Source organism: Sinohyriopsis cumingii, unplaced genomic scaffold, assembly GCF_028554795.1.
Source record: "Sinohyriopsis cumingii isolate HCF-2022 unplaced genomic scaffold, ASM2855479v2 utg001710l, whole genome shotgun sequence".
Lineage (NCBI taxonomy): Eukaryota > Metazoa > Mollusca > Bivalvia > Unionida > Unionidae > Sinohyriopsis > Sinohyriopsis cumingii.
Genome location: NW_028316037.1, coordinates 259,115 through 331,203, shown reverse-complemented (window position 1 = coordinate 331,203; position 72,089 = coordinate 259,115). Strand labels below are relative to the sequence as shown.

The window sequence follows — 72,089 nt, the reverse complement described above, 5'->3', positions numbered from 1 at the left end:
TGACTTAAGTAAATACTTTTTGACTAAGGTACATATTTTATAAAAACACATGCAGTTATTCACAATACCAGCCTTAATCGACACTTTCATTACACTTATAGTGAGCATCCACAACTAGTGGAAGAAAACAACACTGATTTTAAATAATTTACCTTTCCTAAAATCTTTCAATTAAAGCATTTATTGCTGCTACATGGAACGGGTCTTAAATTTAGTATCTGATGTAACGTATAAATGTAGATAATATGAACACTTGGCGCGAGCAGCGAGTACTTGACAGTGTATAATTATTAAAGACAGCATAGAAAACAAAGTTTGCATGAAGGTGTCGACGGTCTTAGAATTGATAGATTCGGGTATCAAATGAACTTAGATCAAAACGTTGATTACATTGATAATATGCATACATCATTTTTAGTAGGAATATTTTATTTATTAATTGACTTGATCATTAATTTCGCAACAATCGTAACTGACATTGAAGAAACCTAATGGTTTCAGCAGTATGTAACGTCGGGAAATAAAGACCGATTTCCTCTGGCTTTCATGAAATTTACAACGTAATTACGTATGAAAATTTTGAATGATAGTAAAATCCCCAGTGTTAATATTACGTTTTGTTAATTTATGCGTTTCAGCACGCAACTTACATTTTCACATTTTATTGTTGCAACCAGGTCTTATCATAGCTTTGCCAAATGGAACCGCTCTCTCTCTCTCTCTCTCTCTCTCTCTCTCTCTCTCTCTCTCACTCCATGAACAGCTTATCTCACAAAAATATATACAGATTCTTATAATAACGGAAATAAAACTAACGATTATTTGTGAGAGATTCCAAGCACGAGTTAAGGTTTCGATAAAAATTTGATATGATGAAGCATATATGACCTGGTTCTCTAATTTCCTTTCGACATCGCAATTTACAGTAAAGAGAAACCTAACCTTGTCCTTTTATTTAACATACCTGATATATTGTATCTTTCGGAAGCCTCAACTGAATCGAGAACATGCTTATGTTAGCCAATATATGCAATTTCACACGCTGATTGGTGATGTTGTGATTTGGATTTTGAACGTAGCTTTAACAATTTTTCAGTCATATCGCTACGATGTCTGCAACGTGGCAGTTTATAGTGATGTCTAGCACTGGGGCATGATGCCGCAGACATGTAGCATGATGTCCCACCCAGTCACATTATCCTGACACCGGGCCGACCAGTCCTAACGCTAACCTCTTAATGCTGAGAGCCAAGCGAGGCGGCTGTTAGTACCATTTTTGTAAGTCTTTAGTATGATTCGTCCGGGGATCGAACCCACGACCTCCCGCATCCGAGGCGGACGCTCTAACCACTAGGCCACCGGAGCGGTTCACACGCTGATTGGAATAGTTCATAGAAAATGTTGGTTCAAGAAAGGATCCATAGGGTTGTTTCGAATGTGGTTTACAAAGCATTATGGAATTCCTAGTAAATTGAGAAGAAGACGGATCCAATAAATATGATGGTAATGACCAATTTAGGCAATATGTTGCAAGATAGGCTAATAACGATTTACTTTGAAGAACGAGATAGTGTTGTGAAAAGTAACGAAATCGTTCTAGGTTGATTTTGTGTTAAGGAAATCTATTTTGTTAAGATCTGATTGATTGATTGGCCTTATCAATTTCCTGACACAGGTCATAGTAAGGTAAATACTATATATAGTAACATATATTACAAAGTGATGTACTATCTATTGGCAATAGTGTGTGTGTGTGTGTGTGTGTGTGTGTGATTTGGATTTTTAACGTAGCTTTAACAATTCTTCAGTCATATCGCTACGATGTCTGCAATGTAGCAGTTTATAGTGATGTCTAGCACTAAGTCATCATGCCGCAGACATGTAGCATCATGTACCACCCAGTCCCATTATCCTGACACCAGGCCGACCAGTCCTAACACTAACCTCTTAATGCTGAGCGCCAAACGAGGCAGCTGTTAGTACCATTTTTTTTATGAGTGACCGTAAATTGATGCTTAAAATTAGCGGTGTCCATGTTTGAACCTTGCCGGACTAGTCCTGATAGACGGATTAAGTTTAAATATATGTAGCATGTAAACAACTATAGCCACATGCTACTAGTGACAATATCATAGTGAATAGCTTAGTGACATGTGTATATTGACAATGGGATATATACTAGCTAGAGTGTCTATGTGTTAGACATGGTTCCTAGCTATAAATGCACCACAGATTAGGACTCTAAGGGACATTTACTTGAGCAGTAAAACACATAAGAAGGTAACCTTCTTCTGGCAGTTTCAAAGTTTAAAATAGTAACTACTGCCAACTGCCAGATGCACACACAATGTTTAAAACTTGCAGATAATGTTGTATAAAAATTATAATGTGTGTGTGTGTGTGTTCTGAATTTTTAACGTAGCTTTAGCAATTTTTCAGTCATTTTGCTATGATGTCTGCAGTGTGGTAGTTTATAGTTATATCAAGCGCTGGGGCATCATGCCGCAGACATGTAGCATCATGTCCCACCCAGTCACATTATCCTGACACCAGGCCGACTAGTCCTAATACTAACCTCTTAATTACGAGCGCCAAGCGAGGCAGCTGGTAGAACCATTTTTATAAGTCTTTGGTATGACACGGTCGGGTTTCGAACCCACGACGTCCCGCATCCGAGTCTGACGCTTTAACCACTATATAAAATATATGAACTTCATATGGGGATCTCGACTACTACCCTTTTTCTAACTACTCTATTTCCAGTTACCATGATTTGTGAGGCCAATTTGTTAAACTTGTACAGTTAGCTCTAAAATGAAATATTACGCAGTTTAAAAACCACGATTGCTGAAACAACATGCCTAAAATGTAAATTATCATAAAGGATAAAGGAAAGACAAACAAATAAATCTCTAAACAAAACCAATTAATTGTAAGAATTAACTAGTATATAAAGGGAGGAGATACAATAAAATCTATCCTACCTGCATACAAATTGGACAATGTATGTACATCAACAACATAAAGGAAACGAATATATAGAACAACTAATTAGAGAAATAGAATACATTGTTAATACTAGCTATATCTTGGAGCTAAATATTTACAAAGGTAATATGCATCAAACTATTGCTTCGAGCGTTTTAATGAATTAACGTCATATGTAGAACATTTTGTTTTCTTTTTGGGCATGGTCCTAGATGAGTTAATTTACTCAAATTCGAATCCCATTTTATTTAACGAATCACGAAATATGCTTAAAAGCAGCCACACGGTGCATGTGGCAATACACCCATTTTCAGCACGGCAGGAGAAATATATATATCTGGAAATGTAATGCAAAATAGTTGGACAGGAACTTGAATTGAAATTTATTCAATGGCCTTTATACTGATTGCTATGGGAACAAGAATTAGATTTATTTTTCTTCGTATGAGTTCATTTGATATTTTGGTAGTATTAACGTATGGCCTGGACATGTATGTTGCCTGGGAGAAGAGTTGTTGCATTCTGGATCAAAATATTTGTCTATGTACAAGGTAACGTTTCCTCGCTATCACGAATCCTGGGTCACTGTCCGATGGGTACGGCTGAGTATCGTGAGATAGGGAGCTGCGAGATCTGATTATGCTCTGGAACGCCTGTAGATTTGCTGTCTGTTGAAATGGCTAGACAATACATTGCTTAAAGTTAAGATATGTTTTCTTCCTATGAAATCATTTTAGTGAATCACTTTTCTAGGCCGAATATTAATTGAACTAGACAGAGGAACGACGGTCCCACCGACCATGTGTAATAAAACAAACATATGTTTGATTAAAACTGACATGGTGACAGCTGATATACCTAAAATAAATATTCTTCTTGCAAATCATGATACAACGCCAGGGGACTGTAAATAGTTTGGAAAGTTGTAAATGGATCGAATACAAAGTTGTGCATTGAAAGAAAACAGTATCCCGTTTATCTTGGTAAAAATTTGGTTAGATAAGATCCTGTATGATGAAATGTAGTCAATGGGCTCCTTTCGGATACGATTCTGGTCTACGTTTGAGGTAAATATTTAGGTTAAATTGCCTTATTATTTGATAGTTCATTGAATTTACTATTACTCTTTATGTGGAAAGGGTGCAGTCATTAACAGAACAGTGCTATTATTGTATTCACCGAGTATTATGGTTAAAAATACTTTTTTCCTTCTATAAAATCGTTTAATTGCTTTTTGTTTTTCACATTGCCCTTTCACTCATGTACAGTTCCGTTAGTTTGAACTAGAGATGAATGTTTAAGAGAAAGACGCAGTATAAGAGAAAGGGACTATATAAAATGCATAGTTTAAGAAAACCCAGCAAAAACAATAGTAGTGAAGTGGGACACTATAGGGCCTATGGGACTTACCATTAAACACACCCCTGGGATACTATAGGGTCTATGCAAATTTAACATGGACAAAACCTCTGGGACACTATAGGCTCTATGGGAATTAACATGGACAAAAACCCCTGGGACTGTATAGGGTCTATGTAAATTTAGCATGGAGAAAAAACCCTGGGCCTGTATAGGGTCTATGAGGAATTAGCATTACAGACCTTCTTGGGCCGGTATAGGGTCTATGTAAATTTAACATTAACACCCTGGGCCTGTATAGGGTCTATGTAAATTTAACATGGACAAAAAACCCCTGGGTCTGTATAGGGTCTATGTAAAATTGAAACAGGGAGGGGTTTCTATTTTTTTTTTAAAAAAAAATAAAAAAATAAAATATAAAAAGGGGTAGGCAATTGAAAGTCGATCTCTTTTCGAGAAATGTGGGTGGCCCTGAAAAGGGCCTTTGGTTTTCTTCTTCTTCTAATTTCTTCTATTTCTCCACCAGCTTCTTATTTTCTGTCCTACATTTTTTCTCTTCTTTTCTTTCTTTTCTTCCTCCTTTTTCTTCTTTTTCTCTTCTTTCTGCTTCTCCTCTCTTCTTTCTTCCTCTTCTCATTTTCTTCTTCTTTTTCAATTTTTTCGTTCCATTCTCTCATCCTTATCCTTTCCTCTTCATCGTCCTTCTCCTCCTTTATTTCTTTCATCAGAGCATTGATCATGTCCTTTACTTTTCTTAAATTGTTGATCTCCATCTTCACTCGATGGGGACTATAAGAATAGTGATCCTCGTTTAGCCTCACTAACATTTGCTCCATCATACTCAAATTGTCCAGGACGTCTTGCAATGTTTTCATTTTATCAAGTTGGTTTGAAGCCATCTTCTTTTTTATTCTCTGTAGAATGGTTTGAACGACGAATACTGTGGGTTCTTATACGAAAAGCGCGGACGTGATGGAAAATATCCCCCTAAAGCCCAAAAGTTATATTACCTAGATCATCACTTAAAACGTGCGGACGTGAAGGAAAACATCCCCTACTTTTCTCATTTCATATGATCTACTATCCACATAAGTGAAGCAGCAAATAACAAACCCCAAATCTACTATCCACACATGCAAAGCATTAAAATTAAACCCAACTCTACTATTCACCCACGCAAAGCATTAAAATTAAAAAACCAAATCTACTATCCACACAAACGTACGTGAGCACTTACAAACACACAATCATATACACAAACACATACACTCACACTATAAAAAAAGAGTCAGTGTTTATATTTACACTACTCTACATACACACATTGGCAAATCGATTACTATTTCTTTTCTAGAGTATTGGGTAGCCCTGAAAAGGGCTGTTTGTTTTTGAACTCCAGTGACACCTGGTTAATGATGGCACCTTCCAGGCCTGGCACCAAACACACATCTTCCCCAGTCTCCTTTCACTCTTTTTGTGGGGAGAGCAGAGGCGGGATAAGTGGCTTCAGAACCCCAATCTTCTGTCTCTGGGATTCTGAAATTTCCTCTCTCCTTTTCTTCCTCTTCTTTGTTTCTTCTCTCCTCCTCTTCTTTGTTTCTTCTCTCCTCCTCTTTCATCCTTCCCTCCTCTACGATGGCCTCTGCAGCCAGCTCATTCACTATACGCCTGGCATATTCCAGGTGTACATGAAGTTCAAGCAGTTTAGCTAGTCTGGTGTTCATTCTAGTGGTGTTGATCAATCAACAAGGGTAGCTAGACTGCCGAACGATTTTTAATTTACACTGAAAGCTTGGACGTGATGGAAAACATCCCCTAAAACAAAATTGATCTTACCTAGATCATGACCAAACAACACGCGGACCTAAAAGAAACACTCACTCACTTTTTATACTACCCATCACTATTCTAAAAAATTTTATTAAACAAATAATATACTATCCACATACGCAAAGCAATCCAATCAAACCCCAAATCTACTCTCCCCACACGTCAAACAGCAAAAAAAACCAAAAAAACCCCACATGGTCATAATCTACTATCCACAGAAACGTACGTGAGTGCTTACAAACACACAATCATATACACAAACACATACACTCACACCACAAAAGAGTAAGTGTTTATATTCGAACTACTCTACATACACACATTGGCAAATGGATTACTATTTCTTTTCTAGAGTATTGGGTAGCCCTGAAAAGGGCTGTTTTTTTTGTTTGCTATGGCAATCATTTAGTTTCTAAGAATGCGATGTCCTCTGACGATAGACTTTCTGGCGATAGGTCTGCTTCTTCGGAAAGAGAAGAAGAATTCTTTGGTGTCGATACGACAATCGACAAAGCCTCTGTCAGGTTCAGGTTGCTGCTGCTGCTGATGCTGTTGCTGCTCTCTCTGCTGTTTCTGAAGTCTGTACTTCTCTGTCCATTCTTTTTTCGCCCTGTTCACTTCTTCTCTGAAGAGCTCTTCTATCAGGTCTTCAGTGACTTTTAACATTCTCACATTCTCTATCTCTTCTGGCTTCGGTATCAGACTGTGTCTGACCCTGTGCAAATTCACGTAGGCTTCGTTTAGCTTAGCTAGTTTGGAGCACATCTTCGTAGGAGGATGAGTCGGCAATGGATGGCTAGACTGGAAACTGCCCCGGTTTTTAAAGTCAAAGCGCGGACGTGAAGGAAAACATCCCTTCACGGTTTTCGAGCCGGAACGTTCAATGAGTGACATGAGAGGGATAGTAAGAAGTCAAAGAGCATGAATCAAAATTCTTATAGCCAAACAAAAGACAAAGGCATTTTTTTTCAAAACACAACCTTTTTTATTCAAAATCACTTAACACTAACAAACAACTATAACATTTTTAACAATAATCCAACAATATAACATCAAACATTTTGTTTCAAATGACAAACATTTTTTTTTTCTCCAACTCACACATTATTTTGGACAAGGCTGACAACGTTGTGAATGAAATTGTGATTTCCACTGTTGGAAGTCATTAGGCCATTGATGGACACTACGTTTCCTAGCTTGAGACAAAAGATAAGCATAATGGTCACAAAACCATTGATCTACTTTCACATCGTTTCTAGAAGAAGAACGAGGATCAAAATGAGTCACTAAATGTTCTAAGGAATAGCCCAGGCTGCGATGATGCAGAAAATACATACAATATTGTCCACACACCAAGGAATATGTGCCTTGTAATTTCACATTATTGAATCGGGTGGTCTGAGCATTTCTTCTCATAAAGTCAATGATATCGTCTTCCAAAGGGGGCAATCCATACGAATCGAAATATTCCACACATCCTTCTTGAGGAAAGTAGACGGCTACCCAGTGGGTTCCTGGGAGATGACTGTCGTCCGTGTTGATCACATAAGCTAGATGGTCTTGAGGTTTGCGATGAGGGAGTTCATCTTTAGCACAGACGACAGGACTCCAAGAAGCCGTGTATGAACTGTGGCTCAAAAGGTAATAAAGTTCCCAGGTATCCATGTTTTGCGTGTTTGTTTTCTTCTTCACAGGTAATAATAAGTCATCAATTCGATCCTGACTTTTTGCTTAAAAATGTCTGACAAATAACCGTTTCTTCGCTTTGTCTCCCCACTCTGATTCAGGAGAGCTTCGATACGATGGATCTCTTGAGTGGTTAATGGTGGACAAGAATGTTCACGCAAGTCTTTATACCACTGATGCAACACGACTTCGTCTGAGATGAGACTCCAAGCTTCGTCCAGATACTCGTTCAATTTTTCTTCTTGACCCAGCATTAGGCATTTATCGGGTTGAATTTGACTGGGATGATCGTTATGACATCCATAGCAATCATTCTTGATCAATTCCGTCATTTTTTCGACCAAGTGTTTGGCAAAACAGGAGACTAAATGAGCTTCTTGTTCTGGCCATCTTGACTTCATCATGATAACTTCTTCGTCTTTGTCTTGAGATTCTTCTTCCCCGGTCTCCTCACATTCCATCTTCAAAGTTTCTCCACTAGGCAAAGAGGGATAACAGTCTTCCATGGCTTCTAATAGTCTAGAATGACTTCTCTCAAACTGTTGATTTCTATGGCATTGTCAAATTCTGCATACAGGATGACGTTCACTGTGTGATCTGGAGGTGGATTTGCAAACTGAAGTTCCACACGAATCTGACCCGATTTTATAGGGTGGAAATGTCCCTCGTCGCTGCCTTGGTCTGGAGTGAAATCAAAACCCCACAAAGCATAGCCACCTGCATAATCGTCGTACGAAATACCGTGACTGGTGTTGGTTCCTAACTGTCCGGTGGCTTCGTACAGGGACAAGTACGATCTCAAATAAAAGTTGGGCTCAAAGGGTCGGGTACACAAGGTCTTGCTGTCGCGACTGACTTCGATCTTGGACACATTGTAATGTTAAAACTCAAAAGGATTTTGATCGTGGGTTCCGTTGAATGCTGAATTCCTGACGATACCAACAATCAAACGTTTGGGTAACTGTCCTTGGAACAGATGATCTTCGATCATGGATCGCTGTCCAGCGGGAATGGTGAACGTTTTCACTTCTACGCGTCGTATCGGATACTTGGCGGTCGTTCTGCTCAACGTCTGACTGACGTCGTTTCCCACTTTAGGTAACACTTCCACACGACGCACGTAAAGTCGGACTTCTTGAATGATAGTTTTGTATTCATTGGCATGGACCATCAAATGGAAAGCGGCACTGCTACGATTCAGTCTCAGATGGATATCCACCCCGTTCAGCAAATACTTTTCTTGTAACCACATGTCCAAATGCAAACGATCCATCAGTTCTAAAGTTCGCCCTTGCAGAATTTTCTTACGACGGTCGTTAAACCCCATATTGTGAGGATTGTCATCTTCTGTCAGGACTGTGTCGCTAAACGTGCCTACACCTACCGTGTCAGGTTTCCATACCACGCAAGCATCCAGATGAGTATTCTTGGCTTCTTTTCCGTACGTCAAGAGATTTTCCAGGTAGGCACGATATGGGTAAGTATCCATGCTGCTGCTGACCAGTTTGTTATTCAAGTACAAGTCCACTTCGCTGAACAAGGAAATTGTTGACAGGAGCTACTCTAGCATTGCCTCCTGGATTGGTGTTGTCTGTTTTGATCACTTTCACTTTCAAGTACAGGTAACTGCTATTCAGATCGATTGTCCTTTGATTTCAAACTCGATGGGAGCGGAATCCGTCAAAGAGGAGACGGGATGAAATTCCAAACACTGGGATTCTTGCATGGTCATCATGGTGGGGGGCATGGCAAACAGATCCAGTTCCGACTTGGAACATGCGCAAGACTCTCGGTGCATCATTTTTTTCTCTTTCTCAATAATCGAAAACGTCTAAGTCTCGAACGGTTCTTCTTTTCTTTGTCTTTCTAGCTTTAGACGTGTGAAGTCTGGTGAAAGGGTGTTTTCTTCGTCGTCTCTTTCTGCCTTGTCCTTGCTGAATGCTTGACTCGGTAGCGTGCAGGGCATTTATAGGTGTGTCTCGTCGGCCCAAAAAGGTCTTTGCCCGTTTGCAGCAAGACATTTTTGCCTGCCCTCATGAAGGCTTCTTTAGGATTTTGTTTGTCGATGATGACATTTTGGAGAAATTCTTTGCCTTGTGTCAGTGCCGCATCTTTCAAGGCGTGCAATCCGCGTGTCACCATCGGTTTCAACACCGGGGCCATCGAACGAAAGGCCGATTTTAACATATCTCCTAAACCGTGTCCTCGCTGTCGAGCAACCCCTCGGTACACTGGATACATGACTTACGAATCGTGAGAGAACCGTTTTCGAAAATGGAGTTTCACCGTGACTTTTCCTTTGGTGAATGGAATATTTTGTCCCAGATCTCCTTTTATAGCAATGTTGACCGTGTCCAAATACGACTTGCTGACAGGCAAATAGTGAGGATGTACAAATTCGCGGTGAACGTGGTAAGTGTTTCCACCTTTCTCGTCAGTGACCGTGGCAGAATCCACTTTGAAAGGAATGACACGCAGTAACGGCACAGAGGTGTGTCCCACTACGTTATACTCCACCAAATCGGAGTACACAAACATCAAATTCAGTCCTTGGTTCAGTTCTACCGGGGCACGAAATAACTTGCTAAAAGACTCGTTGTCGTAAATGATTGGTAATTCGTTTTTCTTGACCATGGCCATTCTCATGTCCATGTCTCCGCCCAACATGTCAAACAATTCAGGACAAAATAAAATGGACACGATTTTACTCCCGTCAAATTTCATCAAGAAGCGACGAGCTGCTTTGTGGTATTCCATGATGATACTTTTTTTGACACTTTCCAAAGCTTTCAGAAACACGACATTAAACCTGGAGGCTATGGTGCTCACCAAATGTTGACCACTAAAATAATAGCCTGGGGGAACGAACAAGTGATAGGTGGTGTACTTTTGATTTTTTGTGCCAGGGGTTTTCTCGTCATATTTGCCATAGGTATCCAAGTACTGTTGCAATTGTTCGTCATGAACTTCCACATCAAAAAAATTTTGATTGGGAAGGACATTGAGGACTTGGGTCGGGTGAATGATTTCTACTAAAGCCACTTCCCAATGGGCTTCGTGATCTAATGGGATGGTCTGAGGTAATTTGGCCGTGTAACAGCACAACGTGTTCTTGGGAAACACCTCCATGGAACTGTCACTGGGTAAGGTTAAGTAAAATTGGTTTTGGTGACCCATAATTCCAGAGTTCTGTGGCTGTCCGAGGGGTTACTGGACGTCAAAGGAGTGTCTCCGCCCCAAATGGGGTTATTATTGTGGTTATTGGAGTGGTGACTGACACTGGCACTGGACACAAGGTTCCCGTTGTTCCCGTTCGAGGAGATTTTCAGGGAGGGATTGGGAAGCAGGTAACCGATGCAACTGCTCAATAAAATGGTCCACAATTGTTTGTCTCCTTGTTGCAAACTCAAATTAGCAATGGCTGCCTCGATGACACAATACGCCACGAAGATATGGCAGAAAAAGACGATTTGCGTTTTAGGCACACGTTCTCCACACCACACCCACAAGGGTTGTTTTTGCAAATCTTGCAGAGAAAAACTAGGTGAAGGAGTGATCGACGTAGCTGCGTCTGTGTGAAAGGGCATGATGGTCACTTCTTTTTATAGTCGATGACTTGCGAAGCGTCGATCCAAGAATCAAAACTGGGTGGATATCCTTTCCAACGTACTTTGACTTCTTTGACACGTCGTTTGCCCACTTTACGGGTTCTGCGTTCGAGAAAGCTTTCGATGTCGTACACGTCGTCTTCTTTTCTGATGACACGTTGTAACTCGGGTAAGTAAAACGTTCCTTTGAGCACTTCTCCGTTCATGTCTTCCAATTTATAGGCGGCAGGATGACGGCCATGCACTTGTTCAGTGACACGAAACATTTCGGTCGTCCAGTTAGGTAAGTAACCTTTGTCGAAAGTGCGTTTGGTTTTGCCAATGCGTACCCAATCTCCTACGGTCAACACTCCACTTTTCTTGGGGGCAGCCCTCGTCGGGGACGTACCAAACAGGCGCTCAAACACCAGCACTTCGTTCTCGGGAGTCACTTCTTGCGGGGCACGTCCGATGCTTCGATGGTAAGTTTGGTTGTACGCTTGCACCAGGAACGGTAAGATGTCGATGTACTTCAGAGTGTGGTGATGCGTAAAATATTTCCACATACGTTCTTTCAAAGTGCGTTGAAAACGTTCCACGATGCTGGCTTTGGTTTCAGGATTCTCGGTGGTAAAAAAATGAATGTCACGTTTCTTTAATTCTTTTTGGAAAGCTTGGTTCAGAAGTTCGGTGTCTTTGTCCGTTTGCCATCGAAGAGGGTGACGACCGCTTTGTTTCAACACTCGTTGCAGGGCTCGCACTAACTCGCTGCTCGATTTGGAAGTCAAGGGTACGACCCAGGCAAATTTGGAAAAGACGTCGATGCCACAAAACAAATATTTGTATCCGCGATTGTAGCTGGCCAAATGAGAGACATCGGCTAAATCGGCTTGCCATTGATGATCGATGCCTTCCACTCGGGTGCGACTTCTGGCAAACTTGCGTCGAATGGGTTTGTGTAAAGTGTAGGTTGCTTGTTCTTGTAACCATCGTTGCACTTGAGGTAAACGGAGACTTTTCAGTCGCGTTTTGGCAGCACGATACAATTTTTGAACTCCTGCGTAACCTGCAGGATGCGAGGCATCGTAGTAAATGCTAACACTTTTTCCATTTTGTGTTTGTGTGTTAATAAGGCACCCACTCTTGGAAGATGCTACTCTTTTTCTCTTGGGGTACTTTCTTGAATTGCAATGCTTTGCGTGTGCGACCAGCAATAGATGTCGCAGAGGAGGATGTCGGAACAGGGGATATCGGTTCTTGTTTCACTTCTGTCTTCACTTTCTTTTTCTCTTGTGATGAAGAATGGGTGGTCATCATCTTTTTAATCCATCGAATTGTGGAGGTAGGTGGTGTTGTTAACTTGCGTACTTTTTCTGGTGAAGTTTGAAGCACTTCTTCTTGTTCTTCTTTTTCTGTCTTGGTCACTGGTAGTGGTGGTGGTTATACAGGTGATGGTGCTGGACTTTTCATCAAGGTCTTAAAATCTTTCAGAGTGGGTAGAGCTGTTTCGTCTAAAGCTTTCTGGTGAAAGAGTTGTAGTCGTTGGAAGAGTTGACCGTACTTTTGCGATTTTTCTGTTTCGGACAAATCTTGGCGATCCATCAAGGACTGCAATTCGTGTTGTAACTGGGACATTTCGCTCAAATGGGGATTGGGAGGTAAATGCGGGGTGCGTTGTTCTTGCCAACGATGGTATTCCATCCATAGTTTGTAAGGCACTAAAGCTAGTTTTCGTCCTTCCATGGGGTTGTCAAGGGTCGATTCTGAGATCTTGGGACTTCAGAGGGCCTTTTTATCTTGCTTCCATCAGTCCTCCCAACATGGTTCCCAAGACTCCTTTCAGCAATGGGCCTAACAAGAGGGGTAAAATGCCTCCACGTTGGACCAACATCTTCTTTTTCCCGAAGGGGGATTTTCTTTTGAACCATTTGGCGAAGAACGTGACGATGTTTGCCTAAGCATTGTTTCTGGTGTTTGGACAAAGGGATCGTACCTTTTAAGACGTTCAAACAACATTCGCACACGGTATCTATGACCTCTTTGGAAGCTGATTGAATGAGTTTTTTTCGTAGGGGTGGAGAAGCTTTGGACAGGACAGATAACATGTCCCCATGTTTGACTAAACGTGGAGGCAGTCCTTTCCTTTTCTTTCCTTGGGGTTGTTTAGAAGAGGGATGCTTTTTGGAAGGTGACATCTTTGAATCTTCAGGAGCACCAAAACACTGATACCCCGACTTGGTCACACACCTTTTTTATACTGGAACGCGTCGCCACTTATTGTCTTTACGTCGTATCAACATCAGGACAGGCATGACACGTCGTGCAGGGGTACGCAACGGACTAAATTGAGCTAGTTCTTGCTTGGACAAATCCAATAAACTTTGTAACATGCCCGATGTTTCTTGGACTTTGATTTTGGGAGACGGTACTTTGTGAGCAGCAGCCACTGCCGCTAAATTGGAGGGTCCTGCCACAGGGGAAGTTCTTGGGGTCATCAACAGAGAAGTTCTTGGTGTGATCAACGTCTCCAAGTACTCTTCAGTTCTCGGTGTCATCAACGGAGAAGTGGATGAACTTGAGGCTGCCTAAGACGCAGTCACCGCCGTGGCAGGTCGTGGTTTGCGAGTGTAAGGTTGCGTCCTGGCCGAAGTGCCTCTCTTGCGACTAGTTTTCTTCTGTGGACTTTTCTTTTTCTGGGGACTTTTTCTCTGTTTCTTTTTCTGGGGGCTTCTTTTCTTTTTCCGGGGTGGTGTCTGGTAAGAGGAGGGTCCCGCCACTGGAGAAGTTCTCCTTGGGGACCTGGTCTTTTTCTTCTTCTTGGAGCTTCGTTTGACTTTTTTCTTGGGGAGAACTTTGGGGGCATTAGGATCCCATCTTAAGAGAGAGCGAATGATGACCCCTCCTAGAGTACCGCTCCCTCCACGTTTCAAAATGATTTGTTTTTTGGTTTAAGTGTCGATGCGGGGATCGGCCAATTGGGTCAAAGCGACTTTGTTTCGATCAAAAAAGCGTTTGGTTTGATGAGGAATCTGAATGATCCCTTGGAGTAATTGACGTGCCGTCACCGTGAACCATCGTAAGACTTCTTTGAGACTAGCTTCTAAGACACGAGCTCGTGTTTGTGGATTTTTTTCTCGACTGATGCCATACAAGGCACGAAACAATTTGACGGGAAGATGCGATTGAAAGGACGTCATTTTCAAAATATGTGTGAGACAGACGAAATGGGTCTGAGGTTTTTATAGATTTGTTTGTGGAATGAAGTTAAGTCGAGGACGGAGACGTGTACAGGACAGGCCCTCCGTCTTGGCACCAGTGGTGAAACAAGTGGGTACGAAATCGCAAATCATCGGGGGTCGTAGGTTTCAAATCGACAAGTAAATAGGCGTGTGGAGTTTGAGTGGCATCGTCGTACGCCTGAGTCAGCCAAGGTGTCCCTAACTGTTTGGCTAAGACTTGCACTTGCGATTTATCTCGAGGGGTTTAAAACAAGACCAAGTAATGTGCATTGAGACTGATGGTGCGATGGGCTTTACTTTGTTGAAACAAATTTTGAGTGATGTAAACGACACTGGCATTACGATGATGCCCTTTGCGCGTGACCACAGTTTAATTTCTTCTTCGTCTTCTCCTAACATGTCGTCGAAAATGACCAAATGGGTTTGACGGGAGTCAGAGACGATGCCGTCGTCTTCTTTAGGAATGCCTTCCACAAACACGATGGAATCGCCTTGACTTTCTCGCAAGAGGCTGTACGCCGATTGCCACTCTTTGTAACACCACAAGATGCGTTGAGGTGGACGATTGATCAAATGATGTTTATGTTCGATCAAGCGTTTGACGAATTCGGTTTTGCCTGAACCGCTAGGTCCAGCAATGAGCATGTTAAAGGGATGGCGAAGATACAAAGCCTCCCAACTGGCACGATCTAAGTGTTCGTCGATGACTTTAACAGTGGAGGAAGAGGGAGCAGAGACAGCAGAGGTAGCCATAGTGTGAGGAATGTCACTTGTGACACGAAAACAAACAAGACGAGAGTTTATATACTTTTTTCAGGACACGTTTATTGAATGTTTTAAACATGAATACGAATGACAAAAATACATAAAAGCCAAAGGCTTAAGTACAACGATAAAAGGCACATGATAACCATCAACGTGGAATAAAAACAAATGTCTGTACAACATGTTTTGGGTAATGTTCTGACCAGTTCTATAGGGGGTAAGGTCACACAAGTGTCCTCCCGAAAGGGTCTTTCAGGGATGTCCACGACAGTCCTGTCCTGGGTGACGGGTTCTTCTGGTACTGTCACTAACACAGGTTGAAAGGTCGCAAGGCTCACAATCGCATTCCACTTCAGAAGCCCCACACTTGAATTGTGCCTTTCTAAACTTGTTTTGTGTTTCTCTGAAAGTATTCATCGTGTTCACTTGGTCTTGGTAGTCACAATGAACTGTCGATCTTGCCTAGGGTTCCTTTTTATATACAGACCAATACCGACGTGTCCATACGGTAAGGTGAAATGATTGGGAAGTCGCACTCGCTTCTGGTACACGATTTGATAGACTTTTTCCAAGGGACGACTGACGATGTGGTGAGTGGGTAAACGTACAATCTTGTTCGGTTGATAGGTGGTCACTTTAAAGTGTTCATCTTCTCCAGATTGCAAGGCTTCTTTCAATATCCCAAAGTTGACCACACGACTGGTACGATAATTCAGAGTCAATCCTTTCACTTTACACGTCGTGTGCACTTCTCCTTGTTTGTCCCGGTATTCGTAGCCGTAATCTTTTGGACCTCCATTGACGAAACTTAGAATCTTGTCATCGGGATGCTCGTCTGTCCAGGCTCCTAAACGGTCTCCTTCGATGTCAGGGTGCTGTTGACGCGGGTGATGGATGTAAATGCAACTGTCCGTGTCAAAGTACAGGACGCGTTCCCCTAACAGTTCTAAAGCTTCGTACAATTTTAAGCGAGCATGAGCTGTCACGTAAGCCGCAATGATGACATTTCCAAAAGGGTCGTCTTGTACAAAGTCCAGATCTTCGTAATTGACCAAGATCAAATCCTCGCGAACGACGTCCACGTGTTTCATGAATTTGGTTTTGTCGTGAATCATCTGAAAGTAGCGGGAAGGTTCTGTCAAATACTCCGTCTTGGGTAAACACGGACGTTGTGCCATTTTACCCCACAAGCGATTTAACATCACTTTGGCAAACGATCGCCTGCCTTCGTTTTTCTCGATGTGATCTAAAGTAATGCCTTCTTGTGCCCAGTATTTCTCTTTGAATGTCTTTTGGTCTTCGGGAGTGTGACACCAGGAAGGATAGCCACTGGCTTCTTGTTTCAGTTTCAAAAAGGCATCCACGTAGTCGGCGAAAATGCCTTTCTGCGTGGGGTCACCCTTGTGGTATTGTTGTGTCTTGGGAAAGTGACAAATTTCGTACACTTCTAACAGTTGATATCCCATGTCCAGAGCTTTGAACAATTCTACGCTGACCCACGTCCCCGTCAAGGCGCGTTCTTCCTGGGTGTGCTGGCAAGGTTGATCTTGGTTGCACGTTTCGGCACAAGTACGGCACAAAGGAAACATCAGTTTGCCTTGACAATGGTGAGGTAACACGGGATGGCACAAGTCCGTGGGAGGCAAAACTTTACACTTGATCAAGCCTTCGTATTGTCAAATGTTTTTCAGGTCGATGTGTTCGGTGAACAATTGTGGGTGCCCTACAGGAAAGCGACAATATTTGCACACGTAGGGATACAGCGAACACACGTCCAAGTATTTGATTTCTTCTCCTTTCTCTTCGTCGGCTTGGTACAGCAAACAGGTGGCATTGGTCCTTCCTCCGTACAAACTATCCCTCGGGTTCAGCGTGTCCATGAACTGGTAACTTTCCACGAGGTGTTTAAATTCGGGATCGGTTTTCAAACGGTGATCGTACTCGTGTTCCCACATTTCCACCACTTGGTATCCTTCCTGTTCTAACTTTAGGCGTCGCTGACAAGTGTCCTGGTACAAGTCTTCCATGGTTCGTTGCAAAAACTGATTTTTAGTGTCACGGTCAGGGTAACAGACGGGACATCCGTGAAATAAGCAACCGTTAAACTCGTACACGATCTTGGGGTTTTCTAAGTCCCAGCCATCGACCTAATGCGTTCCGATGGTCTTTTCGCCTCCTCCGTTGCGGGCATGCTGAATCCATTTGTCTTCCTTGTCGCACAAGTAATGTAACCAGCGTAGGGCTTTGACCGAGTATTGACGTTTGACATAGTTGGTCGTTTGAGGACTGATGACAGCCACAGTGTTTTCAGGCATGAATCGTTGCCGGTACACTAAGGAACACGCTTTGGCAATGGTGCAAGCTTCTTTCAAAGGATCGACCCCTCCGTGTTCCATGAACAGTTCTCGAAATTTTCCACAGCAACGTCGTAAAATGTCCACGTCGGAACGACAATACTTTAACATTTCTTCCTGAAAGTCGAAAGGGTCCGAGGTGTGAGACTGGTACCAAGCGTAGAAAGCTTCTCGTTGTTCGGTACACATGTTGTCAGGGTCGTAATAGTGAGCCTCAGGTAAATGGGGTAGAACGGCGTGTTGATTGGCTTCCGTATTGAAAAAGTGTGGAAAGTACCCTTTAGCCATTTCTGTCATTCCAAACGTTTTAGGCATTCGGCTCAAAGGCATGGCCAAGTAACTCATCGAATCTTTAAACTGTACTTGTCCCACTTGCATGAAAATGAGTTTGGCTCCGTTCAAAGTGACTTTAGGACGCTCGGTGCCTTGTTCCGTATAGTATCTCAAAAGAAACTGTCCATCGTATCCGGAGAAATTGTGAACCATCACCGTGGCATGACGATGTCAATCTCCGTAACGTTCGATGTCCTCTTGGCTCCACGTCTTGTCGATGGGGTCTAAGACCCATTGGGCAAAATCGGCTAGCGTGTTCGGGCCCCGAAAGATTTTTTCACGTCCTCCAGGAATCTTGCTGCAGTGAGGGCAATGACTGAAGATAGGTTCTTGAATGCACTTCTTGTACGCACGATGAGCCACGCAGAAATTAGGAATGTGAATACCGGTCTCTTGCATGCATTCGAAATCGAAAAAGATGAAATTGCCTTTCTTCTTGTGACCGTCCTCTTTCTCTGGTGGGGGTTGGTATTTTTGCACGTAGCATTGGTGTTCCAAGTCCACGATATGGTGACAAATGTGACATTTTTTCTTTCCTGAACATACGTGTGTCTTGGCATTATTGGTACGTAGGCCGTGTCCACACGTAGGGCACAAACTCAGTAGTTGACAAGCACATTTCTGCTGTGAACCTTGCGTCTTCAGATGTTGTTGGTAACAGGCAGGGCTGACAAACGTGCGCAGACAAGCTGGACAATGTACTCTTTCTTGTCCTTCGCTCAGACAGGGTGGAGAGGCCAAACATCCTGAGCATTTCAATCCGCAATATTTGTGTTGCTCTAGATTATTATAGCCATAGTCACATGTCTCACAGTAATATTTGTATCCCAGGAATCCAGTGATAGTGGTAATGGTATCGAAATGGTCATCGTGATGATAAAGGTGAATGTATTTTCCATCCTTAAAGTCTTGGCCTCGAAACAACAGAGGCCCGCGCACTTCTTGAGGGTGTACTTTCAAGGTGTAGAATGGAGCTAGGACATCTTGCAATGTTTGCATTTCAGGAATACCGCAGGGTGTGTCTTTGGACAGGCCAGCTTGTTGTAACAGGAGTTCTGCTTCACTTCGTTGTTTGGCTCGGTTCGATTTTCGAATGTTCTCCCAGGCTCTTTTCCATTCTACCGTGTCGTTCTTGTCGACATAGGTTCGTCCCACTACGATAGCCCTGGCTAAACACATCTGGTCTTGAGGGTTGTGAATTCGGACGAGGCTCGTTTTGGTGATGCGAAGGTCGTTCACCAATAACACCTTATTGCGTTGTCCGGTCCCTTGAGGAGGAGAGACGTGAGTCATGTCCAGTGTGGCTTTTCCATCGGTGATGTCAAACTGGTCATTAAATTGTTGCATGTGTTGAATCTTGTCCATGACTTTGGAAGCAGTCAATTCTGCGGGTCTGCTAAACTCGATCCAAACAGGGGATTTCAAACCGTCGTGTTGTATGGAAAGTCTCAAGCGATCGTCTTCTTTGGGTTGACACTGTCACTTGAGTGCAGTGAGCAAAGAATCCCACACCTCAGTAATAAACCCTTCTGCTTTCTCTAACGGTACTTCAGCCTTGAAATCTTTAAACTTCACTGAGTATTTGTAAGCCGTAGTTCTAAATTTTCTAGAGGAGCGCTTTTCCGTCTCTCGAATGGAATAGTACTTTTCAGGGTTGACTAAGGGTGGTGAACTTGGTTTAGAGGGTTCGGATTCTGGTTCACTCATGTCCTCTTCAAAATCACTGGCATAAATTTGTGCCAAGACTTCAGCCCTGGTACGAGGCGATAGATCACGTTTCTGCCTCTTACTTTTTTCTTCTTCTTTCTTCTCGAATGAATAGGATCGTTTCATCTTGAGTGAAAAAACGTCAAATGACTCAAGTTTAAACACCATGGGCTAATTTATAGTCATGGCAGACCAGCGTATATAAAAGGGTGTGTGTCTTTGTCCTTTCACTATTCATTTCACTCTCTAACCGAGCACAACGATGGAAGAGACTAGCCAAATCGAACGTTTCATCAGAGCTTTGCGAGGGGTCATTAGAAAATTCTCTTCAGACCAGCCGACGGACTACTCTCCTTCCTTTCGAGATAAAAGTGAAGATACTTGCTATATCTGTCAGAAGAAAGGGCATTGGTCTTCAGAGTGTCCAGACCGTCAAAAAAGAAATAAAACAGGGGCTAGAAAAGTCAAAAGTCAAGATACTTGTTATTATTGTCAAGAAAAAGGACATTGGTCTCCAGATTGCCCAAAAAAGAAACAAGAGGAGTCAGAAGAAAAGAGGGATTCTTCAGAAGAAGAGAGAGATTCTTCAGAGGAAGAAAGCAGCCAGGTGAAGAAAAAGAAACAGGAGAAGAAAAGAAGAAGGGAAGAAAGTGAGGAGGAAGAAGAGGAAAAGACTGTGACGGTGAAGAAATTTAAAAAACAGAGAGACTAAAAAGTGAGAGAGAAGAAGTCTATGAACTTTTTTAAAGTGTTTTGTTGTGAATTGTGAATTGGATTGTAACTATGGATAAAAGAATACATTAATTATATAAAGTAAGTGTCTTTGAGTTTTGATTTTAAATAAGAAGCTACACTCACGCACTCATATACACGTACTATAGGGGTAAAATGTTTTTTTTTTTTCTGTTGATTTTTGAGTTATTGGCAAATTGAAAGGCTATCTCTTTTCGAGAGAGGTGGGTGGCCCTGAAAAGGGCCTTTGTTTTGGTGTAGGGGTGAGTTTAAGCAATCAACTTTAACTGCCTTAAGCCTTTGCCACGGCCAAGGCCTACTTCTGGACTGCGTACTGTTGATGATGATGATTGGGTTGAAATCACTAAGGGTGGTACGGTAGGCTTAGTCACAGGGTTGACGTGTTTAACTCGGGAAGGTCGTATTCTCTTCGGTCGTAATAAAGAAGTCTGATACATTTGTTTCAGACTTCTTAACTCCGCTAAAATGTCCAACAGTACCGTGACCGTTTGATTTTCACCCTCTTGTTTCTTTGCTGCTACTTCTTCTTGTTGTTGTTTTTTTCTTACCTCTTCTTCTTGCTGCTGTTGCTGTAGGAGAAAAGTTTGTTCCGCTTCCTTTTGTCGTTGTATAAATTTCTCGAATTCTTCTTTCTGTCTCTGTCTAAAATTCTCCAATTGCGGTAATGAAGAAGGTGACGAAGGTTCCGGAACAAATTCTTGTGAAGAAGGTGACGAAGGTTCCGGAACAAATTCTTGCGAGGTAAGAAAATCCACAAAATCCCAATTTACCTCTTCTGAAAGTAAGTCCGGGTTCTCTTGGGCGGTCTCCACTGCTGGTGCACCCCAATGAATGGTTTTCTGAGTTTCCGTCATGTCGAATCACTGTCGCATAGATTGATTGCACACAGGCGCTAGCGAATCTATATAGACCACGTGACGTCACAGACTGCTCTCTTCGGATTGGATGCGGGCTGACTGAATTTTGTCACGCGTGTTTGGATTGGTCAATGAACTCAATCCGTTTCAATCCTTCCTCTCCCTATAAATAAGCGCAGTTCAGCGCAATCACTCACATGTTCTCGGAGCCTCAAGATGTGGACCGACGTTCAATCTTCCACCCTTGTGTCAACAATGATGTTCAGGACGGACATACCCACGTATGTCCGATCCAAGTAGACTGTTGTCGATAGGACAGATACTAGTCTATGGATGAGAAGAAGAAGATGTGACAGATGCCGTCTATGTTAATGGCAACATAAAACCAAAGGCCCTTTTCAGGGCCACTCATAGGTCTCGAAAAGAGAATGACTTTCCATTACCTACCCCATTTTTTTATTTTTTATTTTTTATTTTTTATTTTTTATTTTTTTAATTTTTAAAAAAACAAAACCAAAAAAAAATCCCATGTTCAATTGCCTTTGTCCCTAGAATGGATATTATTTTTTTTCTCCCATTGTTCAATTGCCTTTGTCCCTAGAATGGATATTTTTTTTCCATTGTTTTAAATGACATTGTCCGTAGAATGAATATTACCTTTCTCCAATGTTAAATTCCCTTGTCCCCAGAGTGGATGTCTTTTTTTCCCATGTTAAATTTCCATAGTCCATAGAATGGATATTGCTTCCCATGTTAAATTTACGTAGTCCCCAGAGTGGATATCATCTTTATAACATGGAACTCCCATAGTCCCTAGACCGTCCCACCATACTACTTATATATATATATATATATATATATATATATATATATATATATATATATATATATATATATATATATATATATATATATATATATATGTGTGTGTGTGTGTGTGTGTGTGTGTGTGTGTGTGTGTGTGTAACACTGATAATCTCGAGGAGATTTTGACAGCGATAATATAACAATTATTTAAGACTAAAACAGATATTATCTCATTTATGTGTTATCAAAGTAACATTACGACACAAAGATTGTTTCAAAAAAATACCCTCCACACTTCGTTCTTCCTTCTACGTCTAAGATACATGTTCAGTGTAGGTTGTACTTTCATTATAATAATGGTTTCATTAATTGGGTTGAGTGGACGTAGAAAATGCATTGTCTGGAGTATCTTTGTGTGATAATTGCTTTCCTCAGTAATAAATGGGTTTTATTTTCATTTGCTACAAGTTAGGCTACTACTGGTGGCAGTGGTGACGTTTTGTTTTGGTTTTCGACCGTGTGATTATTGGTCCGCACATACAGAAAAGATCATTAGAACTAATTTATGGAGTGATGTCAAATTTGGTTAGTTTGTATGCATATAAGATTGGTGTGATTATATGCGCATGCAACAATATCAATTATGTCATTTTTATTTTAGAAACGGTAGAAATGTTTTGCTGTTTTATAAACACAAATCTACTAATTCTGTATATTAGTTTTAATAGTAATTTCCTTGTTTGCTGTTATAATCATAAAAAACATTATTTTGAAAATGTACCTCTTACGCACATTTTTCTGTCAGAAGATTTTGATTAAATTATCATTCTTTAAATTGATTAACTTACGTAATATATTAATTTAGGTATCATCCCTTATAAAAAATGTGTGTGTGTATGAGAGAGAGAGAGAGAGAGAGAGAGAGAGAGAGAGAGAGAGAGCTCCGTTAAGTGTTTGTTAAAAACTGGCCTATAAATCATGCAACAGATTGCTGCAAAATTATCGATAGTAATATATATACCAGTGCTAGAAAAGGCGCTTATTTGTTAATTCATTAATTGCTTCATTTTAGGAAACATCGTCAAGTAAACAAGACAAAAAATATCTCATTACGTTTTGTTCATGTATCTTCTACATATACAGAAGAAATCACATAGTTTGCACGAATTTCACAGCAGAAGTGTGTTTGAAACAACATCAGTTTGAGTAAAAACGACAAATTTTTTTTATCCTGTGTTATGTTAATAGTCATAGCGTTCTTCTTACACTTTCATACTCAGGAATATATACTAAAAATTTAGATTTTGAACAATTATATCGTTTCATATGCTTAACTTATTGTTGCAGCCAATATATATATATATATATATATATATATATATATATATATATATATATATATATATATATATATATATATATATATATATATATATATATATATATATATAATTGTATATAATTGCCTTGTGTACTGAAACATTTTTATTCTCTCTCTCTCTTTCTCACTCTCTCTCTCTCTGTGAATTGTTTATCCTTATTAAAACAAACTCCAGTGATTACTCTGCTGCGAGAAACTAACATTGTTCTGAAATTGAAAATGTGTGAAATTCCCATCTAGAGCTATGACCTCGATTACAGAATGATTTGATGACGCATATTTGGTCTGGTTCATTATTTCCTTCATTGCATTAAATAATAGAGTGAAGACAGAGAAATGCGAGACCTAGCAACATTTCGTTGTACATATATACCGGATATTGGATATCGCCATCTACAATTTGTCAGAACTCTTTATACAGCCGAAGTTAACAAGTCACTTCTGTTCCTTCTGACACTCTTCCAAAAATGTATTTTAACAGCGAGCACATGCACGTTCATTATCACCACTGTTTGTACGTGATCCCTAATTTTTAAAAAAGTGTCAGAGTTTGATTTTCATCACATCTCTGCGGTCTAGGATTATGATGCGGAACTAAAGACGTATTTCAGTTATCTAGAACGCATCATCCGTCACTCTGCTTTGCACCACAGGCTGTGAACCACAGACGAATACCTTAGAGAATTACGGTTCTTGACTACAATCTAACATAATATACCGTTTCTTGAGATTTTGAATACATTGCTAAAATGTGGAGAACCACATTTTGGTGCAAAATCATCGCTATTCTAATCAAGATATGCGTTTTTCTTATGCTGTTTGGAATATATGATACAAAAGGTAAGCAATAAACTGATGTAGTATAATGTTTCCAATGTGGTACTATGGAATTCGTAATAAACTGAGAATAAGACTTCACTATATGTTCTAACAAACGTAAAGGTTTAAAACAAAATAAGACATCGACAGTTCTTTACGATTGACAATGATAACTATTGAGTTTCCTTACTGTGAATTCTCCTACGCAATTGTGAAAGGTAGCAAATGACACACACAAACACACACACGCACACGCGCGCGCGCGTATTATAGTTTATACTGTGTCACTGATACCACGAACTTTCTTTTAATGAAATATTCATACAACTAGTGTTATGTCTTCTACCTTAAAATCCTGAGAATAATTAGTTTTTCAACAAAATGCACAGGGAGACTCTTTATTGACAACCAATCAACGCCGACGCAGACGAAATTAAATAAAACATAAATAATTTAATTAAGATAATTACTAACCCATACAACAAGAATACCCAGTATAAGTAAAAAAGCGTGATGTGAAAATTAGACGACTAAACGTTTCAACTTAAAATTTCTTTCAGAGTTTTCTGTCCATGCGGATTGTGTTTTATTTGAAAATAATATGAAAACAGCACAAACAACAGCAACAAAAATAGCTATGAATAAACGAACAACACCAAAAAACAAGACATCAACAACAACAGCAAGAAGGGGAGAAAAAAAAAAACCCGACGTGTATGCAGTTTGATTTATCTATGATCAGAATAAATCGCATTCGATGCCAATAAATATTAACTACGTACAAATTAACAAAACAAACCTTAAAGATGAAGTAAGAAATGTGGACTATAAATTAATGGCTTAATTATTTACTAAGACGTGTAATAATCATTCATGAAGGGGAAACTGATTTTATAGACCCCTGTCAATTATGTTATTAGACTACCTGCAGTTCTAATATGGCAACTGTCAGTAACACTTTTAAGATATTAGAAACTGAGTCTAACTCAGACATGACAGTATATATATAATGGCTTAAGTAAAACTTTATGTCAAGATGTTGAGTAGAGGTGAGGAGGAGAATGAGAAGGATGAATAGGGAGAGATGAAGTGGCAGTATCACGTTCAATACTAATACTCTTCTCACGAATGAATAATAGTGTACAATCACCTCTACACTCCAACGAAGGCAAAGTTAATATTCCATTATAATTTTTTTCTTTTAGATGGTGATCCTACAATATTCAAATAAACCTCAATTCCTGCACGCAGTTTCAGATTTTGACTAGCTTCTTGCCTGCTGAAAATTTGCGAGCTACGTCTGAGTGCAGAATCATGGATTTCGTAGCTAAATTATGCATTTTTCTCATGTTGTGTGGAGTAGGTCATTCAAAAGGTAAGTATAAGAAATAATCTAATATAATGTAGTTTGCAAATGTTTTTGAATGTATAACATAACGTAAGACTAAGTGTTGGATTTAATTTTAAAAGTAGATATTTAAAACGAGAAAGCTAAATCACGATATGCAGTTTGGTAGGTTGGTAATTTTACGGCAAAGCCAAGACGCCATCATAAAATGACCGCAAGTTACCTTGGTTATATAATTAATATAAATATATAGAATTAAGTTTTAAAAAGGATACAATGAATTTAAAAGGAGTTTAAAAAAAACATCTAGACTTAAACTTTAAAAACAGACTGGCAGATAATAAAAGATAATCATATCAAACTAAACAGAATAATGTTGTAGGCTCATAACATTTCATAGATGGATGGATGGATGGACATAACTATCTAAGTATACTCTTGCATTGAAGATTTAGATCACTTTAAATTTTCAATAAACTGAGTCATATTACTATTATCCCATATTTATTGATATTTCAAACACTTAATTATTCAGATTTAAAACCGGATCTGTATACTCAAGGAGACACTGCAACTTTACAGATTGATCAGCTTCGAATGACTGGAAACAAGATTTTGGAAATAAATTTTTTCGGTTACGCCAGTAAGTTACATGTCACGAATGTGATGCTGTATGACACAACCAAGAAACATCATAACAACACATCTATTAATAGAAATTACACTAGCCGAATTAAGAACGTCAAAAGGAGCAACAATAGTCTCAGTTTTCTGCTATTAAATGTAACCTTCATGGACAGTGGAAATTACACAATGTTTGAAGATTCTTTCGAAAATGGGAAAACAAGCATTCTTGTCGCACGTAAGTTTTCTTAATATATTGACTGCATTGCATGAGTATACATAATGATGATAGCCCCACTAATTTTATTAAGACCCATTCCCCTGCACCCGAAAATCCATCTCTATTGGTCCCATGTTTCCTCTAAGGGTATACATTTGTACACATATCATTCCACCTACAATGATTAGCAATCTACATACTTCATTCAGAACCACAGCATGGTCACTGTAAAATCCTAATTCGTTCCGTAATTCGTATAAAAACACATTATTATTATTAAGCAAAAAAGAATATATTTTTTCCAATGGAAGTACGTTAAAGGACAAAGTATCTCAAATAGAGCACGATGGCGGAGCTCATTCTACGTTCCATGGAGTGAGTCTATAGAGAGTGCTTAATCCTTTTGGATGGGACACAGTCCATCGGAGGCTAGTATCGGATTCTGGTACCAGTTCACTGCTGGGACAACTGGATCTGGCAAGGTTAAACGTCCAACAGATGCTGGTCTGCGATTACAGCTGGAACGGCTGGATTAAGGTTAGACACGCTGCAGATTCTGGTACCAGTCTGCAGCTCAGACAAATGGATTCAGCAAGGGTATGTGCTATGCAGATACTGCAACACACTCACAGTTGGGTCTACTGAATCCAGCAACGTTAACCTTCTGGCGGATACTAGTATTCGTTTACAGCTGGGACAACTGAAGCGAACACTGTTAACCACCTAGCGGAGTTTGGTACCCATTTACAGCAGGGTCAACTGAATTCCGAAAGTCTTCCTTCTGTATCTGATACTAGTAGCTATTTACAAATGGAAATAATTGAATACAGTAATATTAATCACGCAGGAGAGACTGGTGTCTGTATATAACAGGAACGACTATTCGGCGTATTTAATTGCTCAGCTCAGAAAGATATATAGCTGTACCATATATTAGACTATATTACCCCAACCCTCAGGTCGCGACCCAAATCAATGTTGCAAGGACGTTCTGGAGGGTAGCCAGAATTTTCGCTTTAGGGTGGCAAAACTTATTAAAATGTGGAAACGGGTTCGTTTGGCTAAAAAAATCTGTGTTTTAGGGTTGCGCCCCTACCCCCCCCCCCAAAGGTTAGGAACCACCTGATCAGGCTGTATTCCACCATCATCAATCCGGATTGTGCGGTATCCACCACCATGTCACAAATCCTCTGCATGTATGAAAAATATAATGCATATGGTAATTCGTTAGATCAGTGATGCGGGAGATAGATAATATTCATAAAAGCACAACGAATTTATTAAATAAACAGTGTACAGATTTTAAACCGAAATCAATTTCTATGGCGCTTACATATATTACACTTAAAACAAGATTTCTACTTATGACAACATTTAATTTTTTTTTCTTTTCTAGGTTACATATTGACTGGACAAGACAAGGCACCGATGGTCCTTCCGTTTGCGTATAATAGTATCAACACATCTACAATTCAAATTGAAATGCATATCCCTAGCATTAACTTTCCTGTTTTAATGTATGATGTGAAGAAGGAGAATTGTACAAACTTTGGACAGTTGTACATGGCTCGAATACAAAATTGTCTATTGAGTGGAAACCGTTTCTCTTTCATTTTTCGAGACGTATCTTGGTTAGACAAGGGTATTTACGCTGCCTGGGATGACAAGGGTTTCATTTTAGATACGATTATGGTGGACTTTGAAGGTAATTATTGAGGCTACGTTACCTTTCTATCCGATTTACTATTGACTGCGTATTAAACAAGATATTTTGAATATAGTAGGATCGTTTCAGATGTGTTGTATCTATACTAACTACTATGTTATTTAATTTGTTCAATAATAAGCAAGTCTGTATGAAATATTCTCTTATATTCGTTAAATTCTCTCATGATTGGCAAATATGCGATAGGTTGGGGTACATTTCTTTACCTTATAAATAGTTCGATTTAAAATTATTTCCACCATCACTTCCTTCTCAAAGAAAAGGTTAAAAACGGACTGTTTTGATTATTACACACAGTCAAATCTGAATCACGTAAGGGTTATAATCGTATGAAAAAATCAAAGGGAAAGCTCATTCCGTTTTTGTTCTTGCATACTAAACTATTTTAAAATTTGATTTAGCGATTCTTATCTCTTTCAACAACTAAGATAATACCTGTAAAAATTACATAACCAAACAAAAAGATAAATGGACCAATACATTTTGATGAACAGTAAAACATATTATTTGAACGCTTTTCTGGACGTGATAACTGTGCTAATGACCCGAGTTAGAGTGATTCTTTCAGGAATCCGTTTTTCTCCATCCGTATAATTCTCTCATTTTATTTTCTGTTAGAAGGCACAAGAACATTAAACCTGGAGACTACAAAAGGGTATGTCACTGTACCTTCTACGGCAAATACAAAACAAAATGGTAAGTAATGAAATTCGAAAGCAAATTAGTGTGTTGAACATATGTTTTTCTAATTCTTCATTTAAATAAAATGAAACAACGACTTAAAACAAGTGATTAAACAAACATAAATATAGAAAGAACTCAAAACGGGCAAAATTTAATGCATTTAAAATATAATGAAGACCTTTATTGCTTTATTGCATATTTTTCAAACATGATCATTTATCAGTAGTATAGTGGGGCGATATAGGTTTCTGTGGAAATCATAGTCAAAAAGGTGTCGCGGCACTATGGAGTCTCTGGGACTTTAACATGGTTGGGTCTGTATAGGGTCAAAGGGAATTGAACATAGGGAATAGATTGGGCCTGTATAGGGTCAGTAGTATTGGAACAGGGGTGACGTCACGGTACTGAGCACTGGCAACAATGTTGCAACAATGTTGCAAGTGGCTGACCTCAATCGGGACCAAAGAGCGGAAAAAAATCCAATCTAGAACGTTTGGCGGGACATAGACATATATAACACATACAACATACATGCATATAATATCAATCTATCACACAAACAACTATACAACCGACTAAACAAAATTAGGCTAGAAAGCAAATCTTTTCTAGACATATGAGTGGCCCTGAAAAGGGAATTTCGGTTCTTCTTCTATTTTCTCCACGTCTTCCACCATCTCCTCACTTTCTCTATTATTCTCTTCTTCTTTTCCTTCTCTGGCATCCAGTCAGAATTTCCCATTAATCTAAACTTTTCCTGCACCTTGATCCAGTTTTGATTCAGTCTTTCAAAGTCCTCTTTTTTCTTTCTGTTTCTTTGTCCTGTCTCTCATTTGCCCAATTACCTTCTTCACTTCGTCTTTCAGTACATTTCTCATCATTTCTTCAGCTTTCTTTAATTGGTCTAATCCCCACTTCACATAAGACCACTCTGTTAATTTTTCTGTGTTCTAAAATAACACCTGACTTTCATCACACCATCAAATGCCTCATTCATTGTTCCAATTCTAACATACTTAAGGTGAATTAAGCCTCTTAATCTCTTCACTTCCTCTTCTAGCATTTTTTAATCAGATCTCTCGCTACTTTCAGACTGGTCACAAAGTTTATGCTACATGGATACTTCTATTCATTTGCAAGCCTTTTCACTACATGAGCTTCATCCACCACCCAATACCAGCTCTCTTTCAAGTTGTTAAACAAATCCATTTTCCAAAACGTGTTGACCAGTCAAAGCTGGGTAGCCAGATTGACTGTCTAACTAACTGAATAATTGGATTTTAATTTTTTTCTTACATATGTACATGTACCACTGATTTCTGCCTGCAATGCATGTTATTTAATTACTCATGAGGCAAGGAATTAGTGCCACATCCCCCAGGCATTTATGTGCTCAGAGAGTACTATTTGATTTAGCCTTCAGATGGTGGGACTAAATGTCCTTAACGACCTGAATGAAGGGCTTTCATCAGTGGGAATGGACCCAACACACACTCATGTTAAAAGATGTTATTTCAGTCTGTTATCAACTGAGCCAGGAGTCTACGAAAGCAGTATGTGACGCCCATAGCGATTGGTCGCCACTATAACGTCACATCGGGACACCTGGGTCTGGACGGTTGGAAATGGTTCCACATCTCCGTCACGGTACATGAAGTCCGGGAGAGACAAGGGAGGAGAGGTACCCGGTAGCAGGCGGAAACGCACATAGCCCTAAAACACTAGCCGTACTTAATCAAATATGGTCCAGTTATTTTAATGGTATTAAAGGTACCAATTGTGTGTAAGCACCTGTGCAATTAATCAAATGCACTGAGTCAAAATTTTTGAATATGATTCATTAGGAAGTTGGAATTTAGTGTACAAAGTGTACATGCGATAAACTAATTGAAAACCAATTAGAGTATAATAATTTTTGACGGTGATATCAAAATGATTAAATTAGGTTCAAATATATAAAGATTTTATCTAATCAGTTTCCAGCCAAATGGAAACTGCATGCTTTTCAATATCGAGTATGCACGAGGTCTTTAGACATGTGGCAACACTAGTTCACGGTGTGCTATCGTCCAGCCCCACATTTATCGACTGGTCTCACTCTTGAAAGGCCTCTCCTGAGGGTTCAAATCGACGACCGGTCTGCTTACTTCTCATCTGGTAAGAATTTGCTTGAGTATTGCAGAGTAAGTTTCCTTTTACTAACAGCAGTATATTCCACTATTATTCAATAATGGAGACCCATTGACATGTAGGTATTGATGGACCACTGTCTTTGTTCTTTCCACAATTCTGCGGGTCCCCGTGTCCGTCAAGCAGAATGTTTTACATGCTCCCGTCATGCAACATCATCAAAGTACCAGCTGGGGCTCGGAAATATCCCCTCAATGGCACCGTAGTGAACCATTATTCGTTATTCACCAAAGGCAGCTTACCAAGGAAGTACTTCTGCGGTGTCCTCGCTTTCCACTGCATACAAAAAGTCCCTGTAGGGCTGGTGCCATTCTCTCCATATTGTATGGTAAGGTTCTGACCGCACGTGGTAACTCGTCCCCGCTCTTTGATGGTCACCGGTCGACGTCCTCTTGATGAATGAATGAATAGGACTCAGTAGTCAGATTCAGTCTATCAGTCAATCAAAAACGATTGAAGTGGCCAATGCATCTAGTGCTTTTGCGACTTGCTTAAGTCTCGCACGTGGATAATGTAAGAATGCAGCCACTACAGTCCAGTTTTTATGTGCGAATGTCGCACCTTTTAATTATCTGGCAGAGGCAAGGTGGAAAGGAACCCAGAAAAGAAAGCGCAAACGCAACCAAACAGACAATATTCAGTTCACCTAATAACAGAAAAACATTTTATTCCCTACAATAGTTATTCAAATCCAATTCAAATATCAATACATGTTTTACACAGTAGTTATTCCATCATCATCATCATCATCATCATCATCATCATCATCATCATTTAAATTATAGACGCTTGCGCCCTAATAAGGGCATGTGCGTCTGGTTATTGTCCATAAACGGACTATTTAATTAATCACAGGGGAAGGAAGTAGACCCTCATCCCACAGGCATTACTGTGATCTTAGATCACTAATCAATTAAACCGTCAGATTGTGGGACTAATGCCCGAAGGCTAAAGTCCCTAACGACCTTAATGTAGGGCTTGCATGAGTGGGCATAGACCCAACACACACTCATGTTCAGAGACGAATTACAGTCTGCCAGAACTGAGCAAGGGTGTCAACCAAATCAGCATGTGACGCCAGTAGCGAGTGGTCGCCACTATGACGTCACATAGAGACACCAATCTTTGGACGAGTGGAAATTGTTCCACATCTCCGTCCATGTACGAATGTTCGAGAGAGGCAGGAGAGGCAAGGAACTCTGCAAGCCGGCCATGGATGTTGTGTACTCCCAGAAAAAAACAGCTCGTATTTATTTCAAATCTAGTCCAGTTGCATAAATGGACAATAAAATGCCAATAATGTGTAAACCACCTGTGCAATTGTTCAAATCAGCTAAGTCAAGAGTTTTAAGAATGATTCATTCTAAAGTTGGAATTTAGTGTACATAGTGCACATTCGATATACTAATTAAATACCAATCGGTAGAGTCGAAATGATTTACGAGTAGTTTGTATCAAGCATAAGAGAAAATAAAAGAATATTATTTTATGGTGGTAACGAAACAGATCAAATTAGGATATTCAAATAAAGATATTATCAAAAACGATTTACAGGTAGCTGATCCGGTATATGAGGGCTTCCATGGCCTTTTTATAGGTGGCGTCACTGGACTTAAGCCTGCCTTGTTTAGCAGACTGCCTCGTATTACGCCTTCCCTATTGAACTCCCATGGTGCCACAACATTCATGAGTTCAGCTAAAGTTGCTTTCCACCGGTCAACATTATTGGTACGTATGCCTGTTAACAAGTAGGGCACACTCTCAGGAGATGGCAAGCACTTTTCTGCTGTGGACCTTGCATCTTCAAATTTTTTGGTAACAAGCAGGGCTGACAAAATTGCGCTGACAAGCACGGCAAAGACAGGGTTAAGAGGACAAACATCCCTCACATTTCGATCCAAAATGTTTGTGTTACTCTCGATTGTTATAGCAGTTAGTCACATGTTCCACAGTAATAACTGCATCCTAGGAATCCTGGGATACTGACAATGATAGACGTGAGTGTATTTTCCGTTTTTGAAATTTCAACCGCGAAACAACAAAGATCCACGCTCTTCTTTAGGGTGCACTTTCAAGGTGTAGCGTGGAACCAAGACGTTTTGCAATTTTTGCATTTCTGGAATGCCACACGGTGTGTCTTTGAATAGCGCCGCTTGCTCTGACAGTAGTTTTGATTCACTTCGTTGTTTGGCTAGGTCTGATTGTTGATTGTTCTCCCAGGCTCTTTTCCATTCTACGGTGTCGTTCTTGTCGGCATACGTTCGTCCCACCACGATGGCACGGGTTAAACACATCTGGTCTTGAGGGTTGTTAATTAGGGCATGGTTACTCCTGATGCTACGATGTTCGTTCACCAATAACACTTTTGTGAAATTTGTCGTTGGATTGTTGCACGTGTTGAATCTTGTCGATGGCTTTGGAAGGCGACAGTTCTGACGGGCTGATAAACTCGATCAAAACGGGGGTACTTCAAACTGTCGTTATGAATGGAAAGTCTCAAGCGATCGCCTTCTTTCGCTTCACATTGCCGTTTCAATTCGGTTAAAAAGAAACCCACGCCTCGGTAATAAACTCTTCTGCTTTCTCCAACGGTACGTCGGACATGAAATCTTTAAATTTCAGTGTACGTGTAGGCTGTGATTCTAAATTTTCTAGAGGAGCGTTTTTCCGTCAATCGAATGTGGTAGTACTTTTCAGGGTTTACTAGAGGTGGTAAACTTTGGTTGGGTGTAGACGTTCTGGGTCTGGATTCTGGCTCACTCATGTCATCTTCAAAATCGCTGGCATGAATTTGAGCCAAGACTTCAGCTACTGTGCGAGGCGATGAATCACGTTTCTGTCTCTTACTTTCTTCTCCTTTCTCAACGACATGATGCGAGTGTTTCCTCTTGATGCAAAAGGTCAAATTGCTACATTTTAAACGCCATGGGTCCCTTTATCCATGTCAGACATGTGGCTTCCCTATATTAAGGGTTAGTGTCTTCCCTTCCAGTATTCATATCACTCTCAAACCGACCAGAACGATGGAAGAGCCAACACAGATCGAACTTCTGATCAGAGCTTTGCGAGGTGTCATGCGAAAGTTTTCTTCAGACTTGGAGACGGACCACTTGCTATATCCGTAGGAAGAAATGGCATTGGGCTACAGAGTGTCCAGGCCGTCAAAAAAGCAAGACAGGTATCAGAAGAGACAAATGTCAAGATACCTGTTATCATTGTCAAGAGAAAGGTCATTAGTCTTCAGAATACTCTAAAACAAACAACAGGAGCAAGAGGAAGAGAGGAGATCAGAGCAGGAAGAAGAGGCACCCTCGTAAAAGAAAGAACCTAGACACGTCCAGAAAGAGAAAAAAGAGAAGAAAAGAAGACGAGGAGAAAGAGAGGAAGGAGGGGAGAAAAAACCTGTGAAAGTAAAGAAATCCAAACAAACAAACAAAAAAAAAAAAAAAAAAAAAAAAAAAAAAAACATTGAGATTGCACAAAGAAACAGAAGAAGTTTTTGAACTTTTTAAAGTGTTGTGCTATAAATTGGATTGTAAAGAATAGATCAGACAGAAAATGTAAGAGTCTTTTGGTTTTGATTTTTTAGAATATGGACCTATACTCACGCATTCACACACGTACATCATAGGGCAAGAAATGGATCTGAGTTTTAATTGATTTGGCAAAATGAATGCTATCTCTTTTTGAGAGAGGTGGGTGGCCTGAAAAGGACATTTGGGTGTACGTTTGTCTAAAAAACACACTCAGGAACCGGTTGTAATCTGCTTTCACTGCCTTACTCCTTTGCCATGGCCAAGGCTTACTTCTGGACTCTCTCCTGTCGATGATTTAGTTGAAATCACCAGAAGTCAGAGGAAGTTTGAGGAAGAGAAGAAGATATCTGAGATGCCCTCTATGTTAACGGAATGATGCTAACAAAAATACCCAAGGTCCCTTTTCAGGTCCACTCATATGTCTAGAAAAGATTTGATTTCTTGCCTTTATTGTTTTAGTCGGTCGAATAGTTGTTTGTATGATTGATATTCATCAATCTATGCCTGTATATTGTTTTGTTGTATGTGTTATATATGTCTATGTCCCCCCAAACGTTCTAGGTTTTTCCCCCGCTCTTTGGTCTCGATTGAGGTCAGCCACTTGGAACATTGTTGCCAGAGTTCAGTACCGTGACGCCACCCCTGTTCCATTCCTATTGATCCTATACAGGCCCATTCCATTCCATATGTTAAACTCTCTTTGACCCTATACAGACCCATCCATGTTAAAGTCCAATAGACCCCATAGTGCCGCGACACCTTTTTGACTGAGATTTCCATAACCCTATATTGCCCCACTATGCTACTTTTATCTCTTCATTATACTGATTGAATCGTTAAATTTTTAACAGACACTTTTATCCTGGTCTAAATCTCCATTTTGAGAAATGTACAATGCCCAGTCATAAATTGTTGAAAAAAAATATCAAACTTTCCTACTTTCTTAATTGAAATTTTCGTTTCTAATATACCAATTGATTATAGATAAAGTGAACATAAAACATCATTGGGTACCTGTCATAGTGTATGTGTTTTGAATACTGACCGTCAGATTTGGCTACGGATTTATTAACACACATAGTCTTTATAAAGAAGAAAATTGATCAGTTTTAGTCAAACATATTATTTGCTTGATTCAGCCATACAGATGCATGAGGTCAAAAATTTATTTATTTTTATTTTACGTATTACTTGGAAAAGTTCGATAATTTCCTTTAGTACATACAGCATAGTTAATTTACATAGCTTGCATGAAGATCAATGCAGTATCCTGCTACATCATCGACAAGCAATGTAAACAGAGTTACCTCTCTTACACTCACTGTACTGAATGAGTACAGTGCAAATGATTTATTTTGTTCACATGATATTCCCATGATTTTAACGTTATTCTACATTTTCTGTAATGGTAACGTAAACCTCGAAAACAGTTAAACGTGGTCAGCATTATATCAATACAAATTTATTTTAGAATTCAAGTTATAATAACAATTTACCTTGAGAGAAATAAGCTACAATTAAAAATGTTTCAAAATGAAAACAAAATTAAAAATTAAAAAAGGTGAAGTCCTAGATTGATACACATGAAATTACTAAAATGTAGCTATGGTACTCTCTCAGACATGACATTCCTTTAGTATGGGACGTCAAGAAATTCAATCCAATAGCAAATATTTCCTAACACAAACTCTAATTTTAAATACATACCTTAGGTGGCTTATTGAAAACATTGAATCAGGTGGGGATTTGTACTGTACATGGGCGCCCGCAGTATTTTTTGCAGGAAGGATCATAATTTATTGTAGTGGGTTGGGTGGGGGTGGGGTGGGGGTGGGGGTGGTCAGTCAGTCACGAACGGGAGAGTTAGTATAGTAAGCAGTCTGAAACTGAAGCTAGTATTTACTTAGCGTTTTGAACAGAATTGTGTGACATTTTTTCAGCTTCATTTGCACGATTAAGCTTGTCAGAATATATATAGACTCATTGTGTGAACTGAAACACAATTTAAGCATCACTTCTCATATATGCTATTGAATGGAAATTTCATGCCTTATTGATTTCACTTTTACACAGTCTTATGAATTAGGAATCCAATATTTTCGCATCAAATGGAAGCAGCTTTCTACATCAAACATCAGGGTGCGTTTCCCTGTTCTATAGGCATATTGACCAACCATCCATATATATATTGTCATACAGCAACAAACAAATTAATAAACAATTATATATATATATATATATATATATATATATATATATATATATATATATATATATATATATATATATATATATATATATATATATATATATATGTGTGTGTGTGTGTGTGTGTGTGTGTAGGTGTGTTTGTGTTTGTTTGTGTGTCTGTCTTAATTTTACCTGTGTATATTTATGAAATTGATGTCGCAGCCCAATAGTCCTGCTAAAGCTCTTTGTTCTTTAGTAATTCTCGGTGTTGTGTGTGTTACTGCCCGTTTATTAGGATCTCCAAGTCCTAATAAAAGGTGTCGGAGTCTGAATTATTTCTGATCTCTTTTCGTGTTCAGTGACAAAAATCTCTACATTCCTATATTTATTTGATCCTAAAGTGAAAGTAAAGCGTGTGTGTTTTTGCTACGTAAGATGTAATGCTTTTTTTTATTTCACTGCAATTTAACACACACTGTTATTTGAGACTGTTAAATACTTTCTTATCGTTAGAAAGGTCTATACAGCTGAGGCTGATTGCAATATTATGGACACTGAAACAAAGATAGGCATCTCAAGTTAGTATGATAAGATCAAGCTGAAATTATGCCAGAGGCAATATCAAGTTTTAAATATTGTACAAAACACTGTTAAATTCAGAATATTTTGATAAGAAATGATCCCTATTATTGCTGATTTAAATAAGGAATGCACGGAGTGAGAGAGTATAAAAATGTGCCTGATGACATACAGCGAAATAAGTTTGGTTAAGACTAAATAAGTTAAATTACTTGTTTGACCTCAGAACTAGAAATTACTTCTACAAATCATCAATACGTTGCCTGATGAACATGTGATATTTTATTTATAATAGATGGAACATAATTAAAAACATGCATACGTGAATAAATGTGTTGAAACAAACAAAATCCACTGTTTTGCTTTGTTTACACATACAACGTTTGGATTCTCTGAATCGAAACAAAGAAAAGTTGGCAAAATGCACACATTACAAGGAATTGTGAAATAAAACGTTGATACCATTTTCTACCTACTACCTACCTACGGTTTACAAATGCGCTAAGAATTTCAAGAAATCAATCTGAATTATGCTATTACATTCTTAAGCTGATTTCAAACAAGTATTACTTTTCCTTGCAGAGTTTTCATCGACATCACATGTTCAGAAAGATAATGTTATTGTGATCAACGTATCCGGTTACAGGAGTATGCTGCATGTCACAAATGTGATGCTGATTGACCCAAAGAACAACCAACATGACAGCGGATCTTCTAAAATAAATTACACTGGTCAAATCCAAATGATTGTAATAAACAACGAAAGTTTAAGTTTTCAGCTACTGAATGTAACGTTTGTTAACGAAAGTTTAAGTTTTCAGCTACTGAATGTAACGTTTGTTCAGAACGAAGACATTAAAGGCCTGGACAATAGCAACGCCAAGATTCTTGTTTTAGGTTAGTATTCGTAGCCCCTTCCTTCAATAACGAGTAAATAATTTTATCAAGATTGATGTAAGCCATTATTTGTGTTGCATTTAAGTTTGGTTTTCACAATAAAGGGCAGAGGAACAGATAAATACAGTATCAACTTAACTGATTGGTAATCTACCTTCACAAGTCTGAATAAAATCAAATCAGCATGACTTCACAATCCCACACCCTTATGTATGTATGTATGTATGTATGTATGTATGCATGCATGCATGCATGCATGCATGTATGTATGTATGTATGTATGTATCTACCTACCATCCTGCCTACCCACCTACCTACCTATTTATCTATCTATCTTATCATTGTAAGATTTCTAAGTTCGTCAAAATGAAACAAAGATACTAAACTAGTTTTGTCATTATGGACACCGTGGCTATATGACCCTTTTAATCTAATGTTCATTGGATCAAATGGAGTTTTACCCTAAATTAGGCTTTTATGCAGTCTTACACCTAGTACTAACGTCAATGATTCAAAAAATGTACGGATATATTTCGACTAATTCTAGCTTTCGAAAAGATGAAATTTCAAAGGTAAGCGCGCTTCAGATTACTACATTTTTCAAATAATAAGCTTGAAAAACAATCTATACAATGAAGAATACATTTGCCGATGAGTCATTTTATTTTAGAATCCAGCATGCTAACCTATGGATGCTATTAGGAGCGGTAAATAATCATCGCTGGTTTGACTGCTAAGAACTTACCTGTCCGTAGTACTAAGATAACGTATCATTATTTATTGTATTTTTTACTGATGTTAACACATGCCATGTCTTAAAGTGGTCATTTCTTATCATGCTTCTACTGTACGTATCAAGAGTCCCTTGACGGGACAGACGCACTAATGGCTAAGAAGGAAGTAAAAGAAAATAGAAAATAAAACCGTGTCTTCGTTTTAACTGTAGTGTCGAAACAGTATGTGACATTCTTGACGAATAACAATTTTGTTTTTTTAGAGATGGGCACACTAGCGATCATTTGGACGAAAAATCGGCAAAATGTTCTAATCGTACTAGTTATACATACAAGAATATTTTGGTGAAATTCCCATGTTAATATAACCATTCGTTCAGTATAAGTAGTGATAACAAAGTGTCCATGGTGACCACCATCGTGGCTCTATTGGGACCAACAAGACAGCATGCAGAGTTTTTTGGTGAAAACTCCATCTTCATCCATACTTAAAGATATCTTTTTAGTGAAACTCTATGCTGATTTGACCTTCCGTTCTGACATAGTAATACTAACAAGATTGTTTTGATGGTTGCTGTGGCGGCCATATTGGAAGTCCGAGCAGCACTGTGTACATTTAGGACCACCAAAACCTTATGATGGAGGTTAATGTAAAGGATCATGTTAATCATCCAGTACTTTATGAGGACTAGCAATAACAAACTTTGCAAATGAACGTCGGACACCGGACGACCGACGTTGGACTACGGACAAAGGTCCGTCAACTAAGCTTTTCTGCTTTATGGCTAGTTAAGGTAAAATATTCAACATCTATTTTTCCTTCGAGATAGGGTTAAAGGTCGATGTATTATTATTCATATTGATTGCTCATGACAACTTAGCTTATTCCAGGTTTCATATCGCAAAGCGGCAACCTCTAAGCGGCTTGGCTACTTGATAAGGCAAGGTTAACTACATAATTGATGTTGCTATCCATTAGCAGACGGGCGAAAATATATAGCAAATTTATTAGTTTCAATATCAAATGGCAGTGGCTGGGTGGAACTGTAACTTGCTACCACTTTTATCCAGATTATACATTTTGAACGACTGAATCTAGTAACTTTAGTTGCCCAGCAGATAATGGTACCTATTTATGGCTGGGCGACTGGATTGGGCCAGGGTTACTGTACAATGAAAATTAGTAACGATTAGAAGATGGGCGACAGTTCCAGCACTTTTAATTGATTAGTTCCAATAGCAAATGGCAGTACCAGGGGATGACTTCCATCTACGACCAATTTCATCCAGAATTTACAGAATCCATTCAAGGTGAAACTGTCTCGGAATATTCAAGAATATTGTGTTTTTTCGATTAGAGAAAACTCGACGTCAGGAATACAAAAATCGAAATTGTGACCTAAAATTTATTACAATGGTTTCTATATTTATAATTATGTACAATACAAGCATTCGTAATATTTTCGTTACAATATGCTCAGTCTATTTGATTCTCTTTGTAGGTAGAAGATTGGTTCAGCAAGACGATGAATCGGGGACACAAGTGTTAATGTGTAACTACACGAACATATATTCGAATAAAACTGACATAATGCAAACTAATGTTACCTCTACTGTGGGAGTTAATAACGTGACACACAGAAGCTGTACCCTTGTTCCACAAAATTATTCGGCTGTCATACAAGGCTGTGTATTTAGCAACGACAACTTTTCGTTCACATGTAGGGACGTATCACGGTTAAATGGGACCATAATTGCTGCCTATAATGGTAGTCAGTTTCTTTTGGATTCGATATTTATCAATATTCAAGGTTTAAACCTGGAAACTAGAAATGAGTATCAGACATCATCAATTGGGGCAATATTTCGCCATGACCCACCAAGATCCAACGGTAGGTAGGAATGCAAAAATTCAAATTATGGAATAGAATAATACTTTTAATCTCAGATTTGCATTTGAAATACAACAATGTATACAACTTAAGGGACCTATTACGTTCAATTCTATGAAAATGGAAGGTACCGTTTCAATGTTCTTTTCTTGTTCATAAATGAATCGTTAGATCGATTCTTAGAATGAATTTAGTACTTTTGAAATGAATGTATATCGTGTCTCCAAACTGCATCTTCTGTATGTAATGCATACTATTTTATTCATTAAAAATAAAACTCATTTTTTGGGACAGTCATGCAATATGTGTAGATCATTTATTCAAGCAGCGTTTGCTACTCACATACACATAAATAAATATACAATTGTGTGTGTGTGTGTGTGTGTGTGTGAATGCCTATATGCACGTGTATAGTTAAATAAGTGTTTAACCTATTGCGTTTATCGATCTCTATTAGTCTATTTGCAATACAGCATACGTTATCTTTATTGCCTTGCAGAAAAGTCAACATTGCTTCTAGTCTCTGCGGTAGTTGTTGTAATTGTGGCTGCTTGCCTAGCTATGATTGCCCTTAAAAAGATTCGACATGGGAGAGGTAAAAAGTAATATTAATAATGATATATCTCGTTTCTAAAATGCTTATGGAAAAAAAAAACAGGAGTGTTGAATGCTTTTTCAAAGCTGAAATATGTTTGCCGTTGTTGCTACGAACCTGAAATAGTAACATAGAGTACTGTATAATCTTTCCTAAAATTGGTAAATGCTAACGATGTATTGAATACAAACCACAAGCTGTATAACAATAAATAAAATATAAAGATCATAATCAGTCTTGTGAAAAAATATTAGAACCGTATGACTCAAATGGGTCCAGTAGATTTTCAGCTTTAAAATACGTGATACTTTCAACAGAAACAAGTAAGAATCAAACAAAAGAAACCAAATTAAGATTTATGCCATAACACCTGTTCAGTTATTGTTAAGGTTATAAAACTGAAATTGAACGTATGTTGCAAAACATATATAAAATTGTCCATGGATCCTAACGTCACTTTTGAGAAAACTAATAGCACAAATTTCAAATAAATCTCACAGATATCTACTTCTCGCTTTTGAGAGGCAATGACGCATGTTTTGATTATGAAAACCCACGTCTTTCTTTTTCTACAGCACTGTATTTAAAAGAATTAGTCCGCATATGGTTGATTGATTGACGATTTGACTGGTGTTTAACGTCACATGATTACACGATAGATTGTATTGTGCAGAAGAAATTGGACTAAAGTGTCCTTACAAAAAATAAATAATAGCGACCGAGAATAAAAGAAATTAATGAAAGTATTTGTATTTAAAAAATAAATAAAATATTTGGTTATATTTCAAAAGATGGTTGATTAAAATAGGACTTTTACATTAGCAAATACATACACAGCAAAAGATATGTCTAGAAAAGGGTATTGCCGATAGGCCATTTCTTAAGCCAAATTTTTGAGGCTCTGGAAAAAATGATTTTTTTAACTTTAATCTTTTCACCATTTGCAGTACCAAATACCGAGAGTAATCATATCACATACAAAAACAGAGAAAAACCTACCGCTAACAGTTCTCGTAATTTGTACCAGAACGTCCAGAAAGCGATTCTTCCTGAAGAAACCAGAATGGTTTTGGCGGAAAACAACGATGCAGATAATCGGATCGATAAGTCGAGCAATAAAGGCCAGGTCAAAGTCAGGCTAAAGGAGGAAAATACTTACCATCGAAGATTTGACTACGCAGACTCCTCTCCGAGAATAACACGCAGCTTTCAGATAGATTCTATTGCTCATGTATATGACTATATTCATGAAAACCATGATCACTGTTTGTCATATGAATCAAATCTGCGTTCAAGTCCGAATTCGACAGAAAGCATCGCGGAACCTTGGTTTGAATACGATTACGTGGTTCAGCATAGTTTTATGACTTTACGGCCACCAGCACCGGATCCTGTTGCAACCAGGAAAACCAAGGATCGAGGTACAAGGGCTGATTCCACATCATGGTATCAACGAATAAATATAAAATCATCATCCAGAGTAGATCCATTAACATTATACTCAAAGATCAACAAAATGAGGTCCAGAGAAAGTAATTGCACAGTATTCAGCTCAGAGCCAGGAAGCCGTGATGTTATCAACCAATTAGGTCCTTCAAGTTATTTCGAGTTAGAAGGTATTCGGGCAACGGACACTATGAAGTCACCAGGTTGGTTAACATATGGTGGAGGTCCAAACTGGAGGAAGGTTGAGAAAGTGAACTCGAGCAACTTTGTTCCAGGATCAGAGTTTTCGGAACTTCGAGGTAGAACATTATATTCATGGCATTTGTATTCACTGACTCCCTATTACTTTAAGAACTAATGAGTATACCAGTTTTCTCCATAAAAGTAAGAAGAAAATATTTCAGCTCTAACTTAATATGTAATGATGTTTACAAATGATACAAACACGCTAATTGCGAGTAAGTTTGGAACTTTCTTGTCAGTATTATGCTATATACTGTTATATATATATATATATATATATATATATATATATATATATATATATATATATATATATATATATATATGGAACAAACAGATTTGATGTATTTTTGTTGACTCTAATTATTCTTACTAAATCCTAGATATTTTTATATTTTTTTAACGAAATATTACTAAAGTAAGCGATATTTTATACATGGAAACATGAGATTTCAATTATTGTGTCTCAATTTTTACATTTTTTTCACAGTTTGTTTTGTTTTGCTTCAGCCATATCGAAAAGCGGAAGAGTTGCCCAGTTTCGGAACTATGATTATCCTCGAAGTTATTTTGACCATCCCTCTGCCATGGATAGAAGACATCGAAGGAGTCAGTCACTTAGTGATATGATGGCTATCGCAAGTGTCCGTTGGTCGAAGAGGAAATCAGCCAGATCTTATATGAAGACAGATTGTTACGATTCCCTTTAGACATTGATCGTATAATCTTTAAGAGGACATGGAAGGAAGAGGGCAAAGGATCATGTTTGATCGTGAATAGCATTCGGTGTCTTATTTTAATGGACTAGAAAGAAACAACGAATCAAAGAGAGAAAAGAAATGAAAAAAAAAAAAAAAAAAAAACAAAAAAAACAACAAAAAACAACCCCTACGTCATTTATAGGAAACATTGACCCCATCATTGGAAAAACGCATCACACCAAGTTTAATTTTTAAATCTGTTAATAGTCATTTAAAAAATAAGTTATTTTAATAAAAAGACGTACGTTTATTTAAGTAAAATACAAAATAAAAGAACACGATCCGCGAAATGGCGCACCGCCCCCCGTCCACTACCCCCTACTTGTAGGTTCAGTCGATTATGTTTAGAAGTCACCTTTTGATCTCAGATTAATCTTGCACGGTGAACATTACAGGGAAGACATTGTTTTTAAATCTATAATTTAGCTGAGAGTAGAGCGTTTATCTTTTTGCATAATTAGATTTATCCAATACTTATTTAACTCAGCGTGAAACATGCAGGAGTTTTATGTTTTCATTATGATGTATATATTTTTCTTCCTCCTTTAGAAAACTGTCATTCGTACCTGAGATGGAACTTCTTGTCTCTTTTTCAAATGTTACATTTTGTGTATGTATGTATGCATGTATGTATGTATGTATGTATGTCAGCAGTTTGAAATCTAGTTGCAATATATGATAGTAGTCACAACACACTATAAATATGTACCACCATATCTCCGTATAACCTGCTAATTGAAGACTTCCCTTGTGTTCCCATAATTGCTATATCGCTCCATGTTTCTCATTTGGATGGCAAAAATTCAGGAAATTGAAACGACGACCTATTAATCAAACTTGGTTTCTAATAATGCTGTTTGATCTATTATTAAAGTCACTTGAAAAAAAGATTTATTAACCCTTATTTACAAGATATGTTTGTTTTCGGTGCATTTTACAATGTGTTGGTGACAAATACATTTAATTTGGAACACATATTAAATAAGTTTCTTCGCGAACAACTTCTCGATTATTTTTGCAAATTAAAAAGATTTCCATGAGCACAAACAAATCTTTTTTTGCAGAAGAAATTTTATTTTGAGCGAAATCTTATATTTACTCTTCGGATACATTCCCCGATCACATTAAATTATCGATATGAGCTTTCTACCACCAGATCCAGTCCTAGTAAAGGACGTAATTAATCTGTTATGTCTATATCATATATATAAAGGGCCATAACCTTTTGCCCACTACATCCTCTTACCTCAACTGGTTGTCGACATGTTTACAGCTTGGCATCGTTACAACAACATTGTACGAGACACCTCATGTCAATCCAAGCCAAATTTGTACTCAGTGCAAACCAGCCATATAGGATTTTGGATTTTGTTGGGATCAATATTCATTCCTCAAACGATCATAATCATACATATTTATGTTTGAATTTTGCGAATATTTCGTCAAATAATTCACTTTCTCCGGCTTGTGAAATTTTAGACCACGTGGTACAACAGGTTATCTTTGTTGCATAATAATAGCCACTATTTCACGCACATAGTCTATTGCCCGCTCACTTATTAACGGATGTTGTTTTAGCAAATTTTTAGCACGCTGCATCGTTAATTTATGCATTTGTGTGGGTTTTATTTTATCTTCTCGTTTTAGTTAAACCTATCATCGAAATATGATAAATGCAGTTAATTCAAAGCCAAGAGAAAAAAAATGCAAATGTCGTAAATTGCGTGTACAAAATGAACTTAGTGACATGCAGTGTGTGCGCCATATAGTCTGAAATAAGTAATTACTATAGAGTATAGGGACAGTTCCCCTTTTTAGGCAGCCTATGTGGCGTAAATCCCCCTCCCCCATATCCGACTATGGCCGACGGGCTAGTAATTTCGGGATCATGAGGTTTTGACAGATCGAACGGATCCATTCTATTCTACGTATCTCTCTCATGAATCCACCAGGATCGTCCAACTAGTTGAGCTGGCTTTCCAGACTGTCCAGCCTCTCTATCTGTCTTTGGGTATCTTACTGAAATATCAGTCCGTCTAGTAAAGCCATCGGCTTCATCATTTTACAATAATGGAGATGTCAGTGATATATTTGTCAGTACTAACATGTTACGGCTATTTACAGTTACAATTAAGGGGATCTTAGTGACAGATAAGTTCGCCTCGCCCAACGTTATTTTACTCAAACATATTTTGAAGTTAGTGATTCATCCGCCAGTGCAACCGTGTTTGGTACTGGCAACCACAAGGCAGCATTCTGAACGGCTGGTAACCGTGCCGACCATGTTCCCGGCAATTCAGCTGTACATACCGGCATGACAAAATTGTTTGCCGCAGCCTGATTTTCCGATATTCACTGATTAACAATAGAGTATTGGCCGTGAATTATATAGAGAATATGACAGGGAATGGTTTATCCCAAAGAGTAAGCAGACCATGAACAGGACACTTCCCACAGTGAGTATGAAGACATTTTCGAGCAAACAGCCCTGCACTGATCCGACCGTGGAGAGGAGTTTAGTTTCAATGCTACCCTTTGCTTTCGAATGACCTCAAGCCCATACCACCACGCACGATTATAGTGTTAAAGCTTTGGTCGGAATCAACGATGAAGAGGTCTGCATCCTTACGGCTGCTTTTCCAGTCAAAAAATATCATTGATAGAGATCAGTGATAAGAAGTCTGGACGTATCTCTGATTCGGGAAATGTTTATCCTTTTTTTCTGAGAGCCAAGGACGAACGACGTTTTCCTCCCGATGGTACAAGACACATTCCGTCACTTATGATACTGAGCTCCAAGCGTTAGATAAAGGTGTATATCCGGTTATCATGTCTATCCCACATTTTTATAAATGGATAAAAATGTGCTTTTCGCCACATCGAAGTAATTTCGGACTATATTGTCACCTCGTCTTTGATGTTAGATTTAGCTTTGTCATCGATTTTCCCACTAGCGGAAAAAGTAAAACTACGGCCAACCAATATGCTTGGTAGTCGACTGCACGAATGGATCTGGTCTTTAACAAAGCTTAGAATTTAATAGCGAATGCTTTGACTGCCTCTGCTTATCTTGATTTATTAATTCATTAAGCGTGTTGGCGCGCCAAGTCGCCAAAGCCGCGTCACCTTCTACGTTAAGGATCCCTCGATTTGACTCGCTATTGCTATTTGGCGGTAAATTCGAAGACGTTTAGAGACAGGCAGCGCAAGAGCTACCCGTTCAACTTGTCACTCCACCTGTAGCCTCATTTTGAAAACCAGCCGTCACTGCCACACAGGAGGGACGATAGGCAAGCCAAGCAAAAGAGATGTGCCAATTGCATTTCAGATCTTAACCTTATGCCGGCAGATAACAGCCGAACCTGTCTAGGGGGCACCATTACAGGAGAGGAAAGAAACAAAGTTTCTCCATCGCTAAGCCTACTGTCTCATGCTGCTAACTTACCACCCCCGCTGATCGCAGAAATGATCCACACTCAATATATATCTATTTATCGTTCTGTCTATCTATCTTTATTTTTGTATGCACAATAATTATTTAAAGATCACACATGCAATTAAGTGATCGTTTCAAGTCAATATTAAATAAAGACAACAAATAGTCACTTGGTACATAGTTGTTGGCTTGGAATGAGGCTTCCCGTAACCAAACACGTCAGAGTTAGATACGCTTTTGATGCCACAAGTTGTTACATTTATTAAAGTTTGGCCGTTGAAAATAGCATGAATTCACATTGTATACCGTTTCCGACATAAAAGTTTGACACACAAAAATACAATAATTTTATCTAGGATATATCAATCTGAACACAAAATACATACTCACTTTTTTATTTTCCTTTTCCTCTCATGTTCCTTTCTCAATTGGTGATTTATAATATGATGACGAAAATCGATTACTTTTTTTTTTAAAATTATTAAGAATAGCTAGCGGATACTGTTTAAATCCAAATGATTATTTGAAATCAGTCCTAAATAACACACAAAAGATTAAGTCAAGTTTCTAGGTTAAGGTTGTACAAATTGGTTATTTAATTTTCTATGAATTGTCCCTGTTCTTTTTACTTGTTTATTGTTTGTTTGTTGTTTAAATGTGTGTTTGTTTTCACACACACACACACACACACACACACACATATATATATATATATATATATATATATATATATATATATATATATATATATATATATATATATATATATATATATATATATATATATAACTTTGAAAAGTCCAAATGTTTTTCTGCATGAAATTGTCAAATGTATATTGTTTAAACAATCGATCATTTGTTTGTGTATGTGTGCATGATAAATATTGCACTTGGTTTACGTTTATCTTACAATAGGCCTAAAATTGCATGTAATATGCCGAATTTTAACAGGAATTTTCAAATGGTTTCTGCCAGATGTCCTTTGCAGCATTTAACGTTGCTTCTCTGAACATTAAAATGTCAAAAAATTATAATGTGTTCTTTCTTTAATTCAAATTTCTCAACAATATAATATCATTGGAATAGTTGTTTAATGAAGATAATTTTCAGGTATATGAATAGAATTCATAGATAAGTTAAAATTCGTTGTTTGCAAAAAGATTAAAACAATTTTTAATGGCCATTTTATACAATACATTTCTCAGAATCAAGGACATTACAAATGTAGACATGCATACTCGATACTTATATTGATGTTCTATCAAAACAACGATAAAACTTTAACTCTACCTTTACTTTTAAAAATTTCCACTTTTGTTTTATTCACTGTTCACTAATCAAACCTCGTTATCATCCAGCTACAGTCCCAGCCAACAATTACAGTAGCATTGTGTGGTAATTTGAGAAGTCGTAACTAATGCACAACATGTAAATTCAGTTTGATTCCGTTTCATTCTCTGTTCTTGGGAAATCTTGTGCATTGTCCATCGACGCAAATATTCATTAACTAAAAGACATTACCTGTCACATCATCACATTAAAGCACATAAGTAATTGTAGCAAACTACCTTGCTCCGAGACACGCTACCTCAGTCATGGCATGATTCAAACATCGACCATTCTGATAGATTATGAGACATGCAGGCAGAACAATGATCCTACGCGGCTCCAACGCAGATTTCGATTAAACCGAAGTCATACTTTGTCATCATTACAACAGATACAGTTTGCAATTTGTGTACATTGGTTAAATGTTACTATAACAAAATGTTTATAACATATATCTAGAATCAAGTTGAGATAGTTTCAGGTATGTGTCGTCAAAACAATGCTTCGTACACAATAGTGTTTAACATTGACAATACTCTGTGCTAGTCTATTCTCTCCCTACTTCCTGCCATATCTAAGATGCATTGTTTGCTTTAAAACAAGTTGTCTCCTGTATGTAATGGTTTTAGTGGCAGGTCAAACGTGACATGGTGAATGCATTGGATTGAGGGACATTGTATTATCTTATGTTTTGGTTTACTTGGTGAACGTTAGAATCAGCGACAAAGCAAACTGAGATCCACGAAGAGAGCAAGGAAAGCTCTCATGCAACAGGAACAACAACAGCATAAAAATATACAGTACAAATGAAACAACAACAACAACAACAACAACAACCAAAACAGCCAAATTAAGAACAAGAGGAGGCGCAAACTTCAAAATAGCAAAGAAACAGAACGGACAGAAACAAACACAACAACAACAACAAGAGCAAGAGAATGAGAAACAAGAACGACGGAAACAAAAACGACAATTACAACCACACCAGAAAGAAAAAGAGGAGCGACAAAAAGAACAACTACAAAAGCAGCAGCAAAATAAGCAGCAACAAAAACAACATCAACAAGAGCATCAAGAGAAACAAGAAAATGAGAGACAAAACAGCAAAAAACAAATAAAGGAAATCAAATCCCCAAAACACCAACAAGGAGAACAACAAGAATTGGACCAACATCATCATCAACAACAAGAACAAAAGAAAGTAACAGGAATACAGAAACAAAAAGACATTAGCCAAGAAAACAAAGAGAAGAATCCAAGAAACAAACATAGCTGACCACAAAGAAGGGAAACACACTACAAAAAATATTACAAATACAACCACAACTATAACCAGCACAATATACATACGATCAAAGCAAAGAGTATCTAGAAGATTTTGAAGACGATGAAAGATACAAAGAATACATGATGGAAGATCACATAGAACTATAGTCATCAATTTCAATAGAGGATGCAAATAGAGAGAGATAGGCAGATAAGAGCAGCAAAAATGCAAGAAAGAAGACAAGAAGCAGAGATGAATGAAACTTACCTATTGTTCGACGATGAGTGCTTGAAATAGATGTTTTTAAATATATTTAAAAAATACTAAAAATTTTAAAAATTCTCAATCTCTCCCTCAGCAGCAGGGAGGGCGAACAGATCAATGGTCGAAAAACGTCAAAATGTCGATAATAACCCATTCTACAAATGATCGAAAAATAAAAAGCGTCGACAAAATTTTAAAAAGCGTCGACACTTTTACTGAGAAAATCTCTCCGGAATTTTTCTAATTAATATTACTCCATTGTCGTTGGTGATTTTTTTTAGTTTATTATGCACGTTGTTTACGCAATTACGTCTTAATTCAGGTCGCGCCCTCCCTGCTGCTGTTAGATTATCCAAATATTTTATCGAGACCAACACGATTTCGGGATCTAGGATCATATAAATTTATTGTTATAAATCCATGCGGAGTAGCTTGCGCTCGTGAAACGAAGTTTCTGAATTTAATTATATCCATGTCACCGCTGCACCAAGTTTGATGAAGATTTCTCATCGTGTGTGTGTCTACGCCATTAAACACAATTAAAACATTACAGTTGTCCCTGATTACTTTCGGAATCTGTACGTATCGCTGAGTAACATATATCACATCAGTGTTTTTATGTCTTCCTCGAGAAAATATTCTAGCTGGATTTGATTGTTTGTCCAGCATCACATCATCGTATGCAACTAAATTATTAATAAATCCATCTAGATCATCTACATATGGTGCTTCATCAATATCGGTTATAAATTTAATGACATCGTCATCCAGTAGTCGCGCGTTTTCATTAAAATCTTTAAGCACATCGCAGCATCTCTGATCATCTACCAAATGCAACCTATCCCATTTTAGCCATCTCATTATAAGATTAAGTAATAACTGTGTCTAACCCGATCCAGATGGTCCTATTATTATCATCCTAATCGAGTTCGGTAACGCAGGATGGTGTTTAACTGGCTCTTGTTTTCGAGTCGTTGAGAAATCAATTATATCCATATTATATAAACATATGAATCTATATTGTTTACGGTGTAGAACCAAAACACCAACTAATGATCTATCCACGGTTACAACAAAAAATGCGAGAGTAGCATATGGTGGAAGATGTGCAGTATGTAACAGAATTTTTTAAAATCTTTTACCTATAAAAGATGGTGGTGATATTGCTAAATTAATGTCAAAGTACCCAGGAACTCTCTGGGCTAAATACACAGGAGAAAAACATCTACCAGGATATAATTATTGTGGTCCTGGTACTCAACTTGATATCAGACTTGATAATCAGGATCAACCAAAACCAGGTGAGTATCCAATAAACGCTATTGATAAAGCGTGTCATGTTCATGATGTAGCGATTAAAAGTGAAAATCTGCAAGACGGACATATTGCAGATGTGAAATTAATTCATGCGTTCAATTCTAAAAAAAAATAAAAATATAAGAGAATCACTAGATAATTGGTTAGTAAGATCCGCGATGAAAGGTAAATTAGCGCTAGGTGCTGATAATTAATTATAAATGGAAACGATTTATAATTCCCCAACAGAATACTGGAAAGGTAACGCAGCAATTAGTAAACTCGCTGATGCAGCAAAAGTCACACTTGTTACTGCTAAAAATGGTCATCCAAACAGGCAATATGGCAAATTTACCTACCACCGCCGAAACAAATTCAGTACGCGTATTTCGATGTTAGTGTTCCTAATGAAGTTCATCAAGCTGAAATTCTGTTTTATCACATGATACTGTAAGCAGAAAAACGTACAAATACGCGCTAACCGTTGTTGATGTTGCAAGTAGATATAAAGAAGCAGAACCATTATTGACAAAGACAGCTGCTGAAGTAGCTTCTGCGTTTAAACGAATTTATCAACCTGGACCCTTGCAATGGCCACAGTTGCTACAGGTTGATCCTGGCAAAGAATATTTGGTCCAGTATCATCGTTGATGAAGCGATATAATGTCAAAATACGACGAGGACACACTGGAATTCATCGTGATCAGGCAATTGTTGAACGATTTAATCGAACACTTGCTGAGCGGTTATTTGGATATCAATACGCAAAGGAATTTATTCAAGACAAGAGATCTCGTGAATGGGTTGCAAGATTACCAAGTGTGATAGCCGCGTTAAATAATGAAGTAACTCGAACGACCAACATGAAACCTATTAATGCAATTACAAAAAATTATATACCAATGCAACGACGTGATTTTTCAGCGCAGCCAGTATTAGGTAATGCTACTGTAAGGTATTTATATGAACCCATTGAACTCGAAGGTGGTAAAAAAAGAGCGACTGACCCTATTTGGAGTGTTACCGCACATAAGATATCTAACATAACAAGATCCTCAGGTAGACCTGGAATCTACAGACTAGATTCAGCTGCTCCTCTACGTGGATTTACACGTGAACAATTACAAGTAATTCCTGAGGATACGCAATTACCACCTAGATCACTTAACTAGCACCCCTACGTCGATTACACTCAAGACAGGTCAACATTACATTTTCTCGTGTATGACCGCGACTGTTATCTTTTCTATCTACGGTAAATTGTCTTGGATTATTATTTGAATATCTCCATAACATCACACAATTACAGCTTGTACAATGATTATTCTGATGTTGTTTCAACGTGCTGATACATTCAACGTCGAGATCAAATTCTCGATTATTTTTTTATCGCTTTGTTTATAACCAGCTATTTTTTTTCTTATTATATCATTGTCAATATCATCACTAATCACTGACTCGTCCAAGACAATTCTCTGCAACTGAGATATTATTCTAACTCGAGATACTGCAAGATAAACTAAGTTTGACCACTCGATGCGATCATCAACGATCCAAACAACTGTATCAGTAATAGTTAATCCTTGAGATGAGTGAATTGTCATTGCATATCCTAGTGTCCACGGAGATTAGTTCAACGATAATGCATCTTCAACAACATCAACATCAACAGTGATAATATCATTTAATACTAAATTCTGTTTCTCGGTCTGTCCTGGTATATCAACTTCAACAATCTGCCGCCGTGTATCAGCTTGTCGATAACATAACGGAACTGGTAATGTTGGAAATTTTTCTTTATGTAACTGAAACAATTCCCGTTGAAGTGTATCACGAACTATTTTTCTACTTGCAACTATCAGACCATTCGGTTTCCACTCTGCAGAAAGCTGTTCATAGAGGTTTCTGAAATTATCCCACGCATTACTTCAAATTGAATTTTATTCGGCTGTAGTCTGATTAATTGTTTAAATTCTCTTAATCCTGCATCAAGCGCTCTATGATCATCAGTTATTTCTTCATAGTAATCAACGAAATATTTCAACCAATCATGTGGAGATGGTCCAACAAACGGTGGTGGTTGACCATGATCGCCGGACATTATCACAGCAGTATTTCTTGTTAACAACCAATCTAGAAATGTTTATAATGTTTCTAACGGCACCGTCTATATTTCATCCCAAATGATGATCCTTGGAATGTATTTCTCGCCCACCCTTAAAGATGTCCATGCATCGACGCTGTATCTAAAAAAGCTATGATAGGTACATGATTGTACTCCTCGTTGTCCCATCTCTCGCGCGAGTCTGTGTGTGGGTGTTAGGACGATCATATCTGAGTTCTGAACATCCAGGTCCATTTAGATAAACTGTTTTATTTCTAATTATTGGATCGTACACCGATGGTACAGATGATGATTGTAGTGTTTGATGTTTTTTCAATAAATATCTTTAACCGCAACATCAGCTGATTCAGAATAATCGAGTATATTTTCTCTTTTTATTCTCCACGAACCCCATGATGCACAAGTGTCTATATTTAATTTTTCTAACAGTCCTGAATATTTTTATTGATATAAAATGAATCTGTAGCGACACTGACAGCGAGTGTAGAAACTCTATTTATTATCGATAATAGATTTATCGAAACGTACGCGAGCATTGAAGATTTTAAATGAGTATACTGCGTTGACTCACCGTCCATATAACTTACAATTGTACCTAATTTAGTTCCATTTGACAAGAAAGCAATTTCTCGACTTATAAACATATTTTTGTTCGTTGTATCAGCGATTATAAAATCTAACTCGGCATCATCCATAGTCAATCTAGTACAATGTCGTCTGTGATCATATGCTCCTCCTTGGGTGAACATGCCGATTATTTTTCTACCGAGATCTTTTGTAATTTTATTCTCCTAATCGGTTATATCAGAATTTTCATTATCAGAATATTTCTTTTGTTGTGGTAACCAAACTTCGGTTTGTTTCCGGTATGATATAATTGCTTCACTTACAATCAATAGTGTTAACAGCACACAATCACGCGTATACCGTAATAATACTATTGGTACCCACATTTATTCTAAAAAATGTTTTCCAAACTAGGTATAACAAATCGCATGGAGATTTTTAGACATTTCAAATAACTCGATACAAGCAAATCCAGTTAAGTCAAAAATTCGACAATTGTCCATTTATCGATACTCGTGTCATCTCGTGCGTCGGATGACGGAATCGCTCAAAGTACACAGAACAATCCCCGTATCCAAGAAAACTTCCAGGATAACACGCAACCATATCAACTGAAATAACACCTTTATGATCGTATTTAGTATTCCACAATCTACCGTGTCCGTATTCGACACAACTCAGTATTATATCATCAAGAAAATCAGACCGAGTTGGCTTCCACGAATTTTTCTTTCTAGCAAAACGACGGAACAGTAAATCATTTGCTCAGTAGTTCGTCAGTGTCATCAATATATTGCAGTGCAAGATTTTTCATTTTCTCGTGGAGAAGATCTGTACGATAAATAACACCATTTGGTCGTACAAACTGATCGAACTTAATTTTTTCTTCGGTACAAATACTTCCATCTGATCTAATAATCAGCAGCAGGGAGGGCGAACAGACCCATTTCTTTTCACCGAATAAAGGCTCTTACGGAAGAATTCTTTCTAGAAGGCTAAATTTATCATATGAAAAGCTTCTACGGGACGTTATTTTAGATCCGGCCATGTTTATGACCATCGTAGCGGTCCGCCACTCCCTGCTGCTCCTAATGGGAAAATTAATTCAAAATATCTGGTCGAGACCGATCCGTAAATTTTTTATGATGATCAATTGAAATTGTGCTAGATTATCTCGAGAACGCCAAGAAGCAATAAAGAAATATCTTCCCGTGAGAGAATCTGTCAAGCGAAAAATACGTGCAGTTGAGGATGCAAAACAAGGATTTGATGAGTCAGCTGAGTTGTTATTTAAACCAATAACTACAACCATAGAAAACATTCTACTAGGAAATGTTGAAGATCCTGATGTGAGAAAGCGAGGTATCCTTCCAGTGTTAAAACAAATTGAAGAACAAACTCGACCTCAACCTGTACCTGCACCTGTAGTTCAAATTTTACCTCCACGACGACTTCGAGGCCGACCCGCAGGTAAAGGTAAACCTCAACCTAAATTTAAACCTCAATCTCAAGCTCAAGATGAATATGAAGATGAAGATGAAGTTCAACTTGAACCTACACAATATGTTTCTTTTGAAGAAAAATTTGATGAAAATAAATTAGATTCAATTAAAAATCTTCCATTTCAAAATCGCCAAGATATAATTGAATTTGGTGTATTTGCACACTCAAGTTTTCCATATAGAAAAAATTATTTAAAACCAAAATATCTTGCAAAGGTTAAAGATCGTGGTACCTGGGCTGATTTGCTATATACATTTAAACAAAATCAACCCCGGTTAAATCAAAGATGATATTTATACATTTTTAATGAAGGAATAGAATTAAAAATGAAATGGATCAAAAAAGAAAAAGAAGAAAAAATAAAAAAGGTAGATTGAAAGGTGATCAAGAAGAAGAATCTTTATATCAACCTTCTTCATTACCAGAGCAACCTTATTCTCCAATACCAAAAGAAAGAAAATCACCTTATTTGTATTTTACCGACGATGCTCTTGATACTTTTGAAAATCGAGAAGAATTGATTAGAATTGCTGCATATGATAACAGATATATATATATATATATATATATATATATATATATATATATATATATATATATATATATATATATATATATATATATATATATATATATATATATATATATATATATATATATATATATATATATATATATATATATATAACCAGACAAAAAATAAAATATGATAATTGGATTCCTGATTTGTATTTTACTTCTAAAATGTTACGTGTTACTTATAGTGATCCGGAGTACATACAATTTAAAAGAAAATGTGGAAAAAATAAGAGCAGAACAACTTCTTCGACAACAACCTCGTGAAGAAGAACCTCAGGATGTACCAGAGGAGAAAGAACCTTATAATTTACTAAGAGATCTTGGTGCTACCGGTAGTGGTTTTGGAAATAATTCTATCTGCTCAAATAGCGTTGTTGATGACGTGTCTCGGCTAGAGGTTCTTATGGGAGGAAAACGAGCTGGAAATAATTGACCGGAAATAATTAACGAGGCAACTGATATTTGCAGGAGATTATTTCAAGGTGGCATTATGGATGTTCATATTTATAGAAATCTCATCGATGAAATCATCGATGACTACAGCGACTAGTTGTTAAATTAACAATTAATTAAATAAAATGATAGTTCACAAACATCATCGTAAACTAGTATCTGTTCGAGTAGTAAATGCTCGGTTACCCATGTATAAGGTCACCTACGGAGATGGACTCGGCAATGTCCTTAGTGAATTTGTTACGCGAATAGCTCCTAAATCTGGACCTATTGCTAAGCAATTATCAATGAAAGCGATGAATTTTGTTCGTGATAAAACAATCTCTGCTGCTGATGCTATTGCCAGTAAATCCTTTAGCGCCGTCAAGGATAGAATATTAAATTTGATACGCAGACAAAAATAACCGATCAAATTGCCAAGCACGTCAGTGATGCCTAGTGACGTTAGTAAGATAATAAATGATGCAGCAAATAAAAAATTAACGTCGTTGATAAATCAAGGAACCGATCAAATAAATACGAGCATGATATCGGGAAATGGTCTTCGTTTTAGAAGATAATCTGTATAATAAAATGTTCAAACATGCAATGAGGCCTTTGACATGGATGAACAAATAAGCAGAGACGATTCTATTAGTGATTATCAGCATTATTCATATGACGCAAAATTACCAAATCAAAGTGGTCGAATTGAACTTCAGGTTCATGATACAACTAGATATTTTCTACCATGTGAGGCGTTTATTGAGGTTGTTGGTGAAATTATAAAAACTGACAATACCGAATACGGAGAAAATGATAAAGTTGGTTTCGTCAATGATGATATTATGGCATTGTTCAAAAGCGCCGTATACATGATCGATGTAAAAGAAATTGAGTCGATTCACGATAACGTCGATGTTGCTGCGACGATTATAGGCTTAGCAAGGTACTCAGATGATTATACCAGATCAGGTGGGCCAAGTATGCTGTTTACCAAAGATAATTTTGATAGTGCTGATCATGAACAGTTTCTTAAAGTACAATTAGATCAAACTGCTGGGGCTGCTCAAGTATCAGGAACGATAGCTCAGCCAGGTGCTGCGTTTTCAACACCGCAAAAGTTATAATAATGAATTTAATCTAGGATTTGCCACATGTAGAGCTATGTTAAAAGATAATCGCAAAAAATTCTCGTGTGCAATTCCATTATCTCACATTTTTGGATTTTGTAGAAATTTTGAAAAGGTAATTTTTGGATCCAAACTTCCAATTGTTCTTCATCGAAAGGGCGATAGCAACGATGCTATCTGGAGAAAAGATATTATTGGTATTACGGATGGTAAAGTAGTATTATGCAAACTTACCCTGTGGATGCCAGCAATGACCCCATCATTATACGAATAAAGTAATCTACTTGCTTTTATGGATCAAGGCGGTAAATCAGTAATTTCGTGGTTGACAATAATTACAGATAGTATTGAATCCACTTCAAGTATTGATTTTACTTGGCATATATCATCGCAGCAAGGTGTTTCTGCACCAAGACACATTTTTATTGCTCTTCGAAGAGGTGATAGAACAAAAGCAGATAATCATCAAGGACATAGTCATATGGCATTTGATAATTATGGAGCCAAGGAAGTATCGTTACGAATAAATTGACATCAAGAGCCATCCGAGAACATATCAATAGATTTTGTTAATAATTCAGTAGCCCGTGGATATCATCGGTTGTTAAGTTTAATGGGACGAGATCAAAATATTGACACTGGTTTACAAATATCACAGTTAGATTTTACAAATTTATATCTGATCTATTATTTTTCGCTGGAACATCTTGATTTACCAAAAAAATCCGTCGTTCATATACATTTCAAAGCCAAAATAAATAATCCCGGTGGAGCTGTTTTTAGAGCATTTGCTGTCATGCTTAGCGATAAAACCATGCTTCTTCTTGATACCAATATTAGAAACTAATTTTATCTTCTGAAAAAAGACGATATGATGTGGATTCGTAATTATAGGTATGCCATCAATGGAGGTCAAATAACTGGAAGTAGTAGGTTGGAACTAACTGATGTTATTAATTATTTTAAAATTATTGATGATGAACATAAAAAACAACTACAGTTATTACGGAGGTATTTTCAGAAGTGTATTTTTAATGTATCAAGTTCATGTAGTGAGATTATTAAACGTGTAGAAGTATTCAATCAGCTGGTATCCAACATGGAATATAATCACACATCAATAATTCAGCTGATAATTGATAATAAAACGGACAATAAACAACAATTTTTAACCGCATACGAGCTGACTGAGGCGACATTGCCAAATTTTAAATTTCCCGAATATAACGCGGACGAATTAAGAAAATCTGTTACTGACACCATTGATGAATTATTTTCTCAATTACTAGCCACTTGGAGAAAATCACTACCACAGCATGCAGCTATACTTAGACATAATAATGATCCATCTGGACTCGGCCGGCATATTTCACCAAATATCGTAAATATAACAGAAGTCGTCGCGGTTAATCTTAATTGTGATATCGTCGAAAACAGCTATAGCTCCAACGCGACAGTGTCAAATCAAGTTCAACAAGGATTTGTTCTTTATTCATTTTTGCAAAAGAACAACCCGGGTACTTACTCATACAAGAACCAATTAATCCGATTTATCTGCGGTGTCATAATAGTTTGTTATCGAGAATTAATTTCAGATTAACTGATCAGTCTGGAAATTTACTTGATTTACGTGGCGACACGTTAAGTATCAATTTATTAGAAAAATCTTGAATCTCTCTACGCAAAAAAATTCCTTTTTTAATTTTCATATTTTTTTCTTCATCATTTACTATTTTTCTTAACTTCTTACGCGAGTGTTAATTATTCTTTTGCATCGTATTCGTCAGACAATTCTGATCTGATTTTCTCGACCGCCTTTGATAACGAAGCAAAATCTTTTATTTGTGACTCATCAACGGATGCCAGTGACTGATACATCGCTGACTGAATTTTCTTTATATACTTGTATTCGCCTGGTAGAACGTATCTACCTTCGTGTTTGTTTTGCGCTAACGTCTCAAAGTCAGCGATGATATTTTCAAAATCCAACTCGTCTGATAATTTTATTTTTTTGTTTTTCAATTTCTCGATAGCGTCAATTACATTATTGATATTTTCTTCATTCATTATTCTGAATATTGTATTTCTAACATAAAAAATGTAATTTTAATAACTAAATTGCTAAAATAACACAATTTAGTTATCATCTAATATCAGAGGAATGTGGGAAAATTTGATCCAGACTTCAAAACGATATGAAAATGTCGATTTGATTGTTTTATTTGCAACATATCGTACTAAGGCTGAAATACCAAAATAGTTACTGACAGAATACATCGATTGAAATATCATTTCTTCGTTGGTTTCCATATTTATCGATTTTACCGCCTTAGATTTTTTATATTCACCGGCATTACCTGATCTCCAATTTTCACGCTGTGTAATTACCCTTAGATTGGATAATTTATTTTTTAGTGTATTTCCGTCAATATGATCAATTACAAGACCATTTTTGATTGGTCCACGAAAACACTCGAAGATAAAACGGTGACATGAATATAGTTTGTTTCCAGCATTATACATTAAGTAACCAGCATTACTAACAATACCAAGTGGTTTTCTCAATTTGCAATGTCTGACAACACCATCGCAAGATGATTCATAGTTATCGATGGTTGGATGCTTCTTGAATATTGGATTCATATACTAAACATCATTTGTCTAAATCAAGATATGCTTGGAAACCTATCTAGATAATCTTCCTCACATTTGATGATTTTGCCGTCGTCGTTGATTTTTTTATCATAATGTCGTTTAAGTTCTCTGTAGCGTTTTTCGCCACAATTTACACATAGACGAGTTTTCCCTCGTATTCCAACGTTGCATTTTATACATCTGATTGGTCCATAATTACCTTGACGAATAGCCTGCATATGCTCGCCGCAGAATTCACATTTGCATGATTTTCCACAACAAGTCAACGAACCGACCAATAACCATTTGCAATGATTCATTATTGTATTAGATATTTGTCTAAAATATGACAATGAATTTATTTGACCTCGATGAAATTGTACACGATATATCTGAGCTGATAAAGCCAAGATAGAGTTTCATAGCAATGGTGCGGTTCATGTATGATTAACTTGGAAAACCAACTTAATCGATAATACTATGACCGATGCAAGAGCAAAAAATATAATCGATTATATCAGAATTAATCACCAAGCTGAAAAAATTATCTTCGGAATAAAATTTATCGCACAAATGATCGACAACGAAGTTTGGGTTATTCGCGATAAACGTGATCCTGTAATTAGCGGAAAGAAGAATGTTATTTTATCTGCTAATTCAAAGCCAGGTTTGCTAACCGGCATATGTAAACCATACTATGCTAGATCTTATCCTGTCACCGCGGTCGTTTATGGAATTTATCGGCTAAATAATAAACCAGATGTTAAAAATCTGGCCTTGATGAAATTGTCTTCGGGGATAAATTGTGTAGCTGAACGAGTAATAGAACACTAAAAAAAATAGAAAACGTGGATCAGGTTTGACCGATTTGAGGTTATCAGAGATAAATAATTGGACAAAATCAGTTGTTAATGGTGCATCAATAGGTGACGTAGCCATGTTGTCGGGGAAATTAAAATTCCCAATAACAGTGATGTCATTATCGAGAGAAATTTTATATGAATCAGCGTATAAATCTCCAGGAGCATCAATTATTTTAGTTGATCATAATTCACACGCGTGGACATCAGCGGTAACGATATTTCCACGAGATCGTGTTGTTAAATTTTATTCCACGGACATGTTCGATCTTATTTATGAAATAAGTAAATCCGATCCAGTATCAGTGTGGTTGTTTCGCAGCGATGAAAAATATGATCAATTTGTACGGCCTAACGGTGACGTATATAGGAATAAACTACTACATAACGAAATGGGTGATTTAGCAGAGAAATACTCAGTAAATTTCGAGCAGTTATTAGTTAGTTGTTTTACTATTCCATCAGGTGCTGCTCACACTGCCAGGGAAAAGAATCTATGGAGGCCAACACGAGGCGAATGTCTCAAAGATATACAGATGAGTTGCATCGAATACGGACATGGCGGTTTATGGAACACTAAATATAATTACATGATACGATATCATTTGACATAATTACATGTTATCCTGGAAGGTTTCTAGGATATGGCGAGTGTGCCAACTATTTTGCTCAATTTGGACACCCCACTAGCGAAATGACGCGAGTGTCAATTAATGGTCCACTGCCAGATTTTCCTTTAACAGGATTCGCTCGTGTTTTATCATTCAAATTCGCTGAAAATTTACATAAAATCTGTTACGTTTGGTTTGGCAGACATTTTTCACAACGACGTTGGGTTCACACGGCGCTGCTTCGATATATGTTAGATTCAGCGATGTTAACATCGTTGATAGTCAGTGAAGCAATTATATCGTATAAAAAACAAATTAGTGTCTGGTTGCCAACCGATCACGACGAAAAAACAGCAAAAGATCTAGGTAGAAAAATAATCGGTAAATTTACGGAGGGTGGGTCATATAATCATCAACGACATCATTGCAGGTTAATCATGGACGATGCTGAATTAGATTTTATAATCGCTGATACCACTGAAAAAAAAAGTATTTTGTAGCCGAGAAAAAATTGCCTTAATGACGGAACAAAATTAGGTACCGTTGTCAGTTACGTCGACGGAGAATCTCCTCAATATACTCATCTAAGATCATCGAAGCTCGCATATGTAAGTATAAATTTACTTTCGATGATAAATAAATTCCCCAACGACGCAGTTAGAGTAGCAACTGATTCTTTTAACGTTGACAGAAAATACTTATCTACGTTAGAAAATTGATCCAGCGATGGTTCATGGGGCACGTGGAGGGTAAAAACGAGGATATTCTTGATTATTGTGAGTCTACCGACGTTATGGATGGTGATGAATATCATCGTGGTGAAATATCAGAAATTTCTTCGTCGCTGTCCGTGTATGATCCAATATCGCGACACAAATACGTCTACGTGAACGGGTCAGATGTTTCAGGTAAAACTACTCGAGTAATCGAATTGTTCAAAAATTCTGACTTAATTGTGTTAACGCCAACACATAGGTTAGCAAAGGACATGAAGCAACGTGGAGTTAATTCTTGTACTTATCATAGTTATTTCAAATACAGCGGTGGTACATGTACATGTTCGCGAATGGGCGATAAATACATAAATAAAGTCATTATATTTGATGAAATTTGTACCGTCCCGTTAGAAACGTTAAAATTATTTCTTGATTGGTTATTGTTAAAAAATACTGCCGTGATAAAGTGCGGTGATCAAGGTCAACCAGGTCCATTTGATGGTGAATCACCACATAACTGGCTGAAGAATTTTGTTGATTATTACGAAGAAGTTGACACCGATTATAGATCTCTTAATGCAAAATTAACCGAATAAAAAAAATTAATTCGATTACAACCAAATAAAGTTCAATGCACGATTATGCGCGAAATAATTCCGGAAACATCAATGCGGAATTTTTTAAATTTATGGAGACCAAATGACTTAATAGTTGCTAGTAGAAAAATAGTTCGTGATAAACTTCAACGAGAATTATTTCAACTAAAACAAGATAAATGTCCATTATTACCCGTGCCGTTATGTTATCGACCAGCTGATACACGACAACTAAATATTAACGTTGACGTGCCAGGGCAAGAAAAAAAGTGGTATTAAATGATATCGTCGCCGTTGATATTAATCTCGTTGAAAAAGCACTAAATGCAGAAAAATCTCCGTGGACGCTAGGATATGCAATGACAATTTATTCATCACAAGGATTAACTATAACTGATACTCGTGTTTGGATTGTTGATGATCGCATCGAGTGGTCAAATTTAGTTTATTTAGCTGTATCTAGAGTTAGAAAAATATTTCAGTTGGCGCGGATAGTTTTAGATTCGACGGTAATTAACGATGAAACCTGCGAAGATATAATTAAGAAAAAATTATCTAGTTATAACCAATTTGATAAAAAAATGATTATGAATTCGATCTAGATGGTGATGTTATAATGTCACTAAAACAAAAACAAAAAAATCACTGTACGATTTGTAATTGTATAATGTTATGGAAATATTAAAAAAATGATCCAAGACAATTTACCGTGGACAGAAAAAATAATAATCTCGGCCATATACGAGAAATTGTCACGTTGGCGTGTTTAGAATGTAACAGACGAGTTACTTAAGTGATTTAGGTGGCAATTGAGTATCCGCGGGAATTATTTGTAATTCTTCACGAGTAAATCCACATTGAGGAGCTAATGAATCAAGAATATAAATTGCCGGTCTTCCTGATGACCTTGTCACGGTGGATAATTTACATGATATAATACTCCAGATGGGATCCGTCGCTCTTTTACTGCCACCTTCAGCTTCACCTGGTTTATATAAATATCGCACAATAATGCTACCTAGCACTAGTTGTGTTGAAAAGTCGCGCTGTTTTATTGGTATAATTGTTTTTGCAATCGCGATTGCTTGTTTCATGTTTATTGTTCGTGTTATCTAGTTATTTATCGCGTTAGTTATATATGGTAATCTCTCGACCCATTCGTGAGATCTTTCATCGGTAATAAATTCCCTCGCATATTGATATCCAAATAATCGCTCAGCTAGTGATTTATTAAATCGCTCAACAATTGCTTGATCTCGATGAATTCCAGTATGTCCGCGCCGTATTTTGACGTTATTTTGTTTCATTAGCGATGATACCGCACCTATGAATTCTCTACCAGTGTCAACTTGAAGTAAATTTGGCCACCGTCGACTACTTCGTTGATAAATTTTACTAAATGCATTCGCGACATCTGTGGCTGTTTTAGTTGCTAACGGCTCTGCTTTTTTGTGCCTGCTAGCGATATCAGCTATCGTTAATACATACTTGTAGGTTTTATTATCAACGGTATCATGTGGAAGAAACATAATATCGGCCTGATGAACCTGAATAGGTACACTAACGTCAAAATGTGCGTGCTCGATTCATTTAGGCGGCGGAAGATAAATTTGCCAAACAGCTTGTTTAGATAATCATGATGACTCAACGGGGATCTTTACATCAGCTGCTTTGGCAAGTTTACTAATTGCTGCTTTACCTCGCCAAAATCAAACCGGAGAATAATAAATCGATTCCATATTATTAATTAACTAGCACCTAGAGCTAATTTACTTTTCATCGCAGTATTAACCAACTAGCTAATTTTTCTCTGATAGATTTTCCAGGGATAGAACTTAACGTGTGAATTAATTTTACATCCGCGAGGTGTCTTTGTTGTAAATCATTACTTCGATAGGCAATATCATGATTAAGACATGCATCATCGATAGCATTTACAGGATCTTCATTTAATTTTGGTCTGTCGTGGTTGTCAAGTCTAAGATCAAGTCGAGTGCCTGGGCCACAATAATTATATCCGGGAAGATGTTTTTCTCCAGGATACTTCGCCCAAGGTATTCCAGGTAACTTAGTTAACTGTGCTGTAATGTCACCGCCAAATTTCTTCTTTTTTTTAAAATAGATTTTATTTTGGCCGGCCTTGCTTGTTTTCCAGATGAAATAAATTTAAATTTCTTTGTTCCACATACCGCGCACGTACCTGTCTCGGCTGATCTGTTATTGCGTGTTTTTACGCTAGTTAATCCTAGCGTACGAGTACACGAGCGACATTTTACACAATATAAATCCATGAGTATAATTATATCATGAATGTAATTGATTTTTCCGCTTCAAAAAAACGTGAACCTGTAAAACATCACCCGGCATTGACAAATTCCATTAGAATGATAATAATAGGCCCATTAGGGTCAGGTAAGACTCAGTTGTTGTTAAATTTAATAATGAGATGGTTAAAATGGGATAAGTTATATTTATTTGCACCATTCGTTGATGATCAGCGATATGAGGTACTAAAAGATTTTAATGAAAATGCGTCGTCGCTAAACGAAAATAACGAAAATGTTATTGAATTTATCACCGATATCAATGATGCACCATCCGATGATGACCTTGACGTGGGAATTAATAATTTAGTTGTATACGACGACGTAATGTTAGACAAACAAACAAATCCATCAAGGATATTTTCACGTGGCCGACATAAAAATACTGACGTTATTTATGTAACTCAGAGATACACACAAATTCCAAAAGTAATTAGAGATAATTGCAACATCCTAGCAGTATTTAACGGCGTTGACACACACACACACACGCTAAGAAATATCCATCAAACCTGGTTGAACGGTGACATGGATATAGTTAAATTTAAAAATTTATTTAGTCGTGCTCAGTCAACTCCACATGGATTTATAACGATAAATTTACATGATCCACGAACACGATATCGGATCGGTCTCGACCAGATATTTTGAATTAATTTTCCCATTAGAAGCAGCAGGGAGTGGCGGACCGCTACGATGGTCATAGACATGGCCGGATCTAAAATAACGTCCCGTAGAAGCTTTTTATTTGATAAATGGAGCCTTCTAGAAAGAATTCTTCCGTAGGAGCCTTTATTCGGTGAAAAGAAACTGGTCTGTTCATTCTCCCTGCTGCTAATAATCAGATCGTCGTTTTCAGAACTCTAAAACAGCCATACTGAGACACGATCGTTTTTACTTATTTCGTTAATAAAATCAAAAATATTTCCTTGATAAAATTTAACGATCCGATCTCGTGGAAATATTGTTACTGCGCTAGTCGATGCGTGCGCGTTATGATCAATAATTTCAATCGAACTTTAGATTTATATTTTGATTTATACAAAATCTTCCCTGTTATTGTTTTTACGGTTATTGGGAATTCTAGTTTTTTTCCTAACTCAGCGACATTTTTGATAGACGCTCCGGTATCTTTAACCATTTCTCCCAACTCGATTATTATTTTACGTTTTTTTCTCCGTTAGACCGTTTCCACGAGTGGAAACGATACAATGTTCCGTTACTCGCTCGGCTACACAATTTAGTTTTGAAAATCTCATTGGGGCTGGTTTATTAATACTTGGTTTTTCATTTATCGGATAAATTCCATAAATAACTGCTGTTACAGGATAAGCTCCCTCATAATACAGTTTGTCAATACCAGTCAGCACTCCTGGTATGAAATTTTTACTTAATATAACGATTTTTTATTACCAATGACAGGATCATATTTGTCACGGATAATCCAGTTATCTATTTCTGTTGACACGACAAATTTTATTCTAAAAAGATAACTTCTATCATCGAGCTGCTCAATAATAGCTGCCGCTCTTTTGTCATTCATCGTAGCGTCGATGATATCTTTGTCGCTTATAATTGTGAACGTTGACCAATCATGAGATGCACTATCTGTTTGAAATTCTTTCTTGGCGTCGTGAATTTCATTGATAAAACTTTTATTTATCTTATAAACTAGATGTTTTATTGGTAAATCAGAAGATATCCTGTCGAGGTTGAATTTACTTGTTTTCCAAAGTTTGATTCTGGATAATCTCTCAAACTCATCCATATTATTTTTCAGACAAGTATTTAAATTGAAATATTATTTATGCAATGTCTCAACAGGACAAGTGCAAATGGTTGATAATTGAATCATTAACTCCCTGCAATAAACCCTGCAGGAAGGAATTTTGCGGGATTCACTTGCAGTCCGTTCGCAGCGAAAGTCTATGACCGATGCCGTGTCTGCGATGGAGTACGAGATAAAACAGAGTTATGTGCAAATTTCGATTGTAAAAAATATAGCGAACTTGAAAGATACTATGATAAAAAAATATTGTCAGTGACAGATCTAGAAAATCCGTGGAGGATTATTTAACTAGGTTTTCAGATAAATTATGATTTAAACAAATGATATTATTGTATAATGGAGCAAAATGAATTTGTCCCACATCCTGTAATAACAAACTATGAATCAAATCTTGATAGTGTGATCAGAAATTGTAGGTTGAAAAAACAAGTTGGTTTTGTTAATAATCATGGTTATTTGATGTTTGGTGCTTTGAAGAAGAAATATTACTGTCATCGTTTTATATACGAGTGTCACAAGGGGTTGATCAAAGACGGTCTTGTGATCGATGATATTGACGGGAATCCTCAAGATAATAATTTATCCAACCTTCAAGCTGTTGCACAGAGCGAGAACTCTGCACGTGGTAATACTGGTAAGCATGAAAAAATTACAAGATCAGTTAAATCTACAAATACAGAAACCGGCAAGAAATTATATTTCAATCAAGACATTCTGCTGCGAGATATTTTGATATTCACCCATATTCAGTACAAAAAATCGCAGAAAATATACATAAATCCAATTTCTCAAAAAATATAAACAGAAAGTCATGTTCCAATATCAATAATGGAGATCAATTATCATCACTGTCAGGCAATTACGTAGAATTATATTTATGTACTATTTATTGAATTATTTTTTGTCAGAAATCCACACTCGTATACTACTTATTGTTTCGACTTGAGCGAAAGAGAGATAATTCTGTAAATATATATTTCTCCGTAGTTTTCTGATTTTTACGGTCATAATTAGTCAATTAACCACCTACGTCGTAATTAATATCAATAATTATACTCGTATAAGGATATTTATGGCTTTTAGCGTATAAATTAGAAGAATAAACGTATTTTACATCGTACAGTGTAGCGAGTTATTTTTAAATATGTTATGCGAAATCGATGCAGAACACGCTGTTTGAGTGCAGATATTTGCAATCTGTTCAGAAACCGTTGTTAAAATATTCCATATGTGATACAATCTCATTTAATATTTCGACACGCGCGATGATTTTTTTTCACGTGATGACGCTGATATGTCAAAAATATATTAGTTAAAATATCGATTTAGTTGATCTAGTTGTTTTTTACATTCTTGATTGATTTCCTGAAAATATTTAATAATATTTTCCTGAAAATATTTAATAATATCACTTTGATAAAAAGCTAAAGTAGTTGTTTCCCCGGGATTTTTAAAAGTCCATGCCTCATCGTCACCGATAACGACAAATTAACTAAACAGTGATTTACTTTTTAAATTACGTAGTTGTTCCCGGTATGATGGATTAATTTTATGATATGATTGCCTATCCGTGACATAATCCGATTATTTTGGTTCTGGTGACGGTGGTGGTATCGGTGGCGGAATTTCAGCCCAACCTAGTACGGATCTTCTCGATGATTGTTAAATATCAACGGCGTAATCAGGTGAATGTATTTCAATCGTTGCTGATAAAGTTGGCTCATGAACGTTAACTGATATTTTTGATTCTTTTCCTGTTATTGATTTCATTCTACGTTGAAATTCTTCATTGATTTCTTCGACCTCATATCTGCCAGTTGGTATTCCAACAACGTTCCAGTCAGATGTTCCGTCTGGTTTGTTTTTATTAGCAAATGCAAGCGAATTATTTGCTGGTGTACCATTAAATGAATTCGATCTGATCTTTAGCCAGCTTTAATATAATCGTAATTGCGCTAACGCGATTTTATTTGCGCGAATCGCAGTTGGAAAATAAACACTAAATTCAGCATTAGGCGAGCTCACCGAGATCATTGTTGTTTTTGGTGGAGCTGTGTTTGACACGATCTGTTGAAGTAGCTCCTGTGATGGCATTATTAATACTCGTTTATTTAACAGCACTGTTATATATTTTAATCATTTCTGAAAACTCAAAATCAGAGATAATTCCATCACTGAGGCTTGCTGATATGCGACCGTCACTGTGTGTAATTTTATTATGTAATCGGATAATTTTTCATTCATGCAGGTCCATATTTTTTTGCAACGATATTGAGAACACCAGCAATAGTTGTTGCTGCTGATATACAGATTGTCACGGCTACTGGTGCCATCATTGTCATTGCTGACAATATAACACCTGTTCAAGCAACAACAGCGGATACTGAATAAACAATCACGTCGACAATAACCAGTCGTCGACGATATTTTTTTTATTTTTACCGTATATTATTCGACGATATCTTTTAATTTTACTTGCCATTCACGCGGTTGATTATATATCTATTGAGATGCATCGTCGATTGAGGTACTCATTACATTTTATGCAGTAAATAATTGAGGTGTTTCAGCTACAAATTCCAAACACCACCAGTAAGATGTTGCGTTTAATGTCTTATCAGCTGTTTCCAGCATAAATTCTTCTTTGGTTCCTTTATTTAATACAACAGACACAACCCCGGAAAACCTATCGGTGGAATGTCGCCATAGATACTTGGTAAATGTCTCAAATTTTTTCAGCCCTGAACACAGCTAGCCTGTACACGCCAGATACTGTTGCGGTATATTTAATAATTTTATTTTTCTCTGACCATGTCGCGAATCCAGATGATACCGTGTATACTATGTTGGTAATATACCCGGGAGTTATTCCGGGTGGAATTTTAATCAAACTAATTTTGTTAACGATCTCAGGAATCCCCGCTACGATGTCTATAAATATTCGTTTGATCGTGTTGATGTTAGTTTTGATATCAGATAGTTTTGTGTCAACGGTCAACGGATTACCAAAAAATTCCTCTGCGGTTTCGTTAATTTTTCTAAACTTTCTACGGAGATTTATGAACGCGATTACGTGAACATCATACTCGGCCCACAACGTGGATAATTTACCATCTACGGTGTTATAGTTGGTGTCAACGTATTTTTTCGTTGCTGCGTCTTCGTCGCATGTTGGATCTCTCAAAACTACTATCTTATTCCCGTTCATGCTGAGTTCTCCCGTCATTGTGTCGCCGGTGTTTTTTAAACGATTAGCAACGCTTTTGAGTCTCTGATTTTTCCGCTGTCAGCAAACACAGGGATGTTACCCGTGACCGCACCGAGTACTCGTCGAACTATGTCATTCCATTTGATGTTACTCGTTTTTAAAACACCATATCGGTCCTGAAAAACAACAACCACTTCATCTCGTTCATCTCTAGCCAGGTTCATAATATCGGCGAGTTCATCTTTAGTCGCGTACTTTGACAGATCAATGTCATCGGATTTTTTCTTACTTTTCTTCCTTGTAGAGGAAGATCTTCCGTTAATATCAACCATTATATAAGATCCTTGATATGTTTAAAAAGCCTTGAGAGCAAAGAAGCGGTTACTTGTATAATCATGCACGACTTTATATGGCGGTTTGGGTGATTTTGATATGGCGTTAAGTACATTAATTGCTTCAGGGACGCATATTGGTGGATCTGTCATTGTTTGTGTTGGTAGCGTTGAATACGAAACTTTTTTATGAAGTGGATCGACATACTTGATAAATTCAATGGGTGGAGCTAACCCGTACAAATCAAAATAAACAATTCCACCAGGATCAATTGCGTATGATACCCAATGAGTACGAGGTCCTGAATTCGAGTCGAGATTAATAATACCCGTTTCGAGTTCATTCGGTTGTTTCGGTAATTGATCTCTCATAAAAACACCTCTAAAGGCAGATATTTTTAGTTGTTTAAAAGCATTAAGTAAATCAAAATTTGATGCTGGAGCGTCTAAGGAAGTGATCCTGGAAGCCTCAGACCTCTTCCCCAACGAGATGCTGGCAATCTTAGGCCGCGCCATTTTTTGTATCCCTTTCCTGTTGCTTTCTTTAGAGCCATTCCAGCAGCGGTTCCAGCAGCATCTAACGCAGCTGCTTTTGCTACGGCTGGAGCAGCATCAGCTATTAATGCCGGAATAGCCGCGAGAAGTGGAAAAATACCACCTGTTTTAACCATGTCCTTGATGGCGCTCGGAGAAAGATGAAATTGGACTCCGGTTTTTGATTCCAGTGCTTTACTGAGATGTTTTTTTAATCTTATTATTTGTCAACGATAATTTGTTTGACCGCCACTAGAAATCTGATCTCGCTTTAGTGATATTTTTGTTCCGCATTTGTTGGCGTTTTTTTGATTGAAGTTTCTTCACCTGATCGAGAGTCAGAGTGACATTAACATAACTGTACGACATTTTATGATAAATACTTACCACGCACCAAATAATGATTAAAGATTTTCCACTGGTG

At 37.6% G+C, this 72,089-nt stretch overlaps 1 protein-coding gene across 1 annotated transcript; it reads left to right on the top strand.

Moving 5' to 3' along the window:
* Positions 1-24,010: 24,010 nt before the first annotated feature.
* LOC149771709 (uncharacterized) lies at positions 24,011-44,254 on the top strand. The gene is made up of 10 exons (XM_089948181.1): positions 24,011-24,486; positions 25,671-25,840; positions 26,349-26,675; positions 28,054-28,362; positions 29,002-29,079; positions 38,145-38,459; positions 40,696-41,085; positions 41,585-41,680; positions 42,628-43,425; positions 43,880-44,254. Exons 2-10 carry the CDS (start codon positions 25,780-25,782, stop codon positions 44,077-44,079), a joined length of 2,574 nt encoding a protein of 857 aa, XP_089804307.1. The 5' UTR covers positions 24,011-24,486; positions 25,671-25,779; the 3' UTR covers positions 44,080-44,254.
* The last annotated feature ends 27,835 nt before the right edge of the window (positions 44,255-72,089 follow it).

Coding starts and splice junctions, on each gene's coding strand:
- LOC149771709 (XM_089948181.1), top strand. CDS start 25,780: ATGGATTTCGTAGCTAAATTATGCATTTTTCTCATGTTGTGTGGAGTA. Junction 25,841..26,348: donor TGGAGTAGGTCATTCAAAAG/GTAAGTATAAGA, acceptor TTAATTATTCAG/ATTTAAAACCGGATCTGTAT. Junction 43,426..43,879: donor AGAGTTTTCGGAACTTCGAG/GTAGAACATTAT, acceptor GTTTTGCTTCAG/CCATATCGAAAAGCGGAAGA.